This window comes from Stomoxys calcitrans, chromosome 3 (genome assembly GCF_963082655.1).
Source record: "Stomoxys calcitrans chromosome 3, idStoCalc2.1, whole genome shotgun sequence".
Classification (NCBI taxonomy): Eukaryota; Metazoa; Arthropoda; class Insecta; order Diptera; family Muscidae; genus Stomoxys; species Stomoxys calcitrans.
In genome coordinates, this window is record NC_081554.1 from 8,769,939 (window position 1) to 8,842,027 (window position 72,089).

The following is a 72,089-nucleotide window of genomic DNA, read 5'->3' on the forward strand; positions in this document are numbered from 1 at the left end:
GATCGGTCTAAATGGCAGCTATATGCAAATATAGCCCAATATGGACCATATTCGGTTCGGATATCGGAGGTCCTAGTATATTTCATGCTTCTTTTTTGAGCTTAAAACCCTAAATCACAATATCGGTCTATATGGCAGCCATATGCAAATATAATCCGATTTGGTGCGTTCAAGATGTTGCCCAGATCCATTATTAGAATATGGATCTGGGCAACATTTTAGCTCAATATCCCAATTTTTTAGGGCCGTAGAGTGAGTACAACAGACGGACAGGCACACGGATATCGTTAAATCGTCTTTTTTTCTAACAGCCAAAACGAAGGGTGTCCCCTATGAATGCAGTGTATTGCGTTGGAGAGAGGAAGTTAGGAATTGGAGGGGGAAAAGGATATAGTGCTTATGGACATTTGTCTAAAATCTTTGGATGTCAAAGTGGGTGTCGATTCCACATACGTACGGTTCGGGCGAAATAAGGATTCTCCCTATAATACATTGTGTGGTCTGCTGGCCAATCACTTACAAACGGGTGTGAGTTCCTGGAATGTCTAGTATTCCTGACATACATCCTTACATCAGGAATAAGAAGACGAATAACAGACGAACGCACACCACGAATGTACCGATAGAATAGCGCCAAACAACCCACATTGCGACGATAATCAAGGGAGGCAATAGAGTTGGATACCCCATTGTCCCCAATCAACTCCATTGCTCTTCTCTGTACACGGTCTAGTAGCTCCAGAGATGATTTTGAAGCTCCAGCCCATACATGTGAGTTGTACTCCTTTTTCGGCCTTATGAAAGTGGTGTGGATGTTAAGAAGATCAGACAGAGTGAAGTAATTCTTACACCGTTTAAGGAAGCCTAAACACTTGAATGCTTCTTTCTACACTTCAAATACATGTTTAGCCCAACGGAGATCATTTTGTATTTTCATGCCGAAAACATCAAGAGCTTCTGATTGCTCAACATCAACACCCTTGATAGACAAAGATGATCGTAATGGGTCGGCGAATCGTTTGTGTGACAACAAGCAGCACTGAGCCTTCCGTGCATTGAAATCTACTCGATTCATTCGACCCCATATAGAAACGGCCTGCAAATTCTGGCAGTATGCATTATCCATAACCCGCCTCTTGTCCTCAATCTCTCGAATACCCGTCCTATGGTCGAATGAGTACGAATGACAGAGATCACTGTCATCCGCAAATGAGCAGATCGGATTCGATGTCTGATCCAACAGATCGTTGATGAAAATAGGGAAAAGAGAAGGAGAAATAACAGAGCCCTGGGGTGTACCTGCAATTTATGCTCATTGGATGAGAAGCCATCTATAACGACTCGAATAGTGCGTTCTCTGAGAAAGCTCGAAATAAATCGAACGAAGTCACTACTGACACCAAATGCTCCCATCTGGCCTTCCTTCTAAATTTCAAGAAAATATGATTTCTCTTTAACCAAAATCTTAAATTTTTTCCAGATTTCTGCCTCTTAGCTAATTTGTTAACAAAGTCCTTTTGTTTTGCCATTCCCAAAGGACGTTTATCATGATAATTATCGATATGTGTTGTTGAATGAGCTTTGCAGAATGAGATTTCTGCTGCAAAATTATGAAAATGATATATGCATTTGCTAAGTGAAGTGTTAAAGCTTCCATGGAGCCGAAATATCGTTGCCTTAACGGCGGCATTGCCATTAGAGAAGAGAAGTTTAAACACTAAAGTGTGGCCATAAATCAAATGATATATTCTGGCAACGGCTCTCTTAGCGAGGCTCTTCTAAGTTTTTATATCCTTGCCTTTTTGGGGGTGGGGGCAAATACATTTTGGAAAAGTTTTCACATTAAATAATCGGCTGGCCATTATCCTTCTGCACTCTCATTACTCAGGGCCAACGAAGAACGAATGAAACGATAGACAAACGAATGCTGCATTCAAAATTAAAAGACTCGCAAACATTCTTACACACATTAAGCAGACAGTCAACTAGAGATATATGGTTATTTGTGAGCATGTGTGTGTGTTATTTCGAAAGCATTTAAACTTTTGTAGTGACCAAAATACCACATCCTGATGCCTTAAACCGAAAATTGTACTTTTTTCCGCCCAAATATAAAGTGCCGCAAAAATAAGTCTGACAAAATCTTGTTTGCCAACCTTGGTATTAGCTTTTGCCTGGGACAAACGCTTCAACACTTTGTGTTGCCTTCATTCGTTATGATTTCAGAGGACCTACCCTCTTAAGACTCAAGGGTTTGTTGTGGAACTTTTTTCCCTCTACTATTTACTTAACACCATGTCTGCATGGGTGAGGGAATGTTTTCACTTCTTTTTAATTTTTGTCGTTGAAAATAATTTTTTGCTTTGCTGATGGCAGCTTTACAGTTCATGTTTTTTTTTTCTTCCTCTCATTGGTTTGGGCGAAAAGTCAATAGCATCGACATTTGGCGTTCATTGATAATTAAACTGTGACTGTCACATTTTGCCATTTGCACTTCATTAAAGATTTGTGGCTATGACTGGTTGGTATTGCCAGGACGAGTGCCAGTGCCACACAGCTGAAGTCTGGCTACCATGGCATTTGGCGACGCTTGTTGTGGGGTCGGTTATCCCACCACGCTCTAGCCCATGTTGTAATGTTGTTGTTGGCTAGAGGAAGGCAGATTGGTTTGGCTGGCAAACGAAATGAAACCTACAAGGCAGAGTTATTTCCTGTTCGAAATTTGTTTTTTTTTCCTTTTCCAATTTCTCTAACGAAAATTAAAATTACTTTTTGGTCGATGCTGGAAAATATTATCATCGGTAGGAGAGTGTTTTTTTGGCAAGGTCTTTTTTTTGTACCCTACACCACTGGTATGGTACAGGGTATTATAACTTTGTGCATTTTTTTGTAACACCAAGAAACCAAAAAGATCGACCGACTGATAAGTTGAGTCAACATCATTTCCTGATTCGATTAACCCATGTCTGTCTGTTTATCCGTCTATATGCCAGTCTGCCCATGGTAATTTGTTCATCATCAAATCATCCGATCATCTTGAAATTTTGCACAGACTTAATTTTTGGTCTAGAGCCCATTGCATCGATTTAGGTTTAGTTCAAGATCCCATATATCCAAATCTGAACCTATTTTGATAACATTTGGCAGAGGCTTTCAGATGGGTGGTAAGACATTTTTATTATTATTTGCAACTTCGCTCTTTTAGTTGTAAATCGGGCGAATTAGGTATATGACAGCTATATCTTAATCTGAACCGATTTTTCCATAAAACTCATAGCGTTAGTCTTTGGTTGGATAATAAATGCGATCTCCACCTTAATTGCAAAAAACGACAGATTAGGGTTACCTTGCACGTTTTTAAGGGACATTGGCTTCATTATCTCGAATTCAGTGTCATTTAGGTTCTTCGTTATTGAGCATAAACTTTTAAAAGGAGTATGGCCTTTAATTTGTTCTATAACACAGGTAAATAGCTTAAGTCGTTTCAGAGAAATGGATCGCCGAAGTTCCTAGGTCGCCAAATAACCAAAAATTGAGATTTTCAAAACCTTGAGGCCCTAACAGCACGTGTTAACATCATCCAATTATGCTCAAATTTTGGGAATCCTAAAATCTAACAAAATGAAACAAAAAAAAAAAAAAAAATCGACATCGATTTGATGTAAAACCACCCTAGTGTTAGTACATGCAAAAACTAAAAGAAAAAGCATAATTTTAGGTTCGTGTGGTGCAGGGTTGCCATACTATCAGGATTCAAACTTTTTGATAGATTAGTGTCAAGATGCTACTGAAGCCAAAAATGCGGCTTATAGAGCAAACCTGCCATCAGTAGCAACGAGCCAGATGAAGGAGAGGTATCGGTATATAAAAAGGCGTTAAGTTCGGCCGGGCCGAACTTTGGATACCCACAACCCTGGGTATATATGTAAACCACCTTTCATCAAAACCCGGTGAAAATTTCATACCTTATGTCCCATAGCAGTTATATCGAAATATGTTCCGATTTGGACCAAATAATAATAAGTCCAGTAGCTATATCGAAAAATAAACAGAGCGGAACCATATACGACGCGGATGTCGAAAAGCCTAACATAAGTCACTGTGTCAAATTTCAGTGAAATTGGATTATAAATGCGCCTATTATGGGGCCAAGACTTTAAATCGAGATATCGGTCTATATGGCAGCTATATCCAAATCTGGACCGATTTGGGCCAAGTTGCTGCAAAATGTCGAAAATCCTAACTCAAAGCACTGTCTCAAATTTCGGCGAAATCGGACAATATGTGAGCCTTTTATGGGCCCATAACCTTAAATCGAGAGATCGGTATATATGGCAGCTATTTCCAAATCTGGACCGATCTGGGCCATATTGTAGAAGTATGTCAAGGGGCTTAACCTAACTCACTGTCCCGAATTTTGGCGACATCGGACAATAAATGCGCCTTTTACGGGCCCAAAACCTTATAGCTGCCATATAGACCGATTATATGGCAGCTATATCCAAATCTGAGCCGATCAGATCCAAATTGAAGAAAAATATCGAAGGACCTAACACAACTCACTATCCCGAATTTTAGCAAAGTCGGATAAAAAATGTGGCTTTTTTGAGTCTAAGACCTTAAATCGGAGGATCGGTCCATATGACAGCTATATCCAAATTTGTACCGATCTGGGCCAAATTAAAGAAGGATATTGAAGGAACTAATACAACTCACTGTGCCAAATTTCAGCAAAATCGGATAATAAGTGTGGCTTTTATGGGCCTAAGACCCTAAATCGGAGGATCCGTCCATATAATATCTATAACCAAATCTGGACCGATCTGGGCCAAATTAACTGAGAATGTCGAAGGACCTAACACAACTTACTGTCCAGAATTTCAGCAAAATCGTATAATAAATGTGGCTTTTATGAGCCTAAAACCCTAAAATGGAGGATCGGTCTATATGACAGCTATATCCAAATCTGAACCCATCTGGGCCAAATCAAAGAAGGATGTCGAAGGGCCTAACACAACTCACTGTCCCGAATTTCGGAAAAATCGGTTAGTAAATGTGGCTTTTATGGGCCTAAGACTCTAAGTCGGAGGATCCGTCTATATGGCAGCTGTAACCAAATGTGGTCCGATCTGGGCCAAATTAAATTAAATTAAGAATGTCGAAGGGCCTAATACAACTCACTGTCCCAAATTTCAACAAAATCGTATAATAAATGTGGCTTTTATGGGCCTAAATCGGAGGATCCGTCCATATAATATCTATAACCAAATCTGGACCGATCTGGGCCAAATTAACTGAGAATGTCGAAGGACCTAACACAACTTACTGTCCCGAATTTCAGCAAAATCGTATAATTAATGTGGCTTTTATGGGCCTAAGACCCTAAATCGGAGGATCCGTCCATATAATATCTATAACCAAATCTGGACCGATCTGGGCCAAATTAACTGAGAATGTCGAAGGACCTAACACAACTTACTGTCCTAAATTTTAGCAAAATCGCATAATAAATGTGGCTTTTATGGGCCCAAGACTCTAAATCGGAGGATCGGTCTATATGACAGCTACATCCAAATCTTGACCGATCTGGGTGAAATTGATGAAGGGTATCGAGGGGCCTAATACAACTTACAGTCCCAAATTTTGAGCAAAATCGGATGATCAATGTGGCTTTTATGGGCCTAAGACCGTAAATCGGCGGATCGGTCTATATGGGGGCTATATCATGATATAGTCCGATATAGCCCATCTTCGAACTTAATCTTCTTAGGGACTAAAAAGGAATCTGTGCAAATTTTTCGCTCAATATCTCAATTTTTAAAGACTGTTGCGTGATTTCAACAGACAGATTGACAGACATGGCTAGATCGCCTTAGATTTTTACGCTAATCAACAATATTTATTTTTTATAGGGTCGGAAACGAATATTTCGATGGGTTGCAAACGGAATGACAAAATGTATATACCCCCATCCTTCAGTTGTGTGTATAAAAACTTCTGAATCAAAACAACTAAAAGCGTGCTAATCTTGGGAACCCACCATCATGATTTCTGCTATAATTGTGGCGGCACTTGGCACAGTTGTTGAGACGCATTACATAAATTTCAGCCAAATCGGATAAAAATCACGTCGTCCAGGGGCTCAAGAAGTCAAATCGGTAGATCGGTTTATATGTGAGCTATATCAAAATCTGAACCGATTTGGCCCATTTGCATTCCCCAATGACCTACGTCAATATTAAACATCTTTGCAAAATTTCATGCGGTTAGCCTTATGCGTTCGACCGCTTTTGTGATTTCGACAGACGGACATGGTTAGTTCGACTCAGAATGTCGAGACGATCAAGAATATATATATATTTAGGGGTCCTAGATCAATATTTTGATGAGTTGGTGCTCTGATTTAGACTAATTTGACAGTTATTTGTTCTTTATTTCATTTATTTTTTTGCGTTTTATTTTATTTTAAATACATATTTAAAATTAAAAAATTTTAGTTGATATTTTAGTTAAGAATTTAATTTTTGATACTTCTCTTCTTTGGTGTATGTTAGGTGCTTTTCAATGTCACCAATGCCCAAGTGAATTGATCATCACCCATAGCAGCAAATAGAAATGGAACTGGTTTTCTATTTTATGGCCCCCGCCCCATTTTTAGCCATAGTCTATAGTCTCTTGTTTGTGCAGGGAAATGAAAAAGTTTGTCCTTGCCGCTGTGTTAGAAAACATTTTTTTGTGTTACAAAAGAGAGAGATTATTGGATATTTTAGTATCAGCAGCAGAATGGCAAACGAAGGAGCTCACTTTTCTATCCACTGAAACCATGGCGAAAATTTAGAAAAACAACCTTTGAAGCACCAGCATTGAAGGAAAACCAAGAGAAAATAACAAAGTTTTAATACACAATTCTTAATTAATAATACATTCTATTGGAAATGTAAAGTGTGGTAGCTCATTGAGAAGCCCCTTCCCAATGATCCTCTTCGCTCTGTCCACCCTCGCTGCTCATTGATATTCTGTATCAATTGAATTCATACAACTCGAATTGCAACTCGCAACTCTTGCAGTTTCGCCGCTGTGGCGCTTTGATGAAATTCATTGCCATTCGAATGTGGGATTTTTGCCATTTGCATTGCCGCGCCATTTCCTCAATTTTTGGCTGTGTGTGTGTGAATGTGAATGCGAATTCGCATGATTGCCATGCCAAAGCATTCTCTTTAAGAACCCCAAGCCAGTCATTGAAGATGCGAAATTGTCAGAGCGGTGAATTGGCATCTTGATGACAAATCGATTTTAAACGACATCCCACTAAATGATGTATAAAATCCTTGGCTTTTTAATTAATTTTAAATGTGTATTTAAATATCAGCTACCCTTGGAATGGTTGGCTGGATGCCTTGTGGCAGTGAATGAGAGTTTTAAATGCATGCAAAATTGCATTAAACGAATGAAAACAGTTTTTGGAGCTAATGAAATATTTTGCTATAAGTCCGGTGACAAAAATTTATAACCACCAAAATAGGAAGATGTTTTACTAATCTCTAATCTAGTTATTTCATTTACTATATACCCTCCACCATGGGATGGGGTATACTAATTTCGTAATTTCGTTTGTAACACCTCGAAATATGCGTTTAAGACCTCATAAACTATATAAATTCTTGATCGTCATGACATTTTATGTCGATCTAGCCATGTCCGTCTGTCTGTCGAAAGCATGCTAACTTTCCAAATAGTGAAGCACAACTACTTCTTATTAGTGTAGGTCAGTTGAAATTGTAAATGGGCCAAATCGGTCTATGTTTTGATAAGTCTGCCGTATAAACCTATCTTGGGTCTTGACTTATTGAGCTTCTAGGGGACGCAATTCTTATTCGATTTGTCTGAAATTTTACACTTGGTGTTTTGGTATCATTTCCGACAACTTTGCTAGGTATGGTCTAAATCGTTGGATAATCTGACACAGCTGCCATATAAACCGATCTCCCAGTTTGACTTTCTGAGCCTCTGAAGGGAGCAATTATTACTCGATTTGCCGGAAATTTTTGAGGTGGCGTTTTTATACCCACCACCGAAGGATGGGGAATAATTCATTTTGTCATTCCGTTTGCAACACATCGAGATATCGATTTCCGACCCTATAAAGTATATATATTCTTGATCAGAGTAAAAATCTATAACCATCTAGCCATGTCCGTCCGTCTGTCTGTCAAAATCACACCACAGTCTTTAAAAATTGAGATATTGAGCTGAAACTTTGCACAGATTCGTTTTTTGTCCATAAGCAAGTTAAGTTCGAAGATAGGCTATATCGGACTATATCTTGATATAGCCCCCATATAGACCGATCCGCCGATTTAGGGTCTTAGGCCCATAAAAGCCACATTTATTATCCGATTTTGCTGAAATTTGGGACAGTATGTTGTGTTAGCCCCTTCGACATCCTTCGTCAATTTGGTTCGGATCGATCCAGATTTGAATATAGCTGCCATATAGACCGATCTCTCGGTTTTAGGTTTTGGGGCCATAAAAGGCGCATTTATTTTCCAATGTCGCCGAAATTTGGGAGAGTGAGTTGTGTTAGGCCATTCGACATCCTTCGTTTATTTGGCTCAGATCGGTTCAGATTTGGATATAGCTGCCATATAGACCGATTCTCCGATTTAGGGTCTTAGGCCCAAAAAGCCACATTTATTATCCGAATTTGCTGAAATGTGGGACAGTGAGTTTTATTAGGCCCTTTCACATCTTTCCTCAATTTGGCCCTGTTCGGTCCAGATTTGGATATAGCTGCCATATAGACCGGTCCTCCGATTTAGGGTCTTAGGCCCATAAAAGCCACATTTGTTATCCGATTTTGCCAACAATTGGGACAGTGAGTTGTGTTAGGCCCTTCGACATCTTTTTTGATTTGGCCCAGATCGTTCCAGATTGGGATATAGCTGTCATATAGACTGGTCCTCCGATTTAGGGTCTTAGGCCCATCAAAGCCACATTTACTATCCGATTTTGCTGAAATTCAGGACAGTGAGTTGTGTTAGGCCCTTCGACATCTTTTTTGATTTGGCCCAGATCGGTCCAGATTTGGATATAGCTGCCATATAGAGCAATTCTCCAATTTAGGGTCTTAGGGCCATAAAAGCCACATTTATTATAATCGATTTTGTTGAATTTGGGACAGTGGGTTATGTAAAGCCTCTTCACATACTTCAGCAATATAGCACAGATCGGTTATGATTTGGATATAGCTGCTATATAAACCCATCTCTCGATTTAAGGTCTTGGCCCCATAAAAGCCACATTCATTATCCGATTTTGCTAAAATTTGGGGCAGTGAGTCCTGTTAGGCCTTTCAACATTCGTCTTAAATTTGGCTCAGATCGGTCCAGATTTGAATAAAGCTGCCATATAGACCGTTCCTCCGATTTAGGGTCTTAGGCCCATAAAAGCCACATTTATTATCCGATTTTGCTGAAATTTGGGACAGTGAGTTGTCTTAGGTCCTTCGATATCTTTCTTCAATTTGGCCCTGATCGGATCAAATTTAGATATAGCTGCCTTATAGACCGATTCCCCGATTTAAGGTTTTGCTCCCATAGAAGTCGCATTTATTATCCTATTTCGCTGAAATTTGGGTTAAGTTAAGCCTCTGCACATATTTCTGCAATTTGGTCTAGATCGATCAAGATTTGCATATAGCTGCCATATAGACCGATATCTCGATTTGAAGTCTTGGCCCCAAAAAAAGCGTATTTATAATCCAATTTAACTGAAATTTGACACATTGACTTATGTTAGGCCTTTCGACATCCATGTTGCATATGGTTCAGATCGGTTTATTTTTACATATAGCTATTAAAAACAACAATATTTTGTTATACACAATTGAACAATGCGAGTACTTATAAGTATTTGGTCCAAATCGGATCATATTTCGATATAACTGCTATGGGGTATAGGGTATGCATTTTTTGCCCAATTTCGACGAAATGTGGTTTACATATATATCTGAAGTGGTGGGTATCCAAAGTTCGGCCCGGCCGAACTTAGCGCCTTTTTACTTGTTTTTTTGGTCTTCTCGGCAATCTGAGTCGAACTAGCCATGTCCGTGCGTCCATCTGTCGAAATCACGATAGCTGTCGAACGCGTAAAGCTAGCCTCTTGAAATTTTGCACAGATACTTAATATTGATGTTGGTCGTTGGAGATTGTAAATGGGCCATATCGGTTCAGATTTGGATATAGCTCTTATATAAACCCATTTCCCGATTTGACTTCTTGAGCCCTTGGAAGCTGAAAATTTGAAAATTTCATTCAATTTGGCTGAAACTTTGCATGCGGTGTTCTGTTGTGACTTCCAACAACTGTGTCAAGTACGGTCCAAATCGGTCTATAACCTGATATAGCTCCCATATAATCCGATCTCCCGTTTTGACTTCCTGAGCCCCTGAAAGCCCCAATTTTTGTCCGATTTGGCTGAAATTTTTCACATAGTGTTATCACTTTCAACAACAGTGTCAAGTACGGTCCAAATCGGAATAAAACCTGGTATAGCTCTCATGTAAACCAATCTCCCGATTTGACTTCCTGAAGCCTCAATTTTTGTACGATTTGGCTGAAATTTTTCACATAGTGTTCTGTTATCACTTTCAACAACAGTGTCAAGTACGGTCTACATTTGTGTATAACCTGATGTAGCTCCCATATAAATCGATCTCCCGATTTGACTTCTTGAGCCCCTGTAAGCCTAAATTTTCTACCGATTTGGCTGAAATTTTGCATAGTGTTATGTTATGACTTTCAACAACTATGGCAAGTCTGCTCTGAATCGGTCTATAACCGGATATAGCTCCCATATTTTGGCAGAATCCATGGTGGTGGGTTCCCTAGATTCGGCCCGGCCGAACTTAGCACGCTTTTACTTGTTTTTACTAGATTTTTCGGTTCCATCTCACTGTGCAATTCCTCGTATCTTACTTTAAACCTTTTGGAAATATTTTTCCCCTAGTTCTGTCATTTCTCTAAATATTTAATGGTATTCCAGCTTTGTATTTATTTTTATTGTATTTTATGTTAGCTGTAAATTTAATTCTCTATTTCTAAAAGGACATTCTAGCACTACCTTTGTTTATCCGAAAAACAGCGAGAACGGAAACGGAAGTCATTCAAAATACGCATATAAAAATGTCTCGGGAAAAAACCGTAACTTTCTTTGTGTTTTCCGTTGCCAAACAAAGGCAAGAGAACCTTGATTTTTGTTTTCCTACTGGGAAAGAGAGACTGGGAGGCTACTATTGTAGCACCATGAATTGAAACCAAAACAAAAGCCCAACTCGTCCGAAATTTAGCCATTTTGCTTCTTTGGTCTAGAAACAAAAGAACAACGAAACAAATATTAATTATGTTAGCCTGCCTTGTAAATGTTAGAAGTTCCCGCAAAAATGCACTTAAGGAAGTTGCCAACTGAAAGTTTGGTTAAAATATTCACATTTTTTTGGCAGTGTTTTTTAAATGGAATTTATGTGTCATAGTGCAGATATTTGAAAAAAATAAACTTTTTGGAGGCCATTTGGTTTAGAAGTTGTAAAGTTCTAATATTTTGTTAATGACAAAACACTAAGTAAAAATGTGCTAAATTCGGCCGGGCCGAATGTGGGGAATCCACATTCATGGATTCTGCTAAAGTCAAATGCGGATTTAAAGTACCAAGTTTCTGGGAATCAGGCACAAATTGAAGTTTCTAGGGGCCGTAGAAGACTAATCAGGAGATAGATTTATATGGCAGCAAAATCGGACAAAAATTGGGACTTCAAATCAGATCAGTTTGTATGGGAGCTATATCACAACCAGAACCAATGTGGCCTATTTACAATCCCCAACGACCTACATCAGTAAAACGTCCCTGTGCAAAATTTCAAGCCGATATCTTTATTCGTTCGATATCTTGATTTTGACAGACAGAGGGACTGATGGACGAACAGAAGGTCTACATGGCATAACTTTTGACTGATATGGTGTTCAATTACCGTTTGCCTATACAATTTTTTATATAAATTCCTTGACAACTTTAAAATTTTTATACCCTCCACCATAGGATGGGGAGGGCCTCGGTACAGCAGAGGTTTACATGTCCGCGTATTACCCTGAACGCCTGGGTTCAGTGGTTTTCCCATCCGAATGCTGGCGACATTTGTAAGGAACTATGTTATTTGCAACCAGTAAGGAAAGACCATTTCAATAAGGAACAAGGGATGCTTCTCTTATCAATGAGTGGTGTACGATTAATTTCAATATCAGTGCCGAGTCTGAGCGGTGTGCCGCATAGCGACACCACTTGGTAGAGAAGATTAAACACGACAGAATACCTTACAAATGTAGCCAGCATTAGTAATGGGATATCCATGTTGAAAAATTTTCTGATGTTCACGCCGGGGTTTGAACCCTACGAATATGTTAAAACAAAAAATAAAAAATTGCACCTGGGAAGGACTAACGGGATCTTGCGAATTTGGGATTCCCTTTTAATCCTAGGCAATATGGTTGCCAATTGAAAGGTTTTGGGCCCACAAAAGGCGGATTTATTGTTCGATGTCGCCGAAATTTGGGATAGTGACTGAAACTAAGCCCCTCGACATACTCCTGCAATATGGCACAGATCGGTACAGATTTGGATATAGCTGCCATATATACCGATCTCTCGATTTAAAGCTTTCGGCCCATAGAAGGCGCATTTATTGTCCGATGCCGCCAAAATTTGGGATAGTGAGTTAAACTAAGCCTCTCGACATACTTCTGCAATATGGCACAGATCGGTCCAGATTTGGATATAGCTGCCACATATACCGATCTCTCGATTTAAGGCTTTCGGCCCATAGAAGGCGCATTTATTGTCCGATGTCGCCGAAATTTGGGTCAGTGAGTTGTGTTAAACCCTTTGACATTCCTCTTCAATTTGGCTCAGATCGGTCCAAATTTGGATATAGCTGTCATATAGAGCGATCTCTCGATTTAAGGTTTTGGGCCCATAAAAGGCGCATTTGTTGTCCGATTTCACCGAAATTTAGGACAGTGAGTTATGTTAGGCTCTTCGACATCTCTCTTAAATTAGGCTCAGATCGGTCCAGATTTGGTTATAGCCACAATATAGACCGATATCTCGATTTAAAGTCTTGGGGCCATAAAAGGCGCATTTATTTCCGATTTCACCGAAATTTAGGACAGTGAGTTGTGTTAGGCTCTTCGACATTTCTCTTCAATTTTGCTCAGATCGGTCCAGATTTGGATATAGTCACCACATAGACCGATATCTCGATTTAAAGTCTTGGCCCTATAAAAGACGCATTTGTAGTCCGATTTCACTGAAATTTGACACAGTGACTTGTGTTAGGCTTTTCGACTTCCATGTCGTATATGATTCAGATCTTCATGAAGACATCACATAGTGGATTTAAAGGCAGCCTCCATTAAATTTACTCATTCTCGCGGCAAACCCTGGGTATTGCCAACGACAATAATAGAGAGCACAGCCGCCTTTGACGTCGAACGCCTGGGTTCAGGAAATTGTTCAATCGTAACAAGTTTTTGTTCCCAATTTAATCCATATCGGATGAAAATTGAGGATTCTAAGGGCTGATGAAGTCAAATCCGGGGATCGGTTTATGTGGGGCTATATCTGTTCATAGAGAGGTCATCGTGGGTCCTCTCTTACTATTGCTGGCTACATTTGTGAGCTATCCTGCCAAACTTCTCTACCAAGTGGTGTTGCTATAATGCACGCCTTTCGGACTCGTCATAAAAACGGAGGTACTTTACCATTGAGTTTGAAAGAAGTATCCCCTGTTCCTTAAAATTTGGTATTTACTTGGTTGGTTTGGATTTTAAATGGCCCAAATCAGTCCATGTTTTGATAAAGCTTTCATATAAACCGATCTCGGACCTTAAATTCTTCAACCTCTATAGGATGTAATTCGAATTCGATTTGGCTGAAATTTTAAGAATGGACCAAATTGGTTCATAGCCTGATATAGCTGTCATATACATTGATCTCCGATCATGTCTTCTTGAGCCGTTATAGGACGATTTGGCTGAAATTTTGCATTGGGCGTTTTATTTTGACTTTCAATAACTATGCCAAGAATGTTTTAAATTGGCTTATAACCTGATGTACCTCTCATATAAACCCATCGCCAGATATGACTTCTCGAGTCTCTAAGAGGCTGAACTTGAAATTTGGTTGAAATTGTAAACATGGTATTTTTTTGTCATAATGGACAACGGTACCCCTCTATCTCTAGTTGTATCTCCTATATATTTCAAAAAGTTATTCTAATAACATGTCAAGTTCTACAGATGGTGTAGGGTGTATACGATTCGGCCCTACCGAACTTAACGTGCTTTTACTTTGTTGTAACTTTGTTCAATTTTTTATTCACTTGTTTTGCAGCTCACACATTAACTGGGCATTTGTACATCAAATTCAATTTATTTATATCGCTCTTGCTCATGCCACGACGTTGTCCCATAATACCAGAAGCTTCTTCTTCCTTGAGGGGTACAATGGTCATCTCACCATTGGCGGAAAAGGCATAGGCGGAATAATGCAAAACACTGCCATAATCATATTCCTCATCGAAATCATCCACGACGGTCTCATTATACTTGTTGAAGTTGTGTATGGAGTTACTTTGAATGTTGGTCTCATTGATGAAGACATACTCATCACGATTGGCGGCACTCTGCATGTGATAGAAACCCAAAGTGTGTAAGAACTCATGCACCACAGTGCCTAGACGGAAGCAGCCCTGATCCAGGGGATAGTCCTCTAGATTGTAGGATTGGGCTCCAATACTGCGATAACCGACCGTGGAAAAGCAGCCTCCAACAAGGCTGGTAATATTCACATAATGCTGAATATCAGGGGTGGCTTCCTTGAAACGTATGCAGGAAACTTCCTCGATGATTTTCATGCCACGAATAATGTGATTGTGATGGGGCTCATCTGAAATGCGAAAATCATGTTCAAATCCAAGCTTATATCCCTATGTTTAGCCTCATACCTAATTGCTGGAAAAATTTGTAGTACACAATGCCATCGGGCCATTGTAGACTTTCGTTGCGCAAGCCATTGCGTGCCTTAGCATCTATGACCATATCTCCTTCTACATAACCGGCAGTCAGTTCAGGATCTGTCTCCAATCGGCTAACCATGGGCAAAGCCCATACCAGGCCCATTAGGGCAGCACCAACCAGCAAACGCTTCAAGATTTGCATTATCCGCTTTAAGTGTTACCCCTTAGAAATTCAGCTAAACTCTGGCCAATTTTTTTTTTTTGGTATTATGGTCATTGTCTATAATATAATGGGCATTTTGCCATTATTAGCAAGCAGATATCTTATCAATAGCTTTTTGTCGTTTGATAGCCAATATTTATTGTCCCATTCTTGTAACTGTTGTACATTTCATTTCGCAGCACCGAATTTATGATGAGACCTTTTTTTATATGCTGATTGCGTTTATAGACTCACTTCTAATCTAATCGACTATAATCGTGAAGAGTAGTTCGATTTGCTGATAGTTGTCGAGGAGAATTTCACGTGCAGCTGCGCTCTCTGAAGCTTCATGTCATTATAAATGTATGCAAGTTAATGTGGGAGATATCAATAACAACTCTAAATTGGGTTTACCCAGCAGATAAATTCAACAAGTAAAATCCCCCTTTAGTTTTGCCGGGCCGAACTCTTATATATATTAACCACAAAATCGGGTGAAAAAGCCCCCACCTTTAATGCCAGAGTGTTAATGTCGAAATATGGTCCCATCGTGACCAAATTCGGTACGGACATCGAGGGGTATAATATTGGGTTGCCCAAAAAGTAATTGCGTTCTTTCTTCTGTCAGTTATCAGCTGTTACTTTTAGCTTGCTTTAGAAAAAAAGTGTAATAAAAGTATATTTGATTAAAGTTCATTCTAAGTTTTATTAATAATGCATTTACTTTCTTTTAAAAAATCCGCAATTACTTTTTGGGCAACCCAATACAACTTAGTTTGACAAATTGCAGCGAAATCGGGCGATAAAGGGAGGACCCTTTCACATGGGTCTACCACAATTTATTGTTCAAAGTGTCGACAATGCAAATTTGCCCATGAACATTCCATTAAGGAAATGGGTCAAACTTTTCACATTTCAATGATTGCAGTCCGATTCAAGTTTGAGCTCATTGTCAAGGGGACTCCGTACGGCGTGCCGCAATGCGACACCTTTTTGCTGAGAAAATTTTACATATCTGTCATACCAGTTTTTTCAAGTGGCATAGTACCTCACAAATGTCGCCAGCATTAGGAGGGAATAACCACTGCTGAAAATTTTTGCTGATGTTCTCGCCAGGTTCGTTACCATATCCATAACCAGGCAAAAGTTTAAGCTTCTTGCGGCAGTAGAAGGCTTATCAGGAGACCGGTTCATATGAGGGCAATATCACGTTATACATCGATTTGAGCCATACTTACCTCGCATGTTGGAAGGCATGACAGAACACTAAGCTTAATATTAAGGATAACAATTTCGGCTTTCCGTGGCTTAAGATCTCAAATCGAGAAATTGGTACACCTGGAAGCTATATCAGGTTACAAACCGATTTAGATCTTGGAACGGAACACTATGTGAAAACATTTGTCCCAAATCGAGTTACAATTGCGACTTCCAGGGCCTCAAGATATCAAATCGGAAGAACGGTTTATATGGTAGCTATATCCAAATCTGAACTGATATGGTCCATATAACATCCATACGAACTACATCAATAAAAAAAGGTTAGGTTGAAAAGAGTGCGCCGATATTAATCCACCCTATGTCGCTATAGACATACACCTAAGACAGAAATCGGCTTGTCGTGCGCTCTAAAAACTAAAAAGGAAAATTTTAGTTAAGAAATTCAGTGCTACTTCAAATCCTTAATGGTTTTCCATACCACTGGTATTGTGTACCCAACTAACTAGCGGTGTCTTTTAGCCGCGAAAGCCGGGCAATGAAACGGAAATGCTCCATCATCTCATCATCTTCCTCACATGCCCCACACATGCTATCACTTGCCACACCGATTTTGCATAAGTGAGCTCGTAGTCCTATGTGTCCCGTTATGATACCAAAAACGATACTGAACTCCTTATTACTTCCTTTCAGTAATAGCCTCGTCCTCTCACGATCCGGATCACCCCATAGGATTTTCGCCGTCCTATTGAATGTTTCGCTGTTCCTCAATGTTACATGCGCATTTGTAGCTCATGCCCTTAAATGAGTCTGCGTCGACCCTAAAGGTTTCGGGTTAATCAAGTGTATTGAAGGCAGTTATCTGGCCTTCACTGTCAAATCGTCTGCCCATTCGGTCTAAAACAGATCTCAGTCCCTGGGTTCTCAATGTAGACCACCACTCTATCCTCTAGCTTTGATCCATCCGTGTAAGAGGATCATCCAGATGGCAATAACAGGGATCCGTCAGCCCAAGACTATGCCGGTGGCTGCAGTACCCCGCACTAAACCTCAAGTGTCGTCTCAGGTATCCAATCGGAAACCTCTTCCCTTCCTTCCAGGTTTCCTATCATTGCCTCGATTATACCGCGATGGTATGAGCTGATCCCATCCTTAATCCATTCACCCATTCCCTTAAGTCTCATAGCCGCAGTGGCTGTCCCACACCTAATATGTACGTCAATGGGTCGATTATATGGAATATAACCTCTGCACCCGTTGTATGGTCCTTATGTTGCACTTTTTTCCAAAGCAGTCCACCAAACTACTGAGGCGTAAGTGAGTCTTGGTGTAATCACGCTTCTGTAGAGCCAGTGGTTTATCATCGGATTCAGGCCCCATTTCGAGATGCTAGGCACTAGATAGTGCCCAATATTTGTGAGCCTTCTCAGTATGCTCCTGAATGAGACACTTTCCATTAAGTTTCCTATCCAAGATCACACCTAAGTATTTAGGTGTGATCTTGGATTTATTCAAATTGGCCCACTTTCTTCTTTCTTGTGAACAGGCCCAGTCGTATGCCATATGCAAGACCCTTTAGGCCCTTATGCAAAGTGGTTCAGATCCTTACCCCTAAGAAATATTATAACATGGTCTGCCTAGTAGACGGGTTCGAATCCTTCCTCAGTCAGCATCCGTAATAGGTCATTTATGGTGGTTACGCATAGGAGTGGCGATAAAATGCCTCCCTTTTAAAAGTATTTCGTTGATTCGGTGGTGTAGTGAATTATATAGTCGAATCCGCCCGACTTTTGCCTGTCCTTACTGGTTTTGACAAGCTTCTGTGTTCGAGTACTCTTTTATTTGTATTGGAATTTTCCCCGGCTAACATATTAAATGGGGAACATCCCTGCTACAACGTGTGCTGTGTCGCTTGAGATGGTTCTTAAGCCACAGCACATGGATAGCTTAGGCACTCAAAACTCTAGAGTAGACACTAATTAACGACATTTGCTGGTGACATTTTTCGACTTTGGCGCGGAACACCTATCTTTGACACCATTCTAAACAATGCACCGTTCATGTTCGATGCATTTTTTAGCAAAGTATTCCACATTGTGTTTGTATTTTAAGCAGTGATATATCAGGACTCCAAGGTATTTCCAACTTACGACTGATTTAATATCCACTTCGTTCGAGCACAGATCTATTTCTTCCAAGTGATTTCCAAGTCTTTACGGACAGACGTCCATCCGTCTGCATGTGTGTCTTTCCGTCTGTCTGTCCATATATCTCAGTCAGTCAGTTACTCCCTTACTCACTCCGTTTGTCTGTCTACCTGTTTGTCCGCTTGTCTGTCTGTCTGTCTGTCTTTCTGTCCATCTATCCACCTGTCTGTGTGTTAATCTGTTTGTTTCTCAGTGTATCTGAGTTTGATGCAAAGCACTCGATTTAACAACTTGGGCTCATAAAAGACGTATTTGTCATCGGAATTAGCTGGAATTTGGAACAGGACTTAAATTTGCTGAATCCCTATCATCGCCTTTTGGGATCTGGTCGTAGAACTGGCCATGGCGCTAACATATAAATCTCAAGGCCATGAATTCACACCAAGCCACATCCAGCAAAAGTGGCGAAAACATGTTTTGCAGGTTACTATTTGCTCACAATGGGATTGCTAGGGCATTATTGGGTTTATTTTGATTATATTGTGTAGCCCAAAAAGTAATTGCGGATTTTTTAAAAGAAAGTAAATGCATTTTTAATAAGACTTAGAATGAACTTTAATCAAATATACTTTTTTACACTTATTTTCTAAAGCAAGCTAAAAGTAACAGCTGATAACTGGCAGAAGAAAGAATACAATTACAGAGTCACAAGCTGTGAAAAAATTTGTCAACGCCGACTATATGAATAATCCGCAATTACTTTTTGGGCAACCCAATATTAGGTCAGTAAATATGTGTAATTAGTGTGAACGTTAATCCTCTACACCACAATGTGGAGGGAATTAAGATTAAGGAGGTACTAAGTTCGGCCCGGCCGAACTTAAAGCATTTTTACTTGTTTGAGTTCCCACATTCTTCTATGTCACTTTGATATTATATGAGGAATATCTCATATACATATAACTTTCAAGCGCCTAAAAGTATGCTACAAAATTTTAAATCTAAAACTCCAAATGTCCCCTACAGTCGATTCCCTCAGAGAGTCACATAGCTAATCGTAAGCCGTTAAGCAAACATATTTGCTAATAAAGTGCATGCTTATGAAAAGCATACTATCTGATTAGCCATTTAAGTTCCCCATTTCAAGCCATTCCATTGACTTTCTTAAATTACCTACCTATTTTGAAATTTCCATTGTTCGTAATGTGTTCTTTGAAACTTTTGTCTTACCCTGGAATATAAATGACTTCCGCCAAAGCGGTAGATAATCATCGGCATTTTAGTTAAAGTATGCAATTAATAATGAACTCGAGTGACATGTGCAAAGTCAAAGAAAGAAATCTTATCGCTCACACATTGGCCAAATATGTACCCGGTCCATTGTAAATGTTGGTCATTTGGGGTTAATAACGATTTAAGTCAGTGGCGATAAGAATGGCTTTGGATATGCTCAGGTGTTGTTTGTTTTACCATGGCATTGTGTCAGTATAATGACTGCACGATGTTCGGCCGGCCACAAAGTCTATTGTCTTAACACTTGATTTGCCAGATAAGGGGAGACATGGTGAGGAGGTAAGAAGACCATCATAAATTATGCATTTGTTTGTCCAAGGAATGGCATCCGATTACACATTGGACACTTTATATTAATTACATGATTATGTTGGTTGATAATCTTAGTGGGATTTAATTTTAATGGTATGAGTGGGGGATGTTTCCAATTGTTTGTCATTTAGAGCTTGGGTTGGAAAACTAACCTAGAGGTGGGCTTTTGGGAAATCATTGGGTCCACTGATAGGCCGTAAAGTTTTGCAGATCACAAATTGTAATTCTCGAAAGTGTGAAACATCTAGCGGTTGTTAATCGGATATATTTTTGAGGCCATATATTCTTGGTTGCCGAATATCGAAGTCCATGTTTCATTCCTTCCCCGTCAGCAGAAATGGTGTTACGTGTCCAAAGTTCGTTGCAGCCAAACTTACAAACTTAATGAGCTTGTACTTGTCATGTATTTCATAATTTTATGATTTAACAAGTTTTTTTTTATCTTATCATCATGCTTCATGCTTTCCACCATAATCTCGGGGATGACCCTTTTGTGGGGCAAAGTAGAAAACGAATATCTTTAAATAATAGACAATTGATATGGTTTGACGTAGGCAGCATATCTTCAACTAGAACTTCGCTCGGACATTATTCATTTTCCGATCAATGGCGTTGTAGATTATGGTAGTTGCCTGCAATCACTCCTATTGAAAACGTCTACCAACTACATGTATCGTCTCTCATAGCGGATCATCGTTCCAATTTGGTTTGAAATAAATTAGTCTTTTTTATTTGTCAATTCCATAAATATAGCCACCTAATTAGCCATTGATAGGTGGCATATTAAAACCTCAGCTAATGGCAGCATTGATAGCTGCCGTATATTTTTTTCCTATGACGATTTTGTTTGATTACCACTGGTTGGACGATTATCTTATCGGAAATAGGCGTCCATAACCCCAAGCGTATAATTTGGTGGTTTTATTTGGAAATTTTTAGCAATGCGTTTTGTTTGTTTTAGTCGTGCTGAAATTTACAAGCATTCAACATGTCTTTTGACCTTCGCTTTGTGTTTTCAAGTTTTTGCCTCACCATCTTATTGGGAGCGGCTATGGCCAGTCCCTTGCCAGCTGCATTTGTAGATGCCGAAGAAGCTGCCGGGCAATTTGAGGGCGATATGGTATTGAATGAAGAACAGCTGAGCGTTTTGCAGGGAAATGCTGACATTCAAGGTCGCAATGGTATTATATCGGAGACAAGAAGATGGCCCAACAATGTAGTTCATTATAAATTGGTTGGTGATTTTGGTGAGTTTTAAATTGAAGTGAGTGAAAAAAGGCAAGAGCTGAATATCAATGTAAACTATTTAGAATGGGGTTAGTTTGATGCCGAAGGCGATAATATCAAAACTTTTATCAGTGAAGGCTTTTTAATGCGGTCAGTATTTAAGAGTATTTCAGACAGGTATAGGTATAACTTCTCACCTGAGTGGTGTCGAGCTGGGGCATGAAGTTCGGAAATGGGAAGTTCGTTTTCAGCATATACCTTTATAAGATGTTCTTGAAAAAAAAAACTTACAATTTGTGAAGACACCCTAATGTCGTGATTATTCTTTGTTAAGGACTAAGTCTTAGCCAAAAGGACTAAGTCTAAGCCAGGCTTGACCCAAAATTTCGTTCATGTTTGATGGAGTAGTGCCTTTGCAAAAGTTCTGGGATATTTTCATTTAGAAACTACGTGCTGTTCACTGCGTCTTGCCACTGATAATGAAGTTTATGATAAGGCTACATATACGCGAAGCTTTTGACATTAGTTAGGACTCTAAAATTGTGCACATCATGTACCTCACCAATTAAAATTTAGTACAGATGCATCGATTCATTGAATTCTCCGACGGTTGAGTCATCCGCTGACCTTATACGAAGTACAAGGTCCACATTTATGTTATTATTTAATAATTATATTGGGTTGCCCAAAAAGTAATTGCGGATTTTTCATATAGTCCGCGTTGACAAATTTTTTCACAGCTTGTGACTCTGTAATTGCATTCTTTCTTCTGTCAGTTATCAGCTGTTACTTTTAGCTTGCTTTAGAAAAAAAAAGTGTATATTTGATTAAAGTTCATTCTAAGTTTTATTAAAAACGCATTTACTTTTTTTAAAAAAAATTCGCAATTACTTTTTGGGCAACCCAATACATGTATAATGAATGTTAGAAAAATATATAATATATAACATTATGAATTTTTACTTGAGTTTTCATATAAAACAAGTAAAGAGGCGTTAAGTTTGGCCGGGCCGAACTTTGGATACCCACCACCACGAATATATATGTAAACCACCTTTCATCAAAATCCGGTGAAAATTGCAAACCTTATGTCCCATAGCAGTTATAACGAAATATGTTCCGATTTGGACCAAACACTAATAAGTACAAGTCATTGTTCAATTGTGTATTACCAAAATATTGGTATTTTTAGAAGCTATATCTAAAAATAAACCGATCTGAACCGCAAACAACATGGATGTTGAAAAGGCGAACATAAGTCACTGTGTCAAATTTCATTGAAATCGGATTATAAATGCTCCTTTTTTGGGGCCAAGACTTTAAATCGAGATATCGGTCTATATGGCAGCTATGTGCAAATCTTGATCGATTTAGACCAAATTTCAGAAATATGTGGAGGGGCTTAAATTAACTCTCCGTCCCAAATTTCGGCAACATCGGACAATAAATACGCCTTAAATCGAGAGATAGGTCTATATGGCAGCTATATCCAAATCTGGACTGATCTGCGCTAAATTGACGAAGAATGTCGAAGAGCCTAACACAACTCACTGTCCCAAATTTCGGCGACATCGGACAATAAATGAGTCTTTTATGGGCCCAAAACCTTAAATCGTGGGATCGGTCTATATGGCAGCTATATCCAAATCTGATCGGATCCGGGCCAAATTGAAAGAAGATGTCGTAGGGCCTAAGGCAACTTACTGTTTCAAATGTCAGCTATATCCAAATCTGATCCGATCAAGGCCAAATTTAAGAAGAATGTCGAACGGCCTAACACAACTCACTGTCCCAAAGTTCAGCAAAATCGGATAATAAATGTGGGTTTTATGGGCCTAAGACCCTAAATCGGAGGATCGGTCTATATGGAGGCTATATCAAGATATAACCCATCTTCGAACTTAACCTGCTTATGGACCAAAAAAGAAACTCTGCAAAGTTTCAGATCAATATCTCTATTTTTAAAGACTGTAGCGTGATTTCAACAGACAGACGGACGGACATGTCTAGATCGTCTTAGATTTTTACGCTGATCAAGAATATATATACTTTATAGGGTCGGAAATGGATATTCCAATGTGTTGCAAACGGAATGACAAAATGTTTATACCCCCATCCTTCGGTGGTGGGTATAAAAGGCCCAAAAAACAATTGCTGTGTAGATTGTTTCCCGTCCAAAATATTATCTGTGCAGGTATAGCGTCGTCGATGCATAATAGTTGAGTGCTCTGCACAAACTTGATTGTTGCAGGAATGGCAATAGGCCCTTGTTTTCCGTTGCCGTCCGTACTCAGAACTGCATATTTTGAGAAATCGAGGCTATTACTGAAAGGAAGTCAGCTTTTGGTATCATAACGAGACACATAGGTATTCAAGTGATAGCATGTGGAGAAGACGATGAGGCATTGGAGCATTTCCTATGTCTTTGCCCGGCTTTTGGCACTAACAGATACCGGCACTTAGGTGAGCTTACAACACCAGACATAAACCAAATTAGGGAAGTGGTATGGAGAACAATTAGGATGTATTCAGATTATCTTGGTCCAATTCGATTGTATTAAATTTTATCTTAAGCTCTTTAGACCTAAGTTCCGCAAATAAAAATTCCTTTTTATTTCATTTGTCCCAACGTTTTGTCCAAACGTTTCCGTCCGTCCGTCTGTCTGTCGAAAGCACGCTAACTTCCGAAGGAGTAAAGCTAGCCGTTTGAAATTTTGCACAAATACTTCTTATTAGTGTAGGTCGGTTGGTATTGTAAATGGGCCATATCGGTCCATGTTTTGATATAGCTGTCATATAAACCGATCATGGATCTTGACTTATTGAGCCCCTAGAGGGCAGAATTCTTGTCCGATTTGGCTGAAAGTTTACATGAGAAGTTTTATCATGACTTTCACCAACTGTGTTGAGTGTATGGTTGAAACCGGTCCATAGCTGTCATATAAACCGATCTTGGGTCTTGACTTCTTGAGCCTCTAGAATACGGAATTCTTATCCGATTTGAATGAATTTTGGCACGACGTGTTTTGTTATAATATCCAACAACTGTGCCAAGTATGGTTCAAATCGGTTCATAACTTGATATAGCTGTCATATACGTGTTTATTATAGTCTGAATCGGTCTATAGCCCGATACAGCTCCCATATAAATCGATCTCTCTATTTGACTTCTTGAGCCCAAAGGGCGCAATTCTTATTCGAATTGGCTGACATTTTACACAGGTCTACAACATATAATTTAACTGTGGTCCAAACCGGACCATATCCTGATATCGCTCTAATAGCAGAGCAGATCTTTTCTTATATCCTGTTTTGCCTAAGAAGAGATGCCGGGAAAAGAACTCGACAAATGCGATCCATGGTGGAGGGTATATAAGATTCGGCCCGGCCGAACTTAGCACGCTTTTACTTGTTTTTTATTCCTTTATGTTCTGCTCATGTGTTTCATGTCCTTGTTAATATTCTGTTTGTCTAAAAAGAGATACCACGCATAGAACTTGGCAAATGCGATCAATGGTGAAGGGTATATAAGATTCGGCCCGGCCGAACTTAGCACGCTCTTTCTTGCTAATATTTTTGTTATTGTTTTGAAATTGTCTTGATGGAATTGTTCGTCACTGATGCGGAGTAATCTGGTGATAGAACTTTTAGCGGTGTTGATTATCTGTGATTTCGGTTGTGTGCTGTGGTAATTTATGATTCTAGCAGATTCCATAGTCTTCTGGTATCAATCAAATGTTTTTGTATTAAGATATGCTATATGGTTGTCCTTTTCTATTTCAAATGTAAATTGTATTTTCTGCTTGTATTTGTTAAATGTCATATAGCTTATCTAAGTCATCCTTCTTAATTATCAATAGCGTGTCATCAACGTATTTGCACATGCATTTTATTGTGGTGTTGTTGTTATTTAAGTCATGTATAGCATTGTCAAGAAGATCGTCTAAAACTATATCAGCTATTGTAGGGGAAAGAGGGTTTCCCATAAGCATTCTAAATATCTGGTGGTATATTTCAATGTCGTAGCTAGAATAGTTGTTATCTTTAAGGCAGTAATTGAGTATTTGTAAGAATTTTGTTTTGGATACATTTGTGTGTTTTTTGATAATGTCCCATTTATTCATTATTATTTTGATGGCAAAGTTTATCGGTATATTTGTAATGAGAGAAATAATGTCAAAGGAAACAAGAATTTCATCTTGTTCGATTATTGTGACCTTGAGTCTTTGTTTCAATTCTAATCTGTAATCTGTTGATATTATATTTTGTAGAATTTTTCCGATGTATTTAGATAATTTACAGCATGGAACATTTGTGGAGATCACCGCAGCGCAGAGGTTAGCATGTCCGCTAACGACGCTGAACGCCTGGGCTCGAATCCTGGCGAGACCATCGGAAATGATATTCAACGGTGGTATTCCCCTCCTAATGCTGGCAACATTTGTGAGGTACTATGCCATGTAAAACTTCTCTCCAAAGAGGTGTCGCACTGCAGCACGCCGTTCGTACTCGGCCATAAAATAATAGGCCCCTTATCATTGAGCTTAAAATCGGACTGCAATCATTGATATGTGAGAAGTTTGCCCCTGTTTCTTAGTGGAATGTTCATGGGCAAAATTTGAATTTACATTTGTGGATGGCACTATGGGTTTGAGGTGTATGTTTGCTTTATGTATTTTGGGCAGACCGTACAGACTCGGCGCTGTCGCTGCTGAACAATGTAGTGACTTCTTCTCCCATTGATTAATTATATTAGCTTTATGAAGTTCTGTTGTTTAATTTTTGTAATTTTGTGGTTGAATCTAATCTAAATTTTCTATAAGTATCTTTATCATTCAGTAGTTTTTTGATTTTCTCCTTGTAGTCCTTTTTATACATAGCCACTGTCTTATTTCCCTTGTTTGCTTGTGTTGTTATAATATCGTTGAGTTTCTTAAGAAATATTTGAAGCCTTTCTGTGTATAGTCAAAATGAATTTCTCTTTTGGACTGTTTTTCTAGTGTCTTTTAGAGTTGGTAACCCTATTTCCTACTTTTGTTCTACATATCTCTTTGTCATTCTCTTCTGACATTTGTATGTATTCTTCGAAGTCGGTTAGAATGTGTAATGGAGAGAAGTTCTTGTTATCAACGAGGTATTGCAAACTTCTTGCCAAATGACAGTATCCACATATATTCTACTGGGAATTGTATGTTCGTTCGGTTTTCGAACCATTCGTCATTAAATATTATGCCATACTCGTTAAATTGTCTTTGATTCATCTTATTTATCTTCATCTGTTGTGTCCCACTGATCTTCTTTGAGATCTTTATTGAACTTGTTTTTTGTTTCTTAATGAATGATGTGAAGTCAGAAGTCGAAAGTATACTCATAATACCAGTTTCCAAATTAAGTATCTTGTTTTTCGTTGATTTAATATCCTCATTCGATTGTGATATCTCCAGATTTAAGATTTTCGTGTGGAATTGTTTCTCTATTGCACCTAACTTTCCTTTGATCTTGTTGCATGTGAAGAGTTGAGTTGTCATAGTTGTCATTCCGCTTGTGTGTTTTGATATGATTCCGTAATATCGAGATGTCAAAAGAAATTTAAGAACAATTAGGAAGTTTGTAAGAATCACGGAATTCCTGACTAAATTTTTTTTCGAGGATATTCTAGATCTTCATGCCATTTTAAGTCAATCTAGCCATGTCCGTCCGTCCGTCTCTCTGTCGAAAGCGCGCTAACTTTCGAAGGAGTAAAGCTAGTCGCTTGAGATTTTGTACAAATACTTTTTATGAGTGAAGGTCGGTTGGGATTGTAAATGTTTTGCCATATAAAGCGATCTTGGGTCTTGACTTCTTGAGCCTCAAGAGGGCGCAATTCTTATCCAATTGGAATGAAATTTTGCACAAAGTGTTTTGCTATGGCCTCAAACAACTGTGCTAAATTAGATTCAAATTGGTCAATAACCTGATATAGCTGCCATATAAACCGATTTGGGGTCTTTCTTGAGCCTCTAGAGGGCGCAAATCTCATCTGATTTGGAAGAAATTTTGCGAGAAGTATTTTGTCATGACTTCCAACAACTGTGCCAAGTATGGTTCAAATCGGTTCATAACCTGACGTAGTTGCCATATAAACCGATCTTGAATCTTGTCTTCTTGAGCCACTAGAGGACGCAATTCTTATCCGATTTTGCTAAGATTTTGCGTGAGGTGTTCTGTTACGATTTTCAAAGACTGTGCCAAGTACGGGTGAAATCGATGCATAACCTGATATAGCTGTCATATAAACCGATCTGGGGTCTTGCCTTCTTTAGCCTCTAGAGGGCGCAATTCCTATCCGATTAGAATGAAATTTTGCACGACGTATTTCGTTGTGATATCCAACAACTGTGCCAAGTATGGTTCAAATCGGCCCATAACCTGATATAGCTCCCATATAAACCGATCTGGGATTTTGATTTCTTGAGCCTCTATAGTGCCCAATTATTATCTGATTTGGATCAAACTTTGTACAACGGCTTCTCCCATGACCTTCAACATACGTGTCAAATATGGTTTGAATCGGTCTATAACCTAACACAGCTCCCCTATAAAACGATCTCCCTATTTTACTTTTTGAGCCCCTAAATTACGAAATTCTTATTCGATTTGGCTGAAATTCTACACAATGACTTCTACTGTGGTCTCCAACATTCATTCCATTATGGTCCGAATTGGACCATATCTTGATATAGTTCCAATAGCATAGCAATTCTTTTCTTTTATCCCTTCCTTTGTTTGCCTTAAAAGGGATACCGGGAAAAGAACTCGACAAATGCGATCCATGGTGGAGGGTATATAAGATTCGGCCCGGCCGAACTTAGCACGCTTTTACTTGTTACAGCAAAGTCCGAACAGCTTGCCGCAGTACGAGACTTCATTAGGGACAAGTTTTTACAAGGCATAGTAGCTCACAAATGTTGCCAGCATTGGGAAGGAATAACCAACGCTGGAATTTTTTTCTGATGTTTGCCAGGTTTCAAACCCAGGCGTTCAGCGTTATAGGCGGACATGTCAGCCTGTGCATAGGCTAACCTGTGGTGGTTTTGTGTATTCCACACTCACACTGTAACATAGGGCATTGTATCAAGGATAACACAGTGACCATAGTTGCCGTTTTACTGAAGAGAAATCTCCCTTATCCTCTCCAGTACTTTGTCTAGTAACAAATGAAATTTTGAAATTGAAAATTGGCCAGAGCTGCCAGCTTTCTTATAGAAATATGTTTCAATTTGATTTCTTAATCCCCTAGAATTTTGCACAGAGGATTTCGTTATGACTTCCAACATCCGTTGGAAGTATGGTCCAAATCGGTATATAATCTGATAAAGCTTCTATGACAGAAATTTGGAACGTAAAATACACAGTACAATTAAGTTAATTTCTGGAAATTTTAAGCAGAATCCCAAGGGTTTCCAAGATTGGTCTCGGTTGAACCTAGCAGATTTTCACTAGTTATAAATATGACAATCATTTATTATATGCCGCTCAAGTTAAATTTTTATAAAAAAATTATTTATCCTATTCTCTTTCAGATGCCGCCCATCGTAATGCCATTTTAGATGGCATTGCCACCTTGGAGGCCCGCACCTGTGTACGTTTCAGCGAGGCTGATGACTCTGAGACCAATTACGTGGAAATCACCTCAGAATCAGGAGGCTGCTTCAGCTCCGTAGGTTATCGGGGCAACGTGCAACAGATGAATTTGGAAGTCTATCCCTTGGGACAAGGATGCTTCCGTACCGGCACCATTCTGCATGAATTCATGCATGTTTTGGGTTTCTATCATCAGCAAAGTGATTCTAATCGTGATAATTATATTCGAGTAATTGAAGAAAATATAGTGCCGGGAAAAGAATTCAACTTTGACAAATACCACTACACATATATAACCGATTTCGATGTGGGCTATGACTATGACAGTTGTCTACATTATCGTCCAGATGCATTTTCCGTCAATGGTGAGGATACCATAGTGCCCTTCGATGAGAAGGCAAACATAGGTCAGAGGGTGACATTGAGCGAAAAGGACGTTGCAAAAATCAACATAATGTACAAGTGTCCCATTCAAGTTTGATTTAGTTCAAGCTAAAAATATTTAATGACCAAAATATTTATTATCTGCTAATATTTGCAAAGTATAAACTTTAATACTTAACTGAGATCATAAATGTGTGTTTTTGTATACACTTATCTTAAGTATTTTTTTTTTAAATCTTTATAAAACATTGATATAAAGTAATTATAGTGTTGTGGTTTTGTTTATTGGTGGAATAAAATGAAAAAATTTAGTGATTGGATTACCCATTTGATAAGATTCGCAAAACTTGTTTAATAATAGCCTCCACCATATGGTGGGGGTGTACTAATTTCGTCATTCTGTTTGTAACACCTCGACATAATCGTCCAAGATCCCATAAATTCTTGATTGTAATGACATGTCAAGATCCCATTAATTCTTGATTGTCATGATTTAATCGATCTAGCCATGTGCGTCCGTCCGTCTGTCTGTCGAAAGCACGCTTACTTTTGAAGGAATAAAGCTAGGCGCTTGAAATTTTGTACAGATACAGATACAACTGTTTCAAGCAAGGTCTAAATCGGTTGATAACCTGATATAGCAGCCATATAAACCGATCTCCCAATTTGACTTCCTGAGTCTCTGGATTATTACTCGATTTGCCTGAAATTATGCAGGTGGTGTTTTTCTATGACTTCTAACAGCCATGACAAGTACGGCCCATATCGGTCAATAACTTGATATAGCTCATATATATTTAAAAGAGTCGTTCGAAGAACTTGACAAATGCGATCCATGGTGGGTATATTAAATGGAGGGTATATTACATTCGACCCGGCCCGCTTCAACTTGTTTTGAATTATAAAGTTGCCATTATAAAGCTGTCAATGCTGGAGGTTGGTTGGGGCAAGGTGGTTATCCCTAGTGTAGTAGTAACCGGAAGCTTTAAATAAATCGATAAGAAATATATATATATATATATATATATATATATATATATATATATTGGGTTGCCCAAAAAGTAATTGCGGATTTTTTAAAAGAAAGTAAATGCATTTTTAATAAAACTTAGAAAGAACTTTATTCAAATATACTTTTTTACCCTTTTTTCTAAAGCAAGCTAAAAGTAACAGCTGATAACTGACAGAAGAAAGAATGCAATTACAGAGTCACAAGCTGTGAAAAAATTTGTCAACGCCGACTATATGAAAAATCCGCAATTACTTTTTGGGCAACCCAATATATAAATGGATTTGTGTTTGTTTGTTTGTTTGTATGTTTGTTTATGGGTTTGTAAATTTGTTTGTTCCGTATAGACTCAAAAACGGTCGAACTGATTTTCTTGAATTTTTCACAGATTATGGGGACTGAGCTGGAAGCAACAACAGGCTTTATAATTTGTTCATATCAGGTGGGGGCGGACCCTCCCCCTTATCCAAAATGTACAACTTAGAAACAAGTGAAAATGCGTTAAGTTCGGCCGGGCCGAACTTTGGATACCCACCACCTCGGGTATATATGTAAACTACCTTTCATCAAAATCCGGTGAAAATTGCATACCTCATGTCCCATAGCAGTTATATCGAAATATGTTCCGATTTGGACCAAATACTAATAAGTACAAGTCATCGCTCAATAGTGTATAACAAAATATTGGCCCTTTTAGTAGCTATATCTAAAAACAAACCGATCTGAACCATATATGACACGGATACGTCGAAAAGCCTAACATAAGTCATTGCGTAAAATTTCAGTAAAATCGGATTACAAATGCGCCTTTTATTGGAGCCAAGATTTTAAATCGAGATATCGGTTTACATGACAGCTATATCCAAATCTGAACCGATCTGGCCCAAATTGAAGATGGACGTCGAAGAGCCTAACTTAAATCACTGTCTCAAATTTCAACGACATCGGGCAATAAATGCTCCTTTTATGGGCCCAAAACCTTAAATCGAGAAATCGGTCTATACGGCAGCTATATCCAAATCTGAACCGATCTGGGCCAAATTGAAGAAAGATGTCGAAGGGCCTAAGGCAACTCACTGTCCAAAATTTCAGCAAAATCGGATAATAAATGTGACTTTTATGGGCCTAAGACCCTAAATCGGAGGATCGGTCTATATGGCAGCTATATCCAAATCTGAACCGATCAAAGCCAAATTGACGGAGAATGTTGAAGGGCCTAACACAACTCACTGTCCAAAATTTCAGCAAAATCGGATAATAAATGTGACTTTTATGAGCCTAAGACCCTTAATCGTAGGATCGGTTTATATGACAGCTATATTCAAATCTGGACCGATCTGGGCCCAATGGAAGAAGGAAGTTAAAGGGCCTAACACAACTCACTGTCTTAAATTTCAGCAAAATTGGACAATAAATGTGGCGTTTATGGGTCTAAGACCCTAAATCGGCGGATCGGTCTATATGGGGGCTATATCAAGATATAGTCCGATATAGGCCATCTTCGAACTTAACCTGCTTACAGACAAAAAAATAATCTGTGCAAAGTTTCAGCTCTATATCTTTATTTTTAAAGACTGTAACGTGATTTCAACAGACAGACGGATGGTCATGGCTAGATCGTCTTAGATTTTTACCCTGATCAAGAATATATATACTTTATAGGGTCGGAAATGGATATTTTGATGGGTTGCAAATGGAACACATCCATCCTTCGGTCGTGGGTATAAAAAGAGTCTGTGCAAAGTTTCAGCTCAATGTCCCTATTTTTAAAGACTTTTCCGCAATTTCAGGCCACCGTAACGAAGAGAATAGCATGTCCGCCTGTGACGCTGAACGCCTGGGTTGGAATCCTGGCGAGATATCAGAAAAAATTTTCAGCGATGGTTTTCCCCTCCTAATGCTGGCAACATTTGTGAGGTACTATGCCATGTAAAACTTCTCTACAAACAGATGTCGCACTGCGGCACGCCGTTCGGACTCGGCTATAAAAGGGAGGTTTAAAATTGAATCGGACTGCACTCATTGATATGTGAGAAGTTTGCCCCTGTTGCTCAATGTTCATGGGCAAAATTTGCATTTTGAGTGATTTCAACAGACAGACGCCCCAGCCCCAAAACTCCTTCGAATAGGTTTATTTGACGTTCATGACACTATGGGACTCAAATGAACGGTATTCGGGAGTAGATTGCTGATATGGTCAGGAAGTAGGAATAGGCTTTATAATTTATTTATATCGGAAGGGGGAGGATCCTCCACCGTTACCCCAAAACACCACCCAAAATCAAAAGTAGGCCGATAAGGACAATATGGGTATTAAATGAAAAGTATGCGAGAGTAGATAACGAATCTGGCCTACAGATTCATGTCGAAGTATAGGGAGGTCACCCCACCCCCACAAAAATGCCCAACATGGGCACATTAGCCAATCACGGATATATGGGACTCGATTTGTTTGTTCCGTGTAGACTGAAAAACAGCAGAACCAATTTTCTCGAAATTTTCGCAAATTGTGTAGATTGGTTTGGAAGGAAACATGGGATATGTAATTTTTCGGTATCGAAAGGGGGACGGACCCTCCCCCTGAAGCCAAAAACACAACCCAAAAATAAAAGTGGGCCGATCGGGACAATATAGGTATCAAATGAAAGGTATTGGAGAGTAGAATACGAATATGGTATTAAAAATTAAGTCTAAGTACCCATCGGGCCGCCCCAACCCCAAAACTCCTCCAAATAGACAAATTGGACGTTCATTTCAATATGGGGCTCAAAAGAAAGGTATTCGGAAGTAGATTTCAAATCTGGCATACAAGATCAGATAGGAGTATAGGGGGTCATGCCACCCCTCAAAAAATGTCAAAAACGCAACCCCTAAACTGAACTTTATTTCCGTTGTGAATAAAGATCGAATTTGTTATCTATTCCTTCAAAAGGTTCATATTTACCGGCCATGGCAAGAGGGGCTCAAATTAAAGGGATTTGGAAGTGCAGCACGAATTTGATATCCATATTTGAGTCGAAATGTCTGAGGTGCCATCCCTCCCCTAATGAAAACAATACCCTTAGCAAGAATATTACCTCCAAGAACCGATAAGGGGCAAATTCTCACACATCAATGAGTGCTATCCGATTCAAGTTTAAACTCAACCATAAGGGACATTTTTCTATACCCGAGTCCGAACGGCGACCCGCAGTGCGACACCTCTTCGGGGAAAATTTGTTAAATGACCATGCATGGCATTGTACCTCGCAAATGTCGCCAACATTAAGAGGGGATAAACACCGCTTTGTTCGATGTTCTCGCCAGGCTTCGAACGCGATAAGCGTTATAGACTAAAATGGCGCGAATTCGATAACCGCATTCGGGCGAAGTGTTCCCACCCTAAAAAGATATTCGAGAGTTAAAGAAGGCGCAGCGGAGCGGGTCCTGTTCAGCTAGTATGAGATTAAACTAAGTATGGCATGATTGTCCAAAACTTGCTGAGGACTTGGTTACACAAGAAAAGTGGTCTACCAATATAACTTTTGCATAGACAATTATCGAATATAAGGAATTCTGAGAAGATAGAATCCTTAGCTAAACACTTTTCTTTTTAGATGAAATGATTTTTTTTAGATTTTTATTTAATTATTTTCTTTTTTATTGAAAAAAGTATATTCAAAACTTAAATTTCTCAGCCCCTTTAAAGTTTGCAATTTATTCAAAATGATTTGCATTTAAAATTCATGTGCGAGTATGATTTTCATGCAACGTCATAGATTGGCAGGAAATTTTTCAATTTGTTTTAAACTCCATATTTTTCCTTTTTTTTAATGGCCATTATTGTCTCGATGTATGCAAGTATGAAAGTGGGTTACTATGGCAACGGGAATGCTCATAGTTAGCTGCTTGGATAGCCGAAGTAGAGGGATGCTGTCACCGATACCAACACACCAACACCTTTTTAGCATGTTGTCATGCTGTTTATAATCACTTCAAATAATATTGAAATTTATTTTGCAAAAAAAAAAAAAAACAAAATGTAATGCCACAGGACAAAATTAAATAAACAAAATATTTTGCTGATGATGTATTCGAATAAAAGACCATAAACAAAACAAATCATTGTCGGTACATGAAAAACACGAGTTTTTAATTGATTATATAACAATAATAATACAACAGATTTACAATAATAATAAAAAAACTGTAAATGAAAAATTGGCATAAGAAACCATGTCACAAAAGGCTACCATTTTTTTTTTAACGATAATTCTTAAAGCTTTATGCAATTAGAATGGTTATGATGAAATGACGATTTTAAATTTGAATTTTGCCAGCAAAATGCAGTGCATAGAAATTGGAAAACAAGTAAAAAGACATTAAATTACGCTGGCCAAACTTTGGATACTTTGGATATATATTTAAACCCCATTTCGTCACAATCCGGTGAAAATTGGATAACTTAAGACTCAAATTCCGCACCGACATATATCATTATTTAATTTTGTAGAACAAAATATTGGTCTTTTAGGCAGATATATCCAATTATAAACCGATCTGAACCATATTAAGGTCGGATATCGTGAAGCTCAAAAAAAAAAACACTGTTTCAAATTTAAGCGAAATCGGGTAAAAAGAAAGCTTTTATGGGCATCAGTCCCCTCATCAGCAGATCGGCCTATATGGCAGCTATATCCAAATATAGTTCGATCAGAACCATATTTAGGTCGGATGTTAGGAGGTCTTAACCTACTCACTGTTTCAAATTTCAGTGAAATCGGGTGAAATCGGAAAACTTTTATTGGCTTCAAACCCCTTATCGGCAGATCGGTCTATATGGCAGTTATATCTAAATAAAGTCCGATCTGAAACATATTTCGGTCGGGTGTCAGGAGGCTAAAAATAACTCACTGTTTAAAATTTTAGCGAAATCGACTAAAAATTTTGCTTTTAAGGACTTCGGACCGTTTATCGGCAGATCGGTCTATATGGCAGCTATATATAAATATAGTCTGATCCGTGCCATATTTGGATCGGATGTTGGGAGGCTTAAAACTGCGCACTATTCCAAATTTCAGCGAAATCGGATAAAAAATAAAGCTTTTATGGCCTTTAGACTTTCATCGGGAGATCGGTCTATATGGCAGCAATATCTAAATATAGTCCGATCTGAACCATATCTAGGTCAGATTTTGGAAGGCTTAAAATAACCCACTGTCTAAAATTTCATCGAAATCGGGTAACAAATAAAGCTTTTATGGCCTTCAGACCCTTTATCGGGAGAACGGTCTATATGGCAGCTAAATCCAAATTATGACCGATCTAATCCATATTTAGGTCAGATATCGGAGGGCTTAAAATAACCCACAGTTTTAAATTTCAGCGAAATCGGGTAATAAATAATACTTTTATTGGCTTTTTTAAAAATAAGGTTAAAAAATAAAGCTTTTATGGGCTTCAGGTCCTTCATCGGCAGATCGGTCTATATGACAGCTGTATCTAAATATAGTCCGATCTATACCATATTTGGGTCCGATGTTGGGTGATTTAAACTTGCGAACTATTCCAAATTTCAGCGAAATCGGATAAAAATAAAGCTTTTATGGCCTTCAGACCCTTTGTCGGGAGATCGGTCTATATGGCAGCTATATCTAAATATAGTCCTATCTGAACCATATACAAATCAGATGTTGGAAGGCTTAAAATAAACCACAGTTTTAAATTTCAGCGAAATCGGGTAATAAATGAAGCTTTTATGGGCGTTAGACCCTTTATCGGGAGATCGGTCTATATGACAGCTATATCTAAATATAGTTCGATCTTATCCATATTGACGTCAGATATTGGGAGGCTTAAAATAACCAACTGTTGCAAATTTCAGCGAAATCGGGTAATAAGCTTTTTTGGGCTTAAGACCCTTTATCGAGAGATCGGTCTATATGGTAAAAATTGCAAATTTTCCCCATGAACATTCCACTAAGAAACAGAGGCGAACATCTCACCTATCAAAGAGTGCAGTCCGATTCAAGTTTAAGCTCAATGATAAGGGGCCTCCTTTTTATAGCCGAGTCCGAAAGGCGTGCCGCAGTGCAACATCTCTTTGGAGAGAAGTTTTAAATGGCATATTACCTCATACATGTTGCCAGCGTTAAGAGAGGAGAGCCACCGCTGAAAATTTTTTCTGATGGTCTCGCCAGTATTCGAACCCAAGCGTTTAGCGACATAGGTGGACATGCTAACCTCTGCGCTACGGTGGCCTCCAATCATATTTGGATCAGTTGTCGGGAAGCCTTAGATTACTCACTATTTCAAATCTCAGCAAAATCGAATGAAAAATAAAGTTTTTATGGGCATTGGACCCTTTATCGGAAAATGGGTTTACATTGCAGCTATATCCAAATATGGTCCGATTTGGCCCGTTTAAGAACATAACCAGCGTGCATCATACTGCAGTACAGGGTGTTATAACTTAGTGAATTAGTTTGTAGCACCCAAAAGGAAGAGAGAATGACCCATGGATAAGTATACCGTTCGACTCAGAATCACTTTCTGATTTGATTTAGCTATGTCCGTCTGTCCGTCTGTCCATGTTAATTTGTGTACAAAATACAGGTCGCAATTTTCATCCGATCGTCTTCAAATATGATATGGGTATGTTTTTTGCATGCATTCAAAATCAGATCGAAGTTTAGGGGGTCATGCCACCCCCTAAAAACGCCATTAGAGCCATTATGACTATATGATACATGGCTGAACCGATTTTTAAAATTTTCATAGATTGTGTACGTTTGTCTGGATAGATATTGGGTGGAGGGGGACCCTCCCCTTTACCCCAAAAACGCCACCCATATCCGAAAGTGGTCCATTGGGCACAATAAGGGTATCAAATGGGAGGTATTGGAGACCAGAACACGAATATGGTATTAAAATTTGGGTTCAAGTACCCAGCAATGAGTGCTTTCCGATTCAAATTGAAACTTAATGATTCAAGCCAAGTCCGAACGGCGTCGCATGTGAGATCGCTTTGGGGAAAATGTTTAAAATGACCATGAAATGGCATTTTACTTCGCAAATGTCGCCAACATTAAGCGGGGATAAACACCGCTTTGTTCGATGTTCTCGTTCAGCGTCATAGGCTACAATGGCACGAATTCGATATGCATATTCAGGGCGAAATATCCCCACCCTAAAACGATATTAGAGAGTTAAAGAAGACGCAGCGGATGGGACGCGGTTCGGTTCTTGATCACCGTAAAAATCTAAGATGATCTGGCCATATCCGTCCGTCTATCACGCTACAGCCTTTAAAAATAGAGAAATTGAGCTGAAAGTTTGCACAGCTTCTTTTTTGTCTATAAGCAAGTTGCTTTCGAAGATGGGCTATATCGGACTATATCTTGATATAGCCCCGAAAGAGACCGATCCGCCGCTTCAAGGTCTTAGACCCATAAAAGGCGCATTAATTGTCCGATGTCGCCGAAATTTGGGTTAGCAAGTTGTGTTAGGCCCTTCGACACCTTTCTTCAATTTGGCCCAGATCGGTAAAGATTTTAATATAGGTGTCATATAGACCGATTTCTCGTTTTAAGGCTTTGGGCCCATAAAAGGCGCATTTATTGTCTGATGTCGCCGAAATTTGGGACAGTGAGATTTGTTAGGCCCTTCCACACCCTTCTTCAATTTAGCCTAGGTAGGTCCGGATTTGGATATAGCTGCCATATAAACCGATTTTTCAATTTAAGATTTTGAGCCCATAAAAGGGGCATTTATAGTTCGATGTCGCCAAAATTTGGGACAATATTTTTCTGCAACTTGGCCCAAATCGGTCCAGATTTGGATAAAGCTGCCATATAGTCCCATATTTCGATTAAAAGTTTTGGCCTCATAAAAGACACATTTATAATCCGATTTCACTGAAATTTAACACAGTGACTAATGTTAGGCTATTCGACATCCTTGTCGTATGAGGTTTAGATCGGTTTATTTTTAGATATAGCTACTAAAAAGACCAATATTTTGTTACATACCATTGAACAATGACTTGTACTAATTAGTATTTGGTCCACATCGGAACAAAATTCGATATAACTGCTATGGGGCACAAGGCATGCAATTTGTACCGGATTTTGATTAAAGGTGGTTTTCACATATACCCCAGGTGATGGGTATACAAAGTTCGGTCCGGCCGAACTTAACGCCTTTTTACTTGTTTTACTGTCAAATGCTTTTTATTAAAGCCCTTTTTGAAACCTATTTAAAGCGATTTTAAGAGATGAAGCGCCATCTATATGCTTGGACACAAGTTTTAATATCATCTGTACTGCTTTTTGACTTGTCTCAACTTTGTTGAACAGTTAAAGTCGACTTTGATTTTTCGACTTTTTTACTCAAAAAGTCGATTTATCGATTAATCGAACTTTTAGATCCCTAGGTGAGTATGGTCTAGTTCGGTCGTTGTTTTAATATAGCTGCTGCTATGCTTTTATAAATGGTGTAATGACATGACGTAATGAAGTTAATATGTATACGTGAGGTGTTGAGTATCCAAAAGCGGAACTTAATGCTTTACTTTTTTTTTTAAATTACGGTTCGAATCGGTCTATAACCTCATGTGTATGTAAAACGTAAAATTTCCCTTGAACATTTCATTAAGGAACAGGAGTTATGTCTCTCATATCAATGAGTCCAGTGCGATTCAAGCATAAGTTCAATGATAAGTTGCCTCCTTTATTATGCCGAGTCCGAACGTTGTGCCGCTTAGCGACACCACTTGGTAGAGAAGTTTTAAAATCGGAGTAAACCTCACATTTGTAGCCAGGATCTCTAAGGGGAAAACCACCGATGAAAATGTTTGCTGAAATTCACGCCGGGATTCATAGATGGACATGCTAAGCTCTGCGTCACGGTTGCCTTCAACCTATTATAGCTCCCCTATAAACCGATTTCCCGTTTCTTCTTGAGCTTTTAGAAGGCGCAATTCTTATCCGATTTGGTTAAAATTTAGCACGAAGAGTTCTGTAAAAGGATTCATTTGAACCATTTCATATACCATCAGCTTTATAGCCTATAGGCGTATTGGGGCCATTCTACTCATATACTATATGCCATTCAGAGGCTGCGTTTGCTTGGGAGCCTCAACTAAAATTGCCATCACTCGACTAAGTTAGGCACTTATCTTCAAGGTTTTTGTCATCGCATGTCAAATTTGATCACTACACTGATAGAAAAGGATGAAACACCGCCTGGTATATTTTATTTGCGGTATTGGCAAATATTGGGTTGCCCAAAAAGTAATTGCGGATTTTTTAAAAAGAAAGTAAATGCATTTTTAATAAAACTTAGAATGAACTTTAATCAAATATACTTTTTTACACTTTTTTTCTAAAGCAAGCTAAAAGTAACAGCTGATAACTGACAGAAGAAAGAATGCAATAACAGAGTCACAAGCTGTGATAAAATTTGTCCACGCCGACTATAAGAAAAATCCGCAATTACTTTTTGGGCAACCATAGTTTAAGCAGCATTAGATACCACTTTAGTACCAGAAGAGAAGGCTAGTTTTGTCATGGCAGCAAAAGTGTAGTTCAGCTTTTTAAAGATTTTGAAGCCATTATAAATTGTTTTCTTTAATTTAATCAAATGTCTATATACGATTTGTGATTTGTGCGTAAAAACGTGTACAAATACTCGAAAGCTGAAAAAATGGAAATAGTACGAACGCAAACGCAGTTATCTATATCAAAAACACGATAAAGTCTCATTTGTGTGGTAAATCATACGGTGTTGGTGTATTCATATGAAATCCAATTCTTGGAATCAATGGATAAGGAATCGATTGCTGAATACAAAGATTGGTCATGGGGTAGCATTATTTTTTTTTGTAATTATTTAATTATAACTATCGACATCCATAATCGAAATAAAATAAAATTGAAACAAGTAAAATAGTGCTAAGTCCGGCCAGGCCGAATCTTACATTCGCCTTCTAGGGCCATAACTTTTGATCTATTGAAACGATTTGCATGATTTAATACTCTAGAGAAAAGGGCTTGCAAATTTGCAAATTTTGCCCATGAACATTCAACTAAGGTACAGGGGCAATCTTCTCACATAACAATGAGTGCAGTCCGATTCAAGTTTAAGCTCAATGATAAGGGGCGTCGTTTTTATAGCCAAGTCCGAACGGCATGCCGCAGTACAACACCTCTTTGGAGAGAAGTTTTACATGGCATAGTATCTCACAAATGTTGCCAGCATTAGGAGGGGAAAACCAACGCTAAAAATTTTTTTCTGATGGTTTCGCCAGGATTCGAACCCAAGTGTGCGGCGTCATAGGCGGACATGCTAACCTCTGCGCTATGGTGGCTTGACGAGATCTAAAAAGCTATGTGTAGTATTATGTCATCGTTGTTGTTGTTGTAGCAGTGTGTTGTACACCGAGGCGGCAGCCCTTGCCGATGGAGAACTCCATTGGGTCAATCCGGTACGTATAACTGGCTGCCATGGGATTGATTATGTCCTCGTGTACCATTCATGTGCAAACAAGTAAAAAGGGGTTAAGTCGACCAGACCGAACTTTAGAACCAAAACCTCGGGTATATACGTAAACCACCTTTCGTAAATTTCGGGTGAAAAATGCATTCCTCATAAGGAAAAATGTTCTGATTTGGACCAAATATTTATAAGTACCATTCATTGTTCAATTGTGTATAATAAAATATTGATCTTTTTAGTAGCTTAATCTAAAAATAAACCTATCTGAACCATATACGACACGGATTTCGAAAAGCCTTACATAAGTCACTGTGTCAAATTTCAGTAAAATCGGGTTATAAATGCTGTGCCAAGACTTTAAATCGAGATATCCGTCTATATGGCAGATATATCCAAATCTGGACCGATCTGAGAAAAATTTAAGAAGAATGTCAAGGGGTTAACTTAACTCATTGTTTCAAATTTCGGCGACATCGGACAATAAATGCGCCTTTCATGGGCCCAAAACCTTAAATCGAGAAATCGGTCTATATGGCCGCTATATCCAAATCTGAACCGATTTTAGGCCAAATTAAAGAAAGATGTCGAAGGGCCTAAGACAACTCACTGTCCGAAATTTCAGCAAAATCGGATAATAAATGTGACCTTTATGGGCCTAAGACCCTAAATCAAGGGATCGGTCTATATGGGGGCTATATCAAAGTATAGTCCGATATAGGTCATCTTAGAATATATGTAGCTTTTATGGGCCCAAAGGTTTTGGGCCCAGAAAAGCCAAGATTTTCGCTGATTTTATACAGCAGATTTCGTTAGTTAAAAAAGCAGACCATAATGTTCACTTAAACAGCCGTCATGTCTGCTTCCCATTTTCGTCAGAGATAAACAGCAACATTTTTTGATATTTTGAATAACAAATTTCGTTGAGTGTTTCCTATCGCCTGCCGAAGTTTGCGCAATGCCTATCTCATGTATTTAGGTTTGATTACAGCAGCGATGCCGTCTTCATGTTCTATTACGAAGGTTTCTGGCATTTCTGTTTCCATTAGTCTCCGAAAAGTCATCAGACCACCTAAGGCTATTTATTAATTACTAACTTTATTGGTTACCATAGGAAGCGTTGGAACAATAAACGGAACCAAGAATATAGACTCAGATTATATGGTGGCAGATTGGAGGTCAGGAGAACACTATAGTGCTGTTGAAAGCCATTACTAAGCCCGAAACCTACACTAACTGAGTGACGATTGTGTCCGCTCCACTTGTGTTTTTATACCCTCCACCATAGGATGGGGGGTGTACTAATTTCGTCATTCTGTTTGAAACTACTCGAAATATTCGTCTGAGACATTTGATCGTCGCGACATTTTATGTCGATCTAGCCATGTCCGTCCGTCTGTCCGTCCGTCCGTCTGTCTGTCGAAAGTACGCTAACTTACGAAGGAGTAAAGCTAGCCGCTTGAAATTTTGCACAAATAATTTTTATTAGTGTAGGTCGGTTGGTATTGTAAATGGGCCATATTGGTCCACGTTTTGATAAAGCTGCCATATAAACCGATCTTGGGTCTTGATTTCTTGAGCCTATAGAGGGAGCAATTCTTATCCGATTGGGATGAAATTTTGCACAACGTGTTTTGTTATGATATTCAACAACTATGCCAAGTATGGTTCAAATCGGTTCATAACCTGATATAGCTGCCATATAAACCGATCTTGGGTCTTGACTTCTTGATCCTCTAGAGTGCGCAATTCTTATCAGATTGGAATGAATTTTGCACGACGTGTTTTGTTATGATATTCAACAACTATGCCAAGTATAGTTCAAATCGGTCCATGACCTGATATAGCTGCCATATAAAGCGATCTGCGGTCTTGACTTCTTGAGCCTCTATAGTGCGCAATTCTTATCCGATTGGAATGAAATTTTGCACGGCATATTTTAATCTTACTTTCAACAACTGTATCAAATAAGATTCAAATCGGTTCATAACCTGGTTTAGCTGTCATATAAAGCGATCTGGGGTCTAGACTTCTTGAGCCTCTAGAGGTCGCAATTTTTATCCGATTGGAATGAAATTGTGCACGATGTGTTTTGTTATGATATCCAATAACTATGCCAAGTATGGTACGAATGGGTCAATAACCTGATACAGCTGCTATATAAACCGATCTGGGATCTTGACTTCTTGAGGCTCTAGAGATCGCAATTATTATCCGATTTGCCTAAAATTTTGTACGACGGATTGTCTCATGACCATCAACATACGAGTTTATTATGGTTTGAATCGGTCTATAGCCCGATACAGCTCCCATATAAATCGATCTCTCTATTTTACTTCTTGAGCTCCCAAAGGGCGCAATTCGTATTCGAATTGGCTGACATCTTACACAGGTCTCCAACATATAATTTAATTGTGGTCCAAACCTGATCATATCTTGGTATCGCTCTAATAGCAGAGCAAATCTTTTCTTATATTCTTTTTTTCCTAAGAAGAGATGCCGGGAACAGAACTCGACAAATGCGATCCATGGTAGAGGGTACATAAGATTCGGCCCGGCCGAACTTAGCACGCTTTTACTTGGTTTTTGTGCAATCAATAAAAACCTTGTTCGACCATTTCCCCTTTGGGAGACAAATGATGTATAGCTCAGAATAGATTTCCAAACGCTTTGATCCTTTGCACTCCTTCTTCAATTCTGTCTAGTTTCAAGACGTGTTTCCTCACCCGGACTTCCCGAAGGAACGCAGTGGTTTATGTGAGTCGCTTTCTTTAGTAAAGAGAACGGCGATCCTGTCAACGCACACATTAAGCCAAAGCCTACATATTTTCAAGTTTTTTTTTTTATTATAACAAGACAAATAAATCGCCTGTATAGTTAATATTTCATCCAGGAAAGCACCCTGTCCAAAGTTTAAACTTTTTCAATTTATTGTTATCGTTTTCAGATTCCGAATGCCCGCCAACACTTGAGCGGACAACAGAAGCCTTGTTGCACATTAATTTTGAGCATAGCATTTATTGACTGGAGTTAGGGGCACTCCGTTGCTATGCCATGAATTCATTCATTGGCTTAAGTGTTAAATAAATTTTTATTTTTGTACAACAAGGAAAAACAAGTTTCGTTTTTTAATGATTTCGATATGATTTATTTGTATTTGGTGAACAGAGAGTGGTCTGTCTACCTTTCCCTGTTCGTTCCACCCACCACGCTAATGGAAGTATGTACAAGGCCATTTACATGTAAATACCACTGAGTACTTTCGAACATCCATACACACATAGCGGTCATCGATTCGTTTTGGTCCGAATGTTGTTGTTGGGCAAATACTCATTTTATTGTAAATTGGATGGTGTTTGTTGTGCCAATGGCGGACCCTTGAAATATTCTGCAAATTGTTGCGTTGAACTAAAGGATTGGGAGTATCGCTGCCATGAATGCCTGAAATTACCAAAACAATTTCATTTCTCTGGGAAACTTAAGGCTCAGGCTCGTCTGTCATACCATGATGATGGTGTTGATGATGGTGTTCTCAACAAATGTCACTTAAGTAACAACCACATCTTTCTCACATTCCTCTTAGTGTCCTTGTATGTTTGTTTTAAGAATTTACTTAAAGTTATTAAATGAGTGTGCGTTGGACTGTAGGATGATCAAATGCAATTCTCAGCGGAACAGTGGGATATTTTAGAAAGCAAATTCTTATCCGATTTGACTAAAATCTAGTTTATATACCCGGCACCATTACCACTGGTACAGGGTATTATAACTTTGTACATTTGTTTGCAACACTACGAAGGAGACGAGCTAAACCCATATAGACCGATATCCCGACTAAATGTCTTGACCCCATAAAAGGCGCACTCATAATCCGATTTCATTGAAATTTGAAACAGTGTCTCATGTTAGGCTTTTCGACATGCGTGTCGAACCCACCGATTTGGACCAAATTTTGGGCTAACACAACTAACTGTCCCAAATATTACCGAAATCGGACAATTAATGAAGAATGTCGAAGGGCCCAACACAACTCACTGTCCCAAATTTCATCGGCATAGGACAATAAATGCGCCTTTTATGGACCCAAAACCTTAAATCGAGAGATCGGTCTATATGGCAGCTATATCCAAATCTAGACTGATCTGAGCCAAATTGAAGAAAGATGTCGAAGGGCCTAACATAACTCACTGTCCCAAATTTCAGCAAAATCGGATAATAAATGTGGCTTTTATGGGCCCAAGACCATAAATCGGAGGATCGGTCTATATGGCAGCTATGTCGAAATCTGAACCGATCTAGGCGATATAGGCGATTGATGTCGAAAGACCTTTATGGGCCTAAGACCCCAAGTCGAAGGATCGGTCTATATGGCAGCTATATCCAAATCTAGACTGATCTGAGCCAAATTGAAGAAAGATGTCGAAGGGCCTAACATAACTCACTGTCCCAAATTTCATTCCACAATCGGATAATGAATGTGGCTTTTATTGGCCTAAGACCCTAAAACGGTGGATCGGTCCATATGGGGGCTATATCAAGATATAGTCCGATATAGCCCATCTTCGAACTTAACCTGCTTAGGGACAAAAAAAGAATCTTTGCAAAATTTCAGCTCAATATCTTTATATTTAAAGACTGTAGCGTGATTTCAACAGACATACGGACGTACATGGCTAGATCGTCTTAGATTTTTAAACTGATCAGAAATATATATATTTTAAAGTGTCGGTAATAGATATTTCGATGTGTTGCAAAAGGAATAACAAAATGAGTAACAAAATGAATATACCTCCATCCTTCGGTGGTGGGTGTCAAAAGTTTTTTTTTTGCAGCGATACTTTTGCATTCTTTCACAACGCAGAGGACACATACACATACACATACTGAGCGGATACTCGTCGTTTACATATGCGGACAATTTTTCATGGAATTGTGTGAGTGGTGGTTAACTCTTACATGCTTTTTACATTACTCGTTCATCTCAAGCATTTGGGTAAACACAATAAGATTTTAATTGTTTGCTTGGGTCGTCAGTTTTGTTGCAACTGCAGCGTTGTATGTGTGGGGGAAGAGAGCGGTTAAGTCGGGCGAAAGCTTTTTCGGTTATTTTTTAAATTAATTGTTGTGTTCTATGCATTCACAGTGCCCTAGAGACATCTAGGATAACTGCGAGTTATACATTTAATTAAGCGAAAGTATAAATTCACTTTAAATGGATAACTGAAGTGTAATCAGAATAAGAATATCTTGGAATATGTATCTAAATGGATTTAAATTGTGGTATTTAAGTCAAAGAATGAGTCATTGGTCTATCTTATGATGAAAATAGGTGTTCAATGGTGGTAATACAGTTGTAGTACAAACCTCTTTATATGGGACCCTACTTAAAATAATAGTTCAAAGAAGAACTTTCCAAAAATTGCAAAAGACTTGCCCAGTGGTGGAACTTTCGTAAATGTATGCCTGTTTATTACCAAGAGATTTAAGTAGTTCCTTATTAAACCTTGATTTTTTAGCTTCATTTGGGTCATCTAGGGCCCTGAAATTTTGTATATAAACTAAGATAACACCTCAGCTATAACCATTTAAAATTTCATGAAGACATTGCTATCCGTTCCAAAATGGCAGACTTATTTCCATTAATTTTTTCTCCATCCCACTGTGCAACGCTTGCAAATTATTGAATTTTATTATTAAAATGTGTACTCTGTTAGGACAATTTATCGCGCGTTTCTTCCATTATACGACGAAGCTCAGTTTTGGTCCATTGAGTACGTAAATAAGCAGAATTGTCGATTTTGGAATGAAGATCAGCAGGAAGCATTGCAAGAGCTACCAATGCATCCAGAAAGAGACAAAATATGTTGCAATTTATGGGCTAGTGGCATCATTGGACCGTACTTCTTCAAAGATGAAGCGAATCGGAACATACCTGTGAATGGTGAGCACTACCGTGAGATAATCTCCAACTTTGTTTTGCCCAAAATGCAAGAGCTTGATTTTCATGACATATGATTTTAAGAAGATGTTACATGACACACAGCACTCATAACAGTGAACTTATTGAGAAGCTAGTTCGGTGAACATATTATTTCACGTTCGGGACCGGTCAATTGGCCGCCACGCCGTTTGGACTCGGCTATAAAAAGGAGGCCCTTATAATTGAGCTTAAACTTGAATCGGACTGCACTCTTAGATATGTGAGATGTTTGCCCCTGTTCCTTAGTGAAATGTTCATGGGCAAAATTTGCATTTGCAATATCGGTGCACAGACCGAATAAAACCAAATTTAATAAAGTCATTTGGAAGTCATGACGGAAATCGTTGTACAAAATTTTTGCCCAATCGGATGAAAATTGCTCCCTCTATAGGCGGATTGCTTATTTTTATTAAATTTTTGAAAAAATTTAACTTTGGCGATAGTATCGATAGGAAAGACAACAAACGATATTCAGACAAAAAATATAATATCGATATTTTGACAGCTCTAGGTCAACATTTGCATGAAATAATGTTCAAACATTAAAGTATATGGACCGTACTAACAATTCAAATAAAGATTTCATGCATTTTTCTGAATTTTATGTGTTTTTTTTTTTACATTTCTATGGCTCTTAAAAAATCACCCTTTATAACCCACTGCATTCTTAGGCATTCCTAGGATGGCCTTCAAATTTCTGTAGAATCCTGCTTAACCCCATTTTAAGCACTTTAATGACAAACTTTCACTTTGCCCAAAATATTTCTCCCTCACTGTTTCGGAATTTTACATTAAAAAAAAAAAAAATAATCCTGAGTAAAGCCTTTGCCACTACATCCTATGTAAAACAGAAAAAAAAATCTGAATTCATGAGAGATTACAGCCGTGGATGCTCATGCCATGATAATGATACACCTTGGCCATTATTATTCAATCACAATTTAAATATGGAACGAAATGGCAGAATAACGTATGGACGAGCAAGGAATGCCCCGATAGTTAAGTAGCCACATAAAAAGCCCATTTTATGAATTTTAAATATTAACTTAATCCCGAAAGAGGCCATCGTATGCACTATGCCTAGCCGGCAGGCAATTCTGCAAATGATTGATCTCCATTAACTATGAGCAGCGACATAATATAAAGTCATAAAGCCACTAAAGCAACCATTAAGCCTACCCACCAAATGAACCGCCTGCCCTGCGCATGTCGCCTTGCATATGTCAAAGTAATCGCTTCTTGGCTTAAAATTTTAATGAATGGCCGCATTGAATGCATTAAGTAATAATAGGAATTCAGCACAATCAAGGAAATATACAATTGGCGTAATGCGTATAGCTCACCCACTATACCGCAAAAAACAATGCACGGCAGTAGGAAGGGAGGAATAGTTCAGCTGACCAAAGGCTGCATTGTATTCATTGTGAGCATAAGAACTCATACCAAAGTCATCTTCAACAATCCCATCATCATCATCATCAGCAGCAGCATTGGCTTCAACAACAAAAATTCCACCACATTCCCTTATGAGCCAGTATATGCCTACCCGCCCCTTCATCAAAGGCCTTTATTTACTGGTAAATTAATGGATTTTTAATTGTCTCCGTGTGGCATCGAATACTCTCTTTGTCTCCAATGGCGTAGGTGAGCCAGACTCTATGTAGTGATGTGTATGTGTATGTGAAGGCAGACAAAAAGGATTAAGGGCCTCTGAATATATAAATTCATTCAGGGAAAGTTGCTGGATCATACATTGCAAAAAAAAGAACTTTCAATCCTGAGATAGAATGGCAAAGATATGCTCCAACAAGTGAAACGTGATGAGTTCATCCAAAAATTGAATCTTCTCGGGGCCAACTAATCGGAAGATCGTTTTATATGGGAGCTACAATATATAATCCGAGCTATAGACCGATTTAGACTTTACTTACCACTGGTGCTAAAACGGCAGATCGGTCTATATGGCAGCTTTATCTAAATCTTGTTCGATCTGGACCGTATTTAGTTGTGATAACGGATGGCTTAACACTACTCACTGTTTCAAGTTTCAGCGAAATCGGGTTATAAATACAGCTCACGACCCTTAATCAGCAGATCACTCTATATGGGAACTATATCTGAATGTAGACCGATCTAAACTAAATTTAAGTCCCATGTCGAGAGGCTTAAGCAACTCACTATTTCAAATTTCAGCAAAATCGGATAATAAATGAAGCTTTTATGGGCTTAAGACCCTAAATCGGCAGATCCTTCTAAATGACAGCTATATCTAAATATGGTCCGATCTGAGCTGTATTTGATTCCGATGTCGGGAGCAACTCACTGATCCTAATTTTTTCGAAATCGAATAATTGATGCCCCTGTTTCGGGCTTAAGACCCTCAACCGGAGTGTTGGTCTATATAGCAGCTATATGTACAATAAATACGGTCCTATATGGCCATATTCGGTTTGAATATTGGGGCCTCCAGTACAACTTTCTGTTTAAATTTTCAGCGAAAGAGGACAATAAATGCGACTTTTATGGGCGCTGTCGACGCTAACAGGCGCACAGATGCTACAAGATTAACATGATCTTACCGAACAGTCTAAAAGTCAAAGTTCTTGACATTACCGGTATGGTGCCAATATAACTATACGCCTTAAGGCGAAAAAGAATAGTTGACGCTAGAGTAAACTACCGAGCGCAATTCATTTTGCAGGCTTTTAGGCAGGATGCGTTAAGCACTTGACAGTCCAGGTGGAATGATGGCAAGCGATGCAGAAGCACCTATGGTCTTAACTCCGCCAAAACGTCAATGGATTAAGAGAAACCAAGTCCATGCTCTTTTATATGACATGGGAAATATAACTAGGTAGGTACAATTTCGCAAGTAGCTAACCAAAATGGGAACAACTCAAAACTCACGGTTCTGCTTTCTGCGAAGGAGAAGTGGAGAGTATTTACCGACCTGTTATATTCCTTTTGGCTACCCCTCATATCATGTATATTCAGGAGTAAACAAGTAAAAAGGTGTAAAGTTCGGTCGGGCCGAACTTTGGATACCCACCACCTCGGGTATATATGTCAACCATCTTTCGTCAAAATCCGGTCACAAATGCATACCTTATGCCCCATAGCAGCTATATCGAAATGTGGTCCGATTTGGGCCAAAAACTTGTAAGTACAAGTCATTGTTCAATTATGTATCGGACAATAACTGCGACTTTTACGGGCCCAAAACCTTAAATCAAGAGATCGGTTTCTATGGCAGCGATATCCAAATCTGAACCGATCTAAGCCCAATTGAAGAAACATGTCGAAGAGCTTAACGCAACTTACTGTCCCAAATTTCGGCGACATCGGACAATAAATACGCCCTTTACGGGCCCAAAACCTTAAATCGAGAGATCGGTCTATATGGCAGCTATATCCAAATCTAAACCGATCTGTTGCATATTGCTCGAGTATGTCGAGGAGCTTCATTTAACTCACTGTCCTAAATTTCGGCGCAATTGGACAATTAATGCGCCTTTTATTGCTCCAAAACCTTAAATCGAGAGATCGGTCTATATGGCAGCTATATCCAAATCTGAAGTGATCTGTACCATATTGCAGGAGTATGTTGAGGGGCTTAACTTAACTCACTGCCTTAAATTTCGGCGTAATCGGACAATAAATGCGCTTTTTATTGCTCCAAAACCCTAAATCGAGAGATCGGTTTATATGGCAGCTATATCCAAATCTGGACCGATCTGGGCCAAATGAAAGAAAGATTTCGTAGGGCCTAAAACAACTCACTGTTCCAAATTTCAGCAAAATCGGATAATAAATGTAGTTTTAATGGGCCTAAGACCCTAAATAGGAGGATCGGTCTATATGGCAGCTATATCCAAATCTGAACCGATCTGGACCAAATTGATGAATGATGTCGAAGGGCCTAACACAACTCACTGTCCCAAATTTCAGCAAAATCGGATAGCAAATGTGGCATTTATGGGCCTAAGACCCTAAATCGGCGGAGTGGTCTATATGGGGGCTATATGGAGATATAGTCCGATATAGTCCATCTTCGAACTTAACCTGCTAAGGAACAAAAAGAATAATCTGAGCAAAATTTCAGCTCAATATCTCTATTTTGAAAGACAGTAGCGTGATTTCAACACACAGACGGACGGACATGACTAGATCGTGTTAGATTTTTACGCTGATCAAGAATATATATATACTTTATAGGGTCGGTAAGGGATATTTCGGTGTGTTGCAAACGGAATGACAAAATGAATATATCTCCATTCTTCGGTTGTGGGTATAAAAATTCCTTTCTGTGTGTGTTGAGTATAACTGACATCATATGCAATGATCTGCATTGTAACTATTTGTCGTTTATGTATTCACATTGGACCACATCGATGGGCCAATGCTTTTCGGTGCGGAAGTGAAGCTATTCGTCCGATGAAATTGTAAAAATAAAATTAACTACCTCAACAGGCTTTTGTTTCGAGTTGAAGCCGGCCGGTCGACATTCCATGGGTGATATGGGAGTGGTGGGAGGTGGGTGATTGAACAGGATGAAATTTGTTTTTAATTAAATTGCAAAAGGATTAACATAATGCATTGTTCAAGTCATTGCTCCACGGGAGAGGCAGTAGTCTGCGGTATACTCCACTTTAAATACAGTTGCATATTGGAGTATAAAAGGCTTACAGAACACAGACTTTTCGCAAGCAGCAGCAGCAGCAGGAAGTCCAGGCATCTTTGGGTCTTTGTAGTGTTTTCCTCCTTGCAGTGTCCCCCAGCCCTCCCCCACTTTTGTTGCTGGACAAGGCATAAGCCAAATGCGTTTTTAACGTAATTCGTTGAAATCTGAAAAAGTGCTCACCAAGACGGCAGCGCGAATGGCAAGAAAAGTCATTTATCAATACAAGTACAAGTGGCAGAGCTAAGAACAAGCAGGAGCACTGAAAATTGATTGAGTTTTTAATGGCACGTAGGAGGAGGCTGCTTCTTTTCGGTTACTTCTTATGAGTGTTTAAGCCGTTTGGATGGCTTTGCAAACAGCAGAAATAGCAACAGCAATGAAAGCCAAATTCATGCCCTCCCGCAGTTAAATAAATTTATTATTGAATCGAAAAAATTGCAAATATTCTTGGTACATTTCCATCGTCTTTGGTAGTCTTTGGCACAAACAGGCATTAGTGAGACACCCTTTTTTCTCGTGCAAAGCCAACAAATAAATCATCTATTTCCACATTTCTTGCTATTAGCCAGTTGCCTTTCCCGGCTCACTGTCTGCCCCATCTTCCAAACTTAAATGAAAACCATTCGTCAGCATAATAAATTCTCTACAGCTAGCTAAACCCATGCCACACCGCCTTAGAGTGTTATCACAACGCACTTGTGACCTTTTCCGGGTCCTCTTGGTCTTGGGGCGTTAAACAACCCCTAGTTGCATAGGTTTACGGGCAGTGGTATCATATGCTGCTCAATCGCTTCTCCTCCTTATTTTGTATAAAAAAAAATTATATATAAATTTTCATATAATTTCCTCATAACAATGTACGGCGAACGAGGCGAATGAAAGGAAACAAATGAAACGAATGAGGAATTTTTCAATTCATATTTTATGTGCTACTTACTTCAGTTAAACAGGAAGGGAGAGGGGGGGGGGGGGGGGGGGGGGGGGGGAGAGAGAAAAATCATGACTAGTTTAAAAGAAGCTTTAGGTGGTTCATAACGAAACAAAAAGCACCTGCAAATACCACTCAATCTACCATGACAGACGTGTTTAGGGACCTTAAGCGAAATGCGAAACCGGAGAAAGTAGAATTTGCCATTCGCTTCTTCCGAAAGACAAACACGGTTCCCATTCTTCTCATGATGGGCAGAGGAGGTATTCTGTGAGTCCCTGAAGGGAACTCTTAAGGAGGCTGCAGTGGTGCAATACCAAGGAGAAAAAGCGGACATAGAGATCCATGACTTGGATTCCCTCTCCGCAGCCGAAGTGAACACTGATGCAATAATCAAGGCAAAGGCTCCAAGACGCCATAATTGAGAGTGGTGGCCTCTCAACGAGACAATATGGCTTACGGGCATGGCTTACAAACGGTAGGGGCTGCTAAGCAAAGGATCTCTAAGCCGCACTGGAGTCATACTTGACACAATTGCTAGAAGCTAAAAAAAAAACTTAATGTCAAATTTCAGCCAAATCGGGAGTACTTGCGTCTACTGGCGTCTCGAGAAGTCAAGATCAAAAATCGGTTTATATGGGAGTTATATCTGGTTATAAATCGATTTGGGCCATATTTGACACAGTTGTTGTCGGTTAAACCAAAATACTTCATGTTCCATTTTAGCCAAATCGGATAGGAATTGCGCCCTCTATCAGCTCAAGAAGCCAAGATTTGAAATCGGTTTACATGGGAACTATTTCATGTTATGTTCTGATTTGAACCATACTTGGTGCAGTTTGTGACGATCACGCCTAAACACTTCATGAAAACTTTAGCCAAAGCGGATAATAAATGCGCCCTCTATCGGCTTAAGAAGTCAAGATCAAAAATCGCTTTATATGGGAGCTACCTCATATTATTAACCGATTTGGGCCATACTTGGGACGGTTATACCAAAACACTTCATGCAACATTTTAGCCAAATCGGATAAGAGATGCGCCCTCTAGCGGCTCAAGAAATCAAGATCCGAGATCAGTTTATAAAGGAGCTATATCACATTAGGAATCGATTTGGACTATTCTTAGCACAGTTTTGATGATCAAACCAAAACACTTCGTGCAAAAGTTCAACGAAATCGGATAAGAATTGGGCCCTCTATGGGCTCAAGAAGTCAAGATCCGAAATCAGTTTCTATGGAAGTTATATCAGGTTATGAACCAATTTGGACCATTCATAACAAAGTTGTTGACGGTCAAACCGAAACACTTCACACTAAATTTCAGCCAAGTCGAATAATAACTGCTCCCTCTAGCGGCTCAAGATCCAAGATTGGATTATACAATCGAATCATAGATGGGATTTCGCAATTAATACGATTCAAATACAACATACCAACACACGGCCCTTGAAGCCATCACACCTAATATGGTTGAAAAGTCTTCTAAGCAAAGCTGAAATGCGTCCCATAGTGGTTGGTGTATATTGCTATCTTTGGCCTTCCTTTTGGATTTGCAATCTCCGATCATTGAGCTCATCTCGAAAGAGAAACAAACGAAGAAAGAAGTATTTATGCAAAATTTCAAGCACCTTGCATTATTCCTTCGAAAGTTAGCGTGTTTTCGACAGACAGACAGACGGACGGACATGGCTAAATCGACTAAGAATGTCAAGACGATCAAGAATATAAATACTTTGTTGGGTCTCAGATCAATATTTCGATGTAATGCAAACGGAATGACGAAATTAGATTACCCCCATCCTATGGTACAGGGTATAAGAATATCCCATCAGAGGTGGATAAGCGCAAAGACGATATATTGGTGAGGAGCAAGAGATCGGGCAAATATCAAGGTGTCTGATTGGATGCGAATTTGATCAAATATGGAACAGTTGACTGGCGGCATATATAAGGGGGCATCCCCCGAGCGGGCGCATGCTCTTAACGGAGACATGCAATGGCCTCCTCCTCTAGGGGACCGAAATACGAGGCTAGACACTGCAGACAGCATGCCGAGCGAAATCCCGGCACAGAGAACGACGACTCTTAGGGTAATGTCGCACTACCGCACTGTGGCGGAGGTCGCAGCCCTTGTAATAGTTGGAATGGTTCCTATAGATCTACAGGCCTTGGAACGGGTCAGGCTGTACAACGCTAGGCGCAGCACCCAAAGAGAAGAGGGTGAGATTTAAACGGATCAATGTTAGGCCATACCAGTGGAAATTATCGAGAGATGGCAACAAAGGTGGATGAATGAGAGGCGAGGCAGGTGGACGCGACGACTTATCTGTGATGTATTGATGCGGATAGTTAGGAAACACGGGACGTCAACTATTATGTTACACAGATGTCAACAGGTCATGTTTACTTCTGGCAATACCTACATACATAGGATGGGCAAATTCTTTTCTACTGCTAAATGTTCCATGAATATTCCATTAATGTTCCGATGATATAATGTCGCAGTGACAAACTATTGCCTACTCCATGGAAAATGCCGCGAAATCCGTACTTGGGTACCGAAAGTCTCCTTTAAGAAATCCTTGGTACGACCAAGAGTGTCGAGATGCTACTAAAGCCAAGAATGCGGCATATAGAGCAACCCTGCAATCAGTAGCAACGCTCCAGATGAAGGAGAGTTATCGGGAGAAAAGGAGAGGGGAGAAACGTCTATTCCGCAGAAAGAAAAAGGAAATGGAAAGACGTAAGTGTGAGCGAATTGAGATGTACAGGAGTCAGAATGAAGTCCGGAAAATTCTACCAAAGAATTAAACATCAAACCGATGGCTTTGGTGCAGGCACATCCTCCTGCAGAGACATAGAGTGAAATCTGGTAACTGATACAGATAACATGCTGAGGATATGGGAAGAATATTTCACCCAACTGCTAGTGTCCGACTTTGGCGGCAAAGAGGATACCGCAGAACCAACCCCTGATGATGGTATAAATGTAGCAGTGACCCGACTAAAGAACAACAAAGCAGCAGGAGCCGACGGGTTACCCGCTGAACTATTTAAGACCGGAGGCGACACGCTGATAAGGCGTGTGCAATCTGGCTAGAAGAACGCATACGCGATGATTGGACCCTCAGCATACTATGTCCCGTACACAAGAAAGGAGACAAGACGGATTGTGCCAACTACAGACGAATAAGTCTCCTCCCCATCGCATACAAGATACTATCGAGCGTACTGTGTGAAAGATTAAAACCTTAATTCAATGAGATAATTGGGCCCAATCAATGTGGCTTTAGACCTGGTCAATCCAGCCTAGACCAGATATTCACACTGCGCCAAATGCTGGAAAAGATCCGAGAAGGACAAATCAACACCTACCATCCCTTTGTTGACTACAATGCCGCCTTCGATACTCCTTTACGTTCAAAGGTATTGCCAGCCATGTCTGAGTTTGGTATCCCTGCAAAATTAATAAGAATCTGCAGGATGACACTTGCTGATACGCGTTCCTCCGTAATAATAGGAAAGAATCTCTCGGAACCATTTAATACCAAACAAAGGTTTCAGACAAGGAGACAGCCTATCGTGTGATCTCTTTAATATCCTGCTGGAGAAGATTATACGAGATGTAGATGTGAATAGATATGGCACACTAATCACAAGAGAACACATGCTACTCGCCTATGCCGACGACATCGATATCATAGGTCGGTCACCGGAAGTAGTAACTGCAGCCTTTGAAAGAAGTAAATTGAGATAAGATGAAATGGATGGTTTCAACTCCCAAAAAGCCTTCCACAACCGAGCAGATAAAGAAAATAGAGAAAGTTGGGAACCATAACTTTGAGACAGCCAGTAACTTTATCTACCTCGGCACCGCCGTAACCGAAACGAATGACACCAGTTTTGAGATTAAGCGAAAAATAATACTGGCAAACAGATGCTACTTTGGACTAAGTAAGCAGTTTAGAAACAAAGCCACTTCTCGACAGACAGACGAAGATTATACTATACCAGATACTGATACTACCCTTGCTGTTATATGGTCCTGAGCCATGGGTACTTGTGAAAGCAGATGAGGCAGTGTTTGGAGTATTTGACAGAAAGATTCTTCGTTAAATATATGGACCAGTTTGGCGTTAATGGAGAGTGTAGGCGACGTATGCCACGAGCTCTATGAGCTGTATGACGACGATAGCATAGTTATACGCATCAAAATACAACGGCTGCGTGGGCTAGGTCATGTTGTCAGAATAGATTAAGAAGCTCCAGCAAAGAAGTCTTTTGAAGGCAAACACGGTGGTACGCGCAAACCGGGAAGACCAAAAGCCCGATGGAAAGATCAAGTTGTGGGAGACACCTCGAAACTTGGTATCAGAGATTTTAGAATGAGAGCAGAAGATCGAGGCGCTTTTCTACGTTTTGGAACAAATATTCTGTCATAGCCAATTAAAGTAAGTAAGTATTCCATTAATTAATTCCCTCCTATCAATGAGTGCAGACCGATAAAAGCTCAATGAGTAGGGATCTCTTTTTTATGTCGAGTCCGAACGGAGAGCCGCGTAGCGACACCTCTTGGAAGTAAGGTATAACTACTGCTTTTAAGCATCATAGGCGAACATTCGGCGTCATAGGCGAACATGCACCGCGGTGGCCTCCAAAAAACAAATACTCGTCTAGCAAGCGTATTTATAAAGAACTAGAAGTTCAAAGGATGTAGAATACTGTTCCACAGCGAGCTCTGGGTCGAAAGAAGCAGAGAACTCGAAACAGGGATTGGTGACATTTGGCATGGAACTATATAAAGAGGATGTTGAAGAACGAGAAGAACTGGAACACGGTGATGATAACGCCGAATAAGTACTGTGCAGAAAGAAGATGGACCTGGACGCAGTAGCGTAGAGTATAATGCGGTGGCCAGGACGCAGAAACACCAAATATGATATGGATAATCACCAGATGTGGGGTCCATTGGCCGAAAGTCGAGTCCCAACACGAAACCGGTCGGTGGCCATGGTAGGTCAGAGGTTAGCATGCCCACCTATAGCGCTGAACGCCTGGGTTCGAATCCTGTCTAGAATATCAGAAATAATTTTCAGCGGTGCTTTTCCCCTCCTAATGCTGGCGACATTTGAGAAGTACTATGCCATGTAAAAGCTACTTCCCAAAGAGGTGGCGCACTGCGGCATGCCACTTGGACTCGCCTTGAAAAGCAGGACCTTTTTCGTTGGGCTCAAACTTGAATCGGACAGCACTCGTAGATATGTGAGAAGTTTCTCACTGTTCCTTTGGAGTGTCTATTGGCAAATTTGCATCTAGCAGGTGCTGGTCAGTGGACCAGTCGTCAACATACGGGTGAGTTTCTAGAAAGTCTTGTATTTCTGATGAACTTCCTTATATCAGGGTCTTTTGATCAATGGTCTAGGGGATGAGTTTGCTTAGTCCTTGCTTGCTCTATACTCTCAAATTTTATTTTTTCAATGGTCTGAAAATAAATCTAGCAACCTAGATTTAACTGATCTCATATTCGTAGTTTTGAGGGAGTATGTTTTCCACTCTGTGTTTTGTCAGTTTACGGACGGATTCAGAATACTGAGTTGGGAGTCATGACACCATAAAATAGTAAAAGATATTAGAATTAGAAACAAATTCCTTGCCCAACAAATGCTCGAACTTAAAATACCCAAGACGATATTCACAATTATTTCCAAAAACTGTTAACGAGATGAGCAGTGGCGGAGTAGTGCACCAAAAGCGGCAGCACCAGCAGCAGCAGCCTTCTGCCTGCAATAATATATGAGTACATATGAAATTTATTGTTTTCGTTTCTTACTTTGCCACTTCCATATCCACCATTTTTATACCCACCACCGAAGGATGGGGGTATATTCATTTTGTCATTCCGTTTGCAACACATCGAAATATCCATTTCCGACCCTATAAAGTATATATATTCTTGATCAGCGTAAAAATCTAAGACGATCTAGACATGTCCGTCCGTCTGTCCGTCTGTCCGTCTGTCCGTCTGTCTGTTGAAATCACGCTACAGTCTTTAAAAATAGAGATATTGAGCTGAAATTTTGCACAGATTCTTTTTTTTGTCCATAAGCAGGTTAAGTTCGAAGATGGGCTATATCGGACTATATCTTGATATAGCCCCCATATAGACCGATCCGCCGATTTAGGGTCTTAGGCCAATAAAAGCCATATTTATTATCCGATTTCGCTGACATTTGGGACAGTGAGTTGTGTTAGGCCCTTCAACATCCTTCGTCAATTTGGCTTAGATCGGTCCAGATTCGGATATAGCTGCCATATAGACCGATCCTCCGATTTAGGGTCTTAGGCCCATAAAACCCACATTCATTATACGATTTTGCTGAAATTTGGGACAGTGAGATGTATTAGGCCCTTTGACATATTTCTTCAATTTGGTCCAGATCGGTTCAGATTTAGATATAGCTGCCATATAGACCGATTTCTTGATTTATGGTTTTGGGCCCATAAAATGCTCATTTATTGTCTGATGTCGCCGAAATTTGGAACGGTGAGTTAAGTTAAGCCCCTTGACATACTTCTGCAATATCGCACAGATCGGTCCAGATTTGGATATAGCTGCCATATAGACCGATATCTACGTTTTAGGTTTTGGGGCCATAAGCGACGCATTTATTGTCCGATGTCGCTGAAATTTGAGGCAGTGAGTTTGGTTAGGCTCTTCGACGTCCTTCTTCAATTTTGCTCAGATCGGTCCAGATTTGCATATAGCTGCCATATAGACCGATCTCTCGATTTAAAGTTTAGGGCCCATAAAAGAGGCATTTATTGTCCGATTTCGCCGAAATTTGGGACAGTGCTTTGTGTTAGGCTTTTCGACATGTTTATGCAACTTGGCCCAAATCGGTCCAGATTTGGGTATAGCTGCCATGTGGACCGATATCTCGATTTAAAGTCTTGGCCCCATAAAAGGCGCATTTATAATCCGATTTCACTGAAATTTGACACAGTGATTTATGTTCGGCTTTTCGACATCGTGTCGTATATAGTTCAGATCTGTATGAGGTATATGAGTATAAGGTATGAAATTTTCACCGAATTTTGATGAAAGGTGGTTTACATATATACCCGAGGTGGTGGGTATCCAAAGTTCGGCCCGGCCGAACTTAACGCCTTTTTACTTGTCTGTTTAACAACATTACAATTTGCTGAAGAGGACAAAGTGAACGGTCGAGGCATGAGCGAGAGGAGGCATCCTTTTTTTTTGGCATTTTAAATCATGGTGTGTGCAGAAATATGAAACATTCGCAGCACATAAATTAGTTGGCAGTATTCAAAATTTTACTTGAATACACACACACACACAACACTTGCTCACTTGCATGAAAAATGTACTGTCTGTCTTTGTGCCTTATTGAATGGTAGGCATTCTTATTTGAGAAATGCCTAAATTCAGACACTCGGCGGATACGGGCAATGCAAAGATACGAAGACTCAAATACGCAAAAATACATAAATTTTATTTTGCAATGACAATTCAAATGCAAAAAAGTAGTTAGCGCTCCTTATTTAGTTTGGCTAGCAGGAAGTAAATGAACAGTGGTGTGGTAGTGTGAAAGAATAAAATCTCAAATTATCTAACATGGCATACAGAAGGCGAAAGTTGTTCGTTGTATAAGTAAAACAAAAATGGCCAGAGAGTTCGATATCTCGAGCCAAGTGCTTTGTAGAGTGGTAATTCTAAACTAATTTTTAAAAATGTATATCTACTAATTATTAAAAAACTTTTATATGAAATTTTCTTGAAATTTTATTTCGGTGGAAAATTTAGTTAAAATTTTATTTCTATAGAAAATTTGTTCAAATTTTTATTTATGTAGAATTTTTTTTAAAATTTTGTTTTCAATACAAGATTTGGTCAACATTTAATTTCTATAGAAAATTTTGTCAAAATTTTATTTCTATAGAAAATTTTGTTAAAATTTTATTTTTTTAGAAATACCGTCAAAATTTCATTTTTATGGAAAATTTTGTTAAAAATTTATTTTAATAGAATATTTTTTCAAAATTTAATTTTTTATAGAATACTAGCTGGACAGGGCCCGCTCCGCTGCGCCTTCTTTAACTCTCTGATATCTATTTAGGCTAGGGACACTTCGCCATGAATGTGGATATCGTGCTACTGTAGCCTATGTCCACCTATGACGATAAACGCCTGCGTTCGAATCCTGGCGGAAATTCGGTCATGTAAAAAATTCTTCCCAAAGAGATGTCGCACTGCGGCACACCGAACGTACTCGGCTATAAAAAAAGGTCCCTTATTGTTGATAAACTCAACTTGAATCGGAAATCACTCACTGATGTATGAAAAGTTTGCCCCCGCTCGGTTCCTGGGCAAATTTTTTACTCTACTCCCAAATGTCTTTCTTTTGAGCTCTATATTACTGTATTGGTAAATATTTCGGGTTAAGGGGGTATTTCGGAGTTGGTCACTTGGCCATCAAAGTAAATATAAGATTCGTGCTCTACTTTCAGAAACATTTCGTACGAGTCCCATAATGTCATGATCGGTAAATACGTTGTGTTTGAAGGTGGGGTGGACCCCAGGGTCTTTGTCCCGAAAATTGATATAAATTTCCCGAAAATCAATACATTTCCACCCCAAATAGCTTTTATATAATAGGGAGGTATTAAGGGGTGGAGCGGCTCCCCAAACACATGACTCTATATTGTCGCGATTGGTCCATATATCCATTTGGTGGGTTTTTGTCCCCAACAATAGAAACCATGTTCTTTTTTTGGTGATTGTTAGAGTGCAAAAAATTTCGTACTAATCGCATTACCAATCTCCGAGATCTGGTATTTTTGAAATTAGGGTATTGAGAAGTGATTTTCAGGGGAGACATTCCGATTCAAATATGTATATTAAATTCGTGTCTACTCCCAAATCCCTTTACTTTGAACCCCCTATTGTCATGGTCGGTAAGTATGAACCGATTGGAAGGTGTTTTGGGGCTGGGGAGGCCACCGACACTTTGCCCTGAAAATAGATATCAAATTCGATCTTTTCTCCTAAATACCGTTGATTTGAGCTCCATATTGATATAGTCGGAAATAAAATTCAGTTTAAAGGTGATTTAGGGCATATACCCAAAATTGGATATCAAATTCATGTTCTACTCTCAAATACCTTTCATTTGAGTCCCATATTGCCATAATGGGTCAATTAATCTATTCGACGTATTTTTAGGAGGAAAAGAGCCACCTTGACTTGAACGCAAATTTTAATGTCATATTTTTAATCTACTTCCAAATATCTTTCATTTGAATCCTATATAGCCATGTTCGGCTAATATGGCCATTTCGGGGTATTTGGGAATGAGACGACCTCCCATTACGTGGACCTAATATTTTATCCCATATTTGTAATCTACTGCCTAATACTTTTCATTTGAGTCCCATATCGACACAAACTTCGAATATATCAGTTAAGAGGAGTTTTGGGGTTGATACTCTTATTGAGCCCATCGGACCACTTTCGGATATGGGTGGCGTTTTTGGGGTAACCTCCCTCTTACCCCGCCACCACCCGATGTCTAAAAATTATAAAGCCTATGTTTCCTTCCAGACAAACGTACACAATCTATGAAAATTTTAAGAAAATCGGTTCAGCCAAGTTTCATATAGTCATAATCGGTCTAATGGCGTTTTTGGGAGGGTGGCGTGACCCCCTTTACTTCGATGTAATTTTGTATGCCAGATTCGAAATCTACTCCCGACTACCTCTCATTTGAGCACCATATTGAAATGAACATCCGATATGTCTGTTTGGGGGTGTTTTGAGGTTGGAGCGGCCCGATGGGTACTTAGACTCAAATTTTAATACCATATTCGTATTCTACTCTCCAATAACTATCATTTGATACCTATATTGTCCCGATCGGTCTACTTTTGATTTTGGGATGTGTTTTTGGCATAAGGGAAAGGGTCCGTCCCCCGCCCGATATCGAAAAATTATATAACCTATGTTTCCTTCCTACACAATTAATTGCGAAAATTTCGAGAAAATCGGTTCTGAAGTTTGTCAGTCTATTCGGAACAAACAAACCGAGTCCCATATATCCGTGATTGGCTAATGTGCCCATTTTGAGCGTTTTTGTGGGGGTGGGGTGACCGCCCTATACTTCGACCTGAATTTGTATGCCAGATTCGTTTTTTACTCCCGCATACTTTTCATGTGATACCCATATTGACCTTATCGGTCCACTTTTGAATTTGGGTGGTGTTTTTGGGGTAACTGGGGAGGTCCCCCTTCCGTTATCAATAAATTATGAAGCCTATTCCTACTTCCTGACCATATTCGTAATCTGCTCCCGAATACCTTTCATTTGAGTCCCATATTGTCATGATCGTCAAATAAACCTATTTTAAGGGGTTTTGGAGCTGGGACGGGCTCCCAGGTACTTGGACCCAACTTTTATTATGAAATTCGTGCTCTTCTCTTGAATACCTTTCATTTGAATCCCACATTGTCCCCATCGGTCTGCTTTTATTTTTGGGTAGTACTTTTGGGGTAAGGGGGAGGGTCCGTCCCCCTACCGATATCAAAAAATTATATAGCCTTTATTTCTTTCCAGACCAGCCTATACGATCTGTGAAAATTTCAAGGTAATCGGTTCAGCCGTTTTTGAGTCTTTGCGGAACAAACAACATTTTTTATTTCTGCTTTAATTTTATAGAAACACTTTTAAAAAGATGTTATGGAAATTTTTGTTGGAATCTTCTTTTTTCGAAATGACTGAATGGCATGATTTTTATCCGTGACCTATAAAGGAGGCACTAATGGATCTTCTCTCACATTTCCAAAACAAAGCTTAACGAAAACGCCTTTAAATCACTGTAACACCATTCTAATGAAAGTGTCAAAAGGGACTCGTTGCAAAACGTTTGTCGTGGCTGAACCTTTTGTAATCTGGCAAACACATTTACACCCAAACCAAATGCTGGCATACTCGGATTACATTTTCTCTTAGGGGAACCCATATGTCATTCGCAGAGGGTATTTCGAAATCCTGGGAGGGACGGCCTTATGCGAAATCTTTTCATCGATGCTGCGATTCATGCCCTTACAATGTAGGGATATACAAGGCCACCATTAAAGAAATGAAATTGTCTGTTTTCCAAGGAGGTCGGAAAGGGGGAGGGGGTAAAATGCAATAAAATATGGCTTTGCTAAGGACAAAAATAATAATTTTTAAATTATGATTGCCTACAACTTGATTTGGATTTGCCCTGTTCATTTTGATTGTGGTAGGGCTGGCTAAAGGGCAGGAACACTGTTGGCAGTCACAACTGCTTTGTGTCTGTCTATAAGTGTAACAATAACTGGGGGTGGGAGAACAAAAAAATTATCACATACAAGTACATACATGCTCGAACAGTCTCAGGAACTTGAATTACAATTGCTAATTTAGAATTAAGTTTATGACACAATTTTGTATACAATATATTTTTTTTTAAACTTTTAAAGATATAAATATTAAAGAAATAACCATTTCCGGCCCTTTAAAGTATATATATTTTCTTGATCGACGTAAAAATCGAAGATGATCTGGCCATGTCCGTCCGTCTGTCTGTCCGTCTGTCCGTCTGTCTGTCCGTCTGTCTATCCGTCTGTCTGTCCGTCTATCTGTCAGTCTGTCTGTCCGTCTGTCTGTCCGTCTGCCTGTCCGTCTGTCTGTCCATCTGTCTGTCCATCTGTCTGTCTACCTGTCTGTCCGTCTGTCTGTCCATCTGTCTGTCCATCTGTCTGTCCATCTGTCTGTCCGTCTGTCTGTCTGTCCGTCTGTCTCTCTGTCTGTCTGTCTGTCCGTCTGTCTGTCCGTCTATCTGTCCGTCTGTCTGTCCGTCTATCTGTCCGTCTGTATGTCCGTTTATCTGTCCGTCTGTCTGTCCGTCTGTCTATCCGTCTGTCTGTCTGTATGTCTATCTGTCCGTCTGTCTGTCCGTCTGTCTGTCCGTCTGTCTGTCCGTCCGTCTGTCTGTCCGTCTGTCTGTCCGTCTGTCTGTCCATCTGTCTGTCCGTCTGTCTGTCCGTCTGTCTGCCGTCTGTCTGTCCGTCTGTCTGTCCGTCTGTCTGTCCGTCTGTCTGTCCGTCTGTCTGTCCGTCTGTCTGTCCGTCTGTCTGTCCGTCTGTCTGTCCGTCTGTCTGTACGTCTGTCTGTCCGTCTGTCTGTCCGTCTGTCTGTACGTCTGTCTGTCCGTCTGTCTGTCCGTCTGTCTGTCCGTCTGTCTGTCCGTCTGTCTGTCCGTCTGTCTGTCCGTCTGTCTGTCCGTCTGTCTGTCCGTCTGTCTGTCCGTCTGTCTGTCTGTCTGTCCGTATGTCTGTCCGTCTGTCTGTCGAAAGCACGCTATCTTTTGAAGGAGTAAAGCTAGCCGCTTAAAATTTTGCACAAATACTTTCTATTAGTGTTGGTCGGCTGGGATTGTAAATGGGCCATATCGGTCCATGTTTTTACAATATATAGCTGCCATACAAACCGATCTTGGGTCTTGAATTCTTAAGCCACAAGAGGACGCTATTCTTATCCGATTTGGCTGAAATTTTGCATGAGGTGTTTTGTTATGATTTCCAACAACTGTGTTGAGTATGGTTCTAATCGGTCTATAACCTGATATAGCTATCATATTAACCGACCTGGGTCTTGACTTCTTGAGCCTCTATAGGGCGCAATTCTTATCGAAATTGTCTGAAATTTTTGCATAACGTTATGATTTCCAACCACTGTGCCAAGTGCGGTTTAAATCGGTCCATAATCTGATATAGCTGCCATATAAACCGATCTTGAATTTGGACTTCTTTACCCACTAGAGGGCGCAATTCGTATCCGATTTGGCCGAAAATTTGCATGAAGTGTTTTATTTTGACTTCAAACAACTGTGCCAAATATGGTTCAAGTCGGTCTATAACCTGGTATAGCTACCATATAAACCGATCTGGGATTTTGATTTCGTGTGCCTCACGAAGGCCAAATTATTATCTGATTAGGCTGTAATTTTGTACAACGGCTTCTTCCATGACCTCCAACAAACGTATAAAATATAGTCTGAATCGGTCTTTAGCCTGATACAGCTCCCCTATAGACCAATCTCCCTATTTTACTTCTTGAGCCCTTAAAATGCCCAATTCTTATTCGATTTGGCTGAAATTTTACACATAGACTTCTAGTGTGGTCTCCAATATATTCAATTCAATTAGCAAAGCAATTCTTTTCTTTTATCCTTTGTTTATCAAAAAAGAGATACCGGGAAAGAACTCGAGAAATGCTATCCATGGTGGAGGGTATATAAGATTCGTCCAGGCCGAACTTTGTACGCTTTTACTTGTTAGAGGTTACTTTATAGTTTTTAGAGCACACAACTAGCCGATTACTGTATGTCGATAGTGCCATGGGGCGGATTTATATCTGCACCCTCTTTTCAACCTAACCTAACCTACCCGTCTTTGCTCCTCTAGTGCCTGAAAGACAAAGAACCAAAAAACCTATTTTTACTACAACATAAAGCTGTGCATTGGCAAAGGAAATGAATGCTATCTTCCGGAACAACAGTGCTATAACACCATCGATACATGTCATCATTTCGGATGACTATGCGGGTTAAATGTGTACTGAACTTGCTGTGTCCTGCAATGCTTCCTATTGTGCCGCTCAGATGCACCTTCCCCAAAGACAATTGTTGGCAATTATGTTTCGATCGTTCATCCCAACGTATTTTATTCGGCTCACATCCTACAGCGTCATCCCAACGATTCAACCATCTCTCCCTGTATCGCACATCAAGCATATAGAAGAATCCCGAGAGAGGTGGTTACAGGTTCGTTACCGGCGCCATTGGCAGTTTCGCTCCTTGCCTCACTAGCATATCTGCTTTCTTGTTTCCTGCTATGTCCTAATGCGCTAGTAACCAACAGAGTCCGTTTGTCTATGGAAATCCCAACACAGCTTGCATGCAATTTTGCTCTTATACTTCTTACCGATGTTTGTCGTAGGAGTTTTCAATGACTCAAATCGGTCCATGTTTAAACATAGCTGGCATGCTAAACGTTCTCCCAAATTCGAATTCTTCGGCCTTTAGAAACTTGAATTATAAACTTATTTGGCTGAAATTTTGCACATGGCGTGTTGTTTTGACTTGACCAACAACTGTGCGAAGTATGGTCTAAATCGGATCATAACTTGATACAGCTTCCATATACCCCGATCGCTCGATTTAAGTGTTTGAGCCTCTAGAGGTCAAAAATATTATCCGAATTGCTTACATTTTAAACGCGGTATTTTGTTATGACTTTTTGCAGCCATGACAAGTACGGTCCATAAGTTGATACAGCTTCTATATATTTGAAGTAGTCAAATGAGATCCATGGTGGAGGGTATATAAGATTCGGCTTGGCCAAACTTAACCCTCTTTTGCCTACCCATTTCTCATTTGATTCCCTTAGTAATATTTATGAGTCCTATGGCTGTGGGCAGGCAGCTTATAACTACTAGCCCCTAAAACAAATTTTTGCCACTTTTGAAAATCAAAGAAACACCAAATTCAAATTTCCGACTTGACAAAGCCATAAAGCTACCAAAAAGGACCCAATTTTAGGGACAATACCCAGCACAGCACACAAACACACAGTGTCTTCCCCCAAATGGGAATTGGTTGACACCAACGCCCGCATGGCTCTTCATACACAAATCCTCTAAATTGAGAATGTATATATGAAAAAAAAAACAAGTAAAAGCGTGCTAAGTTCGGCCGGGCCGAATCTTATATACCCTCCACCATGGATCGCATATGTCGAGTTCTTTTCCCGGCATCTCTTCTTAGGCAAAAAAAGGATATAAGAAAAGATTTGCTCTGCTATTAGAGCGATATCAAGATATGGTCCGGTTTGGACCACAATTAAATTATATGTTGGAGACCTGTGTAAAATGTCAGCCAATTCGAATAAGAATTGCGCCCTTTGTGGGCTCAAGAAGTAAAATAGAGAGATCGATTTATATGGGAGCTATATCAGGCTATAAACCGATTCAGACCATAATAAACACGTATGTTAATGGTCATGAAAGAATCCGTCGTACAAAATTTCAGGCAAATCGGATAATAATTGCGACCTCTAGAGGCTCAAGAAGTCAAGATCCCAGATCGGTTTATATGGCAGCTATATCAGGTTATGAACCGATTTGAACCATATTTGGCACAGTTGTTGGATATCACAACAAAATACTACGTGCCAAAATTCATTCGAATCGGATAAGAATTGCGCACTCTAGAGGCTCAAGAAGTCAAGACCCAAGATCGGTTAATATGGCAGCTATATCAGGTTATGGACCGATTTGAACCATACTTGGCACAGTTGTTGGATATAATAACAAAACACGTCGTGCAAAATTTCATTCCAATCGGATAAGAATTGCGCACTCTAGAGACTCAAGAAGTCAAGACCCAAGATCGGTTAATATGGCAGCTATATCAGGTTAAGGACCGATTTGAACCATACTTGGCACAGTTGTTGGATTTCATAACAAAACACGTCGTGCAAAATTTCATTCCAATCGGATAAGAATTGCGCACTTTAGAGGCTCAAGAACTCAAGACCCCAGATCGGTGTATATGGCAGCTATATCAGGTTATGTACCGATTTGAACCATACTTGGCACAGTTGTTGGATATAATAACAAAACACGTCGTGCAAAATTTCATCCCAATCGGTTAAGAATTGCGCTCTCTAGAGGCTGAAGAAGTCAAGACCCAAGATCGGTTTATATGGCAGCTATATCAAAACATGGACCGATATGGCCCATTTACAATACCAACCGACCTACACTAATAAGAAGTATTTGTGCAAAATTTCAAGCGCCTAGCTCTACTCCTTCGGAAGTTAGCGTGCTTTCGACAGACAGACAGACGGACGGACGGACGGACGGACGGACGGACGGACGGACGGACGGACGGACAGACGGACGGACATGGCTAGATCGACATAAAATTTCACGACGATCAAGAATATATATACTTTATGGGGTCTCAGACGAATATTTCGAGTAGTTACAAACAGAATGACGAAATTAGTATACCCCCCATCTTATGGTGGAGGGTATAAAAACACACACACACACAACCGGCAAATCATAGCTCACCACACTTGGTTTGGCAATGGGAAAAATAAAATTTATAGCTTCAAACGAAGAACACTTTTGCTGGTACTAAAATGTTACACAGTAAGTATTGAACTCATGTACAAGTTCACTAGGGACCTAAAGCCTGGAGTCCTGTTGTTAGCTATTGCTTCATAACTCTTACATAGAACGTATGGGTCATAGGCAACTGGCTATTTTGAATTTGAGTAGTGCCAACGTTTTCATGCAACAATTTGAAATATGGCTAAAATGGATTTTTCAGTTTTTCTTTATATGGAATTTTTAATTTGATTTCAAGGACCAAGCTTAGAAATGAAAATTATTTATGAACTTCATACTCCAAAGGGGGCTATCAAAATTGTTTTAAAAGAAAAATCAAAAAGCAAATCATAAACATTTGGAAAAGATTTAATTGGGATATGTGTGATCATTTTGTGAAATTGGTTTACACTCCACATTTATTATCCGATTTTGCTGAAATTTGGGACAGTGAGTTGTGTCAGGACCTTAGAATTCCTTCTTCAATTTGGCCCAGATCGGTCCAGATTTGGATATAGCTGCCATATAAACCGATCAGCCAATTTAGGGTCTTAGGGCCATAAAAGCCACATTATCCGATTTTGCCGAAATTTGGGACAGTAAGTTGTATTAGGTCCTTCAATATTCTTCTACAATTACGCTCAGATCGGTCAGAATTGGATATATAGCTGCCATATATACCAATCTCTCGATTTAAGGTTTTAGGCCTATAAAAAGCGCATTTATTGTCCGATTTCGCCGAAATTTGGGACAGTGAATTGTGTTAGGCTCTTCGAAAATTTTCAGCAACTTGGCCCAAATCGGTCCAGATTTGGATGTAGCTGTCATATAGACCGATATCTCGATTTAAAGTCTTGGCCCCATAAAAGGCGCATTTATAATCCGATTTCCCTGAAATTTGGCACACGGACCCTCCCCCTTACCCTTATTTTTAGAAACACCAGATCTCGGAGATGGGAGGTGCGATTTAAGCGGGGACCGCCCCACCCTAAAACCTACCAAACATACGTTTAGACCAATCACGACAATATGGGACTCATCTGAAAGGTATTTTGGATAATAAAACGTATTTGATATCCAATTGTTCGACCAAGTATTAGGGGGACCACCCCAACCCCCAAAACACACGTAAATCTGACATATTTACCCACCATGGCAATATGGCACTCAAATGATAGGTATTTGGGAATAGAATACGAATTTGATATCCAAATGTAGGACCATGTATTTAGGCATTACCCCTTCCCTTAAACACACACCAAAGGTTAAAAATTTTTCGACCATGCCAATAGGTGGCTCAAATGAAAGGTATTTGAGATAAGAAAATGAATTTGATAACCTATTTTGTAAACTCCCCTTAAACCGGTGACAATATGGGGTTTAAATAAATGGTATTTGAGAAAAGAGCACGATGCTGATATTTTTTCAGGGCCAAGTGTCTGGGGGACCACCTCACCCCCGAAAACACCCCTAAATCAGATACTATGAGAATATCAGGCTGAAATAAGGTATTGGGTTGCCCAAAAAGTAATTGCGGATTTGCATTTTTAATAAAACTTAGAATGAACTTTAATCATATATACTTTTTTTACACTTTTTTCTAAAGTAAGCTAAAAGTAACAGCTGATAACTGACAGAAGAAAGAATGCAATTGCAGAGTCACAATCTGTGAAAAAATTTGTCAACGCCGACTATATGAAAAATCAGCAATTACTTTTTGGGCAACCCAATATTTCAATTTTCAAAAACGCCAGATTTCGGAGATGCGTTCACCGATTTTTAAGCGAAATATTATATACCACCTTATGGTACCCCAAAAACACGAAAGTGGTTAAAAATATTTGGTGTCAAATAATCTGGGGGGACGCCCCATGCCAAAACTCACCCGAGCGGACATGTGTACCGATTGGGACAATATGGGTATCAAATGAAGGGTATTTGAGAGTAGAGTACGAAGTTGATATACAAATTTCGCCTAAAGTGTCTCTGCAATTACAGAGTCACAAGCTGTGAAAAAATTTGTCAACGCCGACTATATGAAAAATCCGCAATTACTTTTTGGGCAACCCAATATTTCGAATCTAATGTTGGTATAAGGATTCATATAACTGGGTCACGTTCTACCGTTCCGCAGGACAGTAGATCGGGACAACAAAATATTCAAAAAAAAATCGTTGTTTGGTTCATATCGTTAGGGGGAGCTACCCTCTTCTCCCAATAAATCCAAGGCCAAGCTGTCATGTAGGATGACCGAGAATATATTGTACTCAAATGAATGGACGTGTTAATTGAAAATTCAACTCCAAGTATTTATGCCATCCATCTTTCGATATTTTGTCGAAATCAGAAGATAGTGAGTTATGAATACGAAGATTATCCAAGATTCAAAAATTCTTCTTCTGTTGAATCCATGTCAACTCTTCTCAACAAAAATACTGTCATAGCTTTCTTTCCCATCGCTTTGAAAAATTATGAACAATCGTCTTACCTGTTATCTCGTCTAATTTCCTTTGTCTACTCTAATTGACTTGAATTGAATTTCTGGGGCTTCTTGATTTTTATTAACTTTATTGTTTGTTATTGCATCAAATTAATGAAGATGTCAAAAAAGTAATGCCAAAGCAAAAAAACCAAAAAAAAAATATATCGACAAGTAATCTCCAAATTCACTCCCACGCAAAACGCCAACTAAACAACATCCTTAAATGCCGACTTCCAGTCGACGTAATAAAAATATTTGTTTGCGCAGATAAAAGCTGCCGACACCGATGCTAAATGATTTCAATTTACCAAACTCTTTTTGGAAGGGAAATTCAATAAAACTTTGCCAGATACCAAGCATTTACCGCAGCCACTGCCAATGCCACCGCCAGCACCATTACCACCAACATATGATGATGGTCTCTGGAGCAAAGTTGCGAAAAAAAAGCAAAATAAGTGAACAACAACAACAACAAATATTGGAATTCTTACAACTGCTCACTGGGGTATTCAGGCAAGTGGATCTGATGAGAGCTAACGCCCCCCCCCCCCCCCCCCATCTAAAATGGAAATGGTACAACGCAGCAAAAAGAAACTTCAAATGCCAAAAATAAACAAAACTTAAGAAATACAAACACAAATTCACTCTTCCACACCGAATATCTGGGCAAATAAAATTTCTTCAGACAAAGATGGCAGAGTTGCCAAATATTTTGAATGTAATATTTACTTCTTGGGAAAGTACGGGAGATTTATATAAAATATCCATGGAATTTCTTGTTAAGGACTTCCATTGTTATACGCACCACCATAGGATGGGTGTAGGTCATTACGTTTGT

The 72,089-nt window shown here is 39.4% G+C and overlaps 2 protein-coding genes across 2 annotated transcripts; one reads left to right on the forward strand and one right to left on the reverse strand.

Annotated features, from left to right (window-relative positions):
* Positions 1 to 14,393: 14,393 nt before the first annotated feature.
* On the reverse strand, positions 14,394 to 15,307 carry LOC106091936 (seminal metalloprotease 1). The gene is made up of 2 exons (XM_013258647.2): positions 15,056 to 15,307; positions 14,394 to 14,997 (listed from the first exon to the last, which is right to left on the reverse strand). The coding sequence occupies exons 1-2, from the start codon at positions 15,267 to 15,269 to the stop codon at positions 14,444 to 14,446; spliced, it is 768 nt and encodes a 255-aa protein (XP_013114101.1). The 5' UTR covers positions 15,270 to 15,307; the 3' UTR covers positions 14,394 to 14,443.
* A 5,919-nt stretch (positions 15,308 to 21,226) lies between these two features.
* On the forward strand, positions 21,227 to 29,700 carry LOC106091985 (seminal metalloprotease 1). Its single transcript, XM_013258717.2, has 2 exons — positions 21,227 to 21,486; positions 29,029 to 29,700. Exons 1-2 carry the CDS (start codon positions 21,228 to 21,230, stop codon positions 29,568 to 29,570), a joined length of 801 nt encoding a protein of 266 aa, XP_013114171.2. The 5' UTR covers position 21,227; the 3' UTR covers positions 29,571 to 29,700.
* Positions 29,701 to 72,089: the final 42,389 nt, after the last annotated feature.

Coding starts and splice junctions, on each gene's coding strand:
- LOC106091985 (XM_013258717.2), top strand. CDS start 21,228: ATGTCTTTTGACCTTCGCTTTGTGTTTTCAAGTTTTTGCCTCACCATC. Junction 21,487..29,028: donor TAAATTGGTTGGTGATTTTG/GTGAGTTTTAAA, acceptor ATTCTCTTTCAG/ATGCCGCCCATCGTAATGCC.
- LOC106091936 (XM_013258647.2), bottom strand. CDS start 15,269: ATGCAAATCTTGAAGCGTTTGCTGGTTGGTGCTGCCCTAATGGGCCTG. Junction 14,998..15,055: donor CAAATTTTTCCAGCAATTAG/GTATGAGGCTAA, acceptor TTCGCATTTCAG/ATGAGCCCCATCACAATCAC.